Source organism: Salvia hispanica, chromosome 4 (genome assembly GCF_029641045.1).
Source record: "Salvia hispanica isolate PSC_SH4W2 chromosome 4, Shi_PSC_v1, whole genome shotgun sequence".
NCBI classification, from domain to species: domain Eukaryota; kingdom Viridiplantae; phylum Streptophyta; class Magnoliopsida; order Lamiales; family Lamiaceae; genus Salvia; species Salvia hispanica.
Genome location: NC_142695.1, coordinates 44,599,465 through 44,661,807, shown reverse-complemented (window position 1 = coordinate 44,661,807; position 62,343 = coordinate 44,599,465). Strand labels below are relative to the sequence as shown.

The following is a 62,343-nucleotide window of genomic DNA, read 5'->3' as shown; positions in this document are numbered from 1 at the left end:
TTTTCGAACAATAACACCCTTATGACCTGTAAGGGCATTCTCGCCTATTTACCGACGCCGCCAGTGCAGAGCTGTCTGCATACACCTGCAATATGCAGTTTGGCTGACATCCACCCAATGATGTGACTGAAATATCATGTCTTCTCTCCTCTCTCTCCCTTGAAAATAGTGTGTACCTTAATTGATATTCTATAAAAATTAAATCACATATTTTTCACTTCTCTCTTATTCACTTTCACTTGTAGTCATTTTCGCTCTCTCATCTCACTCCACTCCTGTTTGGTGCTGTGATTTTAGACTTTATATGTTATATTTGTTTGTTTAATTTTGGTATTTATATAATTTTCAAATAACCCTAACAGGAGCATTCCGAGAGGTTTTCCGAATAGGAAAGGACGACGGAGGTGGAATTGGCGACTTGCTTCCTCGAGGAAGGGTGGAATAACGAGCGATCGAAATTGGAATCGCCGGAGAAGAAGTCGTCGTCGAGGGTTCCAACGCGGGAGAGGTGGAGGAAGGCACGACGGCTGCGGAGAGGGGGTGGTGGCGGTGGTGGAGATGGGAGGAGGCGGAGAAATCGAGGCGGGAGAGGAGGGATTTCAAGGAGGGGTCGTTGTCGATGAGGGAGGAGAGGTAATAGGAGGCGCTCTGGACATTGGAGCGGAAGGTGAGGAGGAGAGAGGAGAGGAAGACGAAGGTGAGGAGGTGGGAATTGAACAATGGTGAGGTGTGGCGGAGGATTTGCGCGGTGGTGGTGTGGCGGAGGAGCGACGGCGGATCGCGGTGGCCGTCCATGGTGGAGGAGGGTTTCTGGATTTGGGGACTTTGGGTTTGTGGAATTTTTCAATCTTCAATCTGGGGATTTTGAAATTAAAACAAAAACAAAAGAAAATAGGAAGCTCACTCTCTCTCTCTCCAAAAAGCTTGATTTGCTTTAGTTGGAATTTTATACTAGTAAAATAAATGCTGATTTGTTTTTTTTTTTTTTTTCTGTTTTGAAATAATATATTTCTTTTAATTGTCACAATAATAGTATTATGGTTGCTTATTTTAAATAATTTTAGCTGTTGGTGTTATGGATTAACATTTGAGAATGTTGGGGTCTAAGTTTAGCTAAAAATATTAAAATAAGAATATAAGTCGGTTTTTGATTGATAATTATTGTTGTACTATAAAATAATGAATCAATTTGTGAGAAGGCAAAGGCTTTGCTGTCAAATTTCGATACAGCAAGACAACAAATTCAAATTCAAGTCACTATTAACATATAAATTAATGATTTTTATATTTCAATGGAAACAGGTAGGTGATTCAAATAACTTGTTTGATTTTTAACATCTCTTACACATCAGCTTGTAGTCAAAGTCTAGGTGTGCAGAATTCTGCATGTTTGAAGCATAACTAGACTAAATTGCCCTTCAAGCCATTTGGGCATTTTCGTCTGAAAAATGGCAAAATATGCAAGGTTTGTGATTTTATATTTTGTCAGACCCCTATTGTGAGATTATTTTTTGTTAGGGGTCAACGGTGCAACAAGTCGAAAAGTTAGGGCCCTTTTACTACAATACTATAAATTGAGTGCATAATTTTATACTATTTGAAATTTAAATTATACTACTCCAAAACCCAACCACCAAAAGCCCATTAAACATTAAACTAAAGTCCAAACAATATACATTGAATTAATATTCCTCAAACCCTAACTAACATGCGACGCCTCCATCTCTCTCAGTCTCTCTCTCCCTCATTCCTTCCTAATAGGTGCTACCGTCCCCAAATGCGATGGCCTGCGAGGCTGCGCTGCTCGTCCGCCTCCCTCTCCTCCCGTCTTCTCCTTCACGCCGCCGCCATCCCTGCCCGGCCTATACCACCTCGCCGCTGCCATGTGGGATGGCTGCGAGGCTGTACTGCTCGTCTGCCTCCCTCTCTCCTATCTTCTTTTTTATCCCCAGCACTGTCCTCTCTCACGTCACCCCTCCTGCAAAGCTGCATCGCCGCCTCCTACTCCTCATCTCCGGCATCTCTCTCGCCGTCTCACCCAGCGTACCACTGTGTTGTCCCGGCTGTGCCATGTCGCCGCCATTCTCTCTTTCTCCTTCTCACCTTTGCCGCCGCTCCGGCGATGATTTGGGGTCTGCCTCGATGCACTCTTTCTCCTTCCTCTTTCTTCTTCTCCCCCTTATCCCTCTATGTTTCATTTTGCAGATTCAATGTTGCTTAATAATTGTTCCAAATCTTGGTTGGGAAGCTATCATTTGATTGGACCAATTTTCTATCCAATAGTTGTCATATTTCAAAATGACAAAAAGGGTAAACAAAATAGCTTCACATTTTCCCTCCAAAAAGGATAAAATTGTCTTTTCACCAAACTGTCACTTTAGATTAGTAAGACTAGTATCAAAAAACAAAATTATAGTATAAAATTTATAGATCACAATAGTAGGAAAAAAAAAAAGCTTCCCATATTTTCTTATAGATTATTTTTAATAATGTTGAAAATTAAGTATAGTTTTTATTTTTGAATTGATTACATGGCCAGCCCCTCAATATCTTTAATTACTAATCAATTAATATCTAATAATATCATTAATTGAAATTGATTAACAATAGACCATTAATCAACTCTATTTATAAAAAAAATTTGATTAGAATGCAACCAAAAAATGAAAAATATAGAAAATGGATTCCAGAATCGCAGCATATGCTCACGCGGCTCTACCCCCACCGCCCATCGGCTTCCATCTATCTCCAATAGCCTCTCATCTTCTCCATTATGCCAGTTTGCCCCCATCTGTAGGTAAGAATTTCTATTAAAAATCAACTACGGACCCTATATTGCAATTTCGAGAAATATTTGCATTTGTGAATGCAAACACAAGTTTGTGTTTATATTGGTGAAATTCGTAATCCGCAAGAGTTCATGACTATAAAATTTCACATAAATACTCACCAATTTCAATATCAAATCGTCAATGGTGAATGCTTCATGATTTCAAAATTTGACTGATTAAGTTATAGTAGGTTGTAGATCATTGAGGAAGTTGAATTCCATTTCAATGGTGTCAACTTTCTTCTCTAGTAAGAACACAAACAACAAATATTAGTAACACACACATAAAAAAAATCTAACTATTAAAGGGAAAAAAAGTTGAATCTACTAATTCTCTATATGTAAGAACCCTAAAGCAAGAACCATACATAAACAATTTTTTTGGAGAAAATTTGGTGGTACAATAGGATTGAATAATCGAGTTACAAACAAACAAATGACATATATTTATAGCCATGGACTTAAATTGAATTATTAATTCTCTATATGTAACTGCATAACGTTAAATGGTGCAATAAATAAATTAATTGTTAGGAAAATAATAGTAATTAAATAAAAATTGTCATCTGAAATCTTAAAAGTATTAGAGCACTCCCAATGGTTTGGGGATAAACTCCCTTATTTCTCCCTAACTCCTGCCACATCAGCACCACATCAGCACCAAAATTTATCCCCAGTTTTTAGCCAACTTTTAGCCAACCTCTGCAATGGTTTCTCCCTTATTTCTCCCTAACTCAACATTTCATTTTTACATCATCACTAATTTAATTGTTTTATTTTTATATATAATAAAGCTAGCTTATTTAATTTATAAGATAAAACAAATAATAGTAATAAAGTTCGTTGTATTAAACACGGGTACACATTACAAAGAAGAAAATTAAAAAAAAAAAAAAAGTACACGAATGGAAAAAAAAAATCAAAAAAAAAATTCAAAGAAAAAAAAATTCAAGGGCGGTGGGCGCGGTTTCTATTTGCCCACAATTCTTCGATGATATCGTGTTGTAGTGCTTGATGGGCCTCCTTCTGATGTATGTCCATGAACGCCTGGAACCGTTCATGTTCGTTGTGCGGTACACCCTGGCGGGCGGACTCGGTTGAGACACCGTGACTCGATGATGCAACACTTGGGTCGTTGGTGACGTCGAGGACGCCTTCGTGTTCATCATCGATGATCATGTTATGCATGATGATGCACGCATACATGATATCGGCAATATCCCCCTGGTAGAAAAAGCGCGTCGGGCCCTTTACCAGTGCAAATCGCGATTGGAGCACCCCAAATGCCCTCTCCACATCCTTGCGCGCAGACTCTTGCGCTCGGGCAAAATACCTTCTTCTATCTCCGAGTGGGCATCTGATCGTCTTCAGAAACACGGGCCATTGCGGATAGATGCCGTCAGCCAGGTAGTACCCCATGTTATGCACATTGCCATTGGCCGTGAATTCGATGGAGGGGCCTAACCCGTTGATCCGCTCGTTGAAAAGGGGCGAGGAATTGAGAACATTTAGGTCGTTGTTCGACCCGGCTATACCAAAATAAGCATGCCAAATCCAAAGCCGTTGGTCGGCAACGGCTTCAAGAATGATGGTGGGATGCGTACCTTTGTAGCCGGTGGTGAACTGGCCTCGCCACGCGGTTGGGCAGTTCTTCCACTGCCAGTGCATACAGTCGATGCTGCCGAGCATCCCCGGAAAGCCGTGGGTCCTCCAGTGCCAATCCAGTAGGAACTGGCAGTCAGCTGCGTCCGGCGAGCGAAGGTAGTGCTCCCCAAATATCTCTCGCACGCCCTGACAGAAATTCTTCAGGCACTCGTTGCCAGTCGTCTCGCCGCATTGCAGATACTCATCGAACATGTCGGCGGACCCTCCGTATGCCAACTGCCAGATGGCAACAGTGCATTTCTGTAGGGGCGATAGTCCGGGCTTCCCTGCTGCGTCTCGCTGGAGCCGGAACTCGGGGTAACGCGCGGACAACGCATTAACAATGCGCAGGAAGAGGGAGCGGCGCATTCTGAACCGGCGACGAAATACATCTGCCGGATAACGTGGTTCCTCCCCGAAATAATCGGCGAACAGCCGATCGTGCGCACCAGTGTGGTTGCGAGGGATGTATCGGCGCCGCCGGCGGATTGGCCGTTGGGGGGGTGGCTGCTGCATTCGAGCGATCTCGCTTTGTATGCAGCGGGAGATATAGTTGTTGATTGGGTTGTTGGCGAAACCCGCTACATCCCATCCGGTGGGAGCGGGAGGTACCTCTTCTTCGGAAGAAGAATGTGATATTTCCTCGTCGGACTGAGCACGAGACGATGAATCAGAACTCATTTAATAAAGATGGAGAGAAAAAAGATTGAAAATTTGTGTGAATGAAGTTTGTGGGTGATGAATGGAGGAAGAGGATGAAATATTTATAGGGGTGGAAATTAGAATATGACCGTTGAGGGAAAAAAAAAAAAAAAAAAGATCATCGCCGAAAAATCGCCGAACAGCTCCCCACAGTGGCCGGCGATGATCCGGCGATAGCCCGGCGTTAAAACGCCGCTTGGCGTAAAATCAGTAGGATTTTCGCCGAAAAATCGCCGAAATCCTCCCAATGGCCGGCGATAAGTCGGCGATATCCGGCGAAAAATCGCCGGATTTTCGCCGTCGCCATTGGGAGTGCTCTTATAACATTGATTCCTAATTCATGATTTTACATGAATGATGATTTATATCACTGAATGGCCATGGAACGGTCACATGATTAATAATCTATATGAATTTGATGCAAATTAAGATAATATATTTAATTTTCAATGATTTCTTCCCATCATAACCGTCGGTTACATGCTTTTTAGTTCTGGTGATCAGTTAAAAAAAACAAATTGATGAGAAGATTTTGTAATACTTAATAATTATCACCCAAAATTTACAAATATTTAAATTTATACTCAAAAATTATAAAATTTAAAATTAAGGTCAAAACTCGCCTTTTATATCTATATAGATTTAGATATAGATATAGATATAGATATAGATATAGATTTAATAACCTTTAAATTTTATCTATTTAATTTAATATAATTTTTTAAATTAAATGATAATCTTGTAAATTTCTCCAAAACTCCACTTGTATATATTATAGTATCACATTTGTGCTATGCACAGATATATTTTTAAACATTAATTAAACAAAATTAGAATTAATATTAATAATAAACAATATTAGTAACAATTTTAGTTATATCGGTATTAAAAATCTATACAATCAACATATATTGTTTAATATGGATCAACTATAAGTAACATAGATGGACTAAAAATCTAATCATTACTATTTGACAAAAAAAATTATAATTATTCAAAACAAAAAGAAAGAAAATAGTGGTAACATCAATCTAAATAAAAAAACATATAAAAAAAAAAAATTGGATAGAAAGAATCGAAAAATATAACTAAAAAGAAAAAAATACCAATAAGTTCATATAATATTAAGAACAAATACGATGTTGTATCAAAATTGATATATAGAAATGATGAAAAAGAACAAAAAATGCAATTAAGAAAATGTTAAGTAAAGGAAAATATAATTAATAAAATGAAAAGGAACGAAAACATAATTGAAAAGAACAAAATTAGCCAATCAAAGAAATTGGGGAAGACTTGAGCTCACTAATCATGGTGTGGAATAGTTCCATGACGTCAAGCTGTCCTCCTATGGTAAGAGAAAAAATGATATGGTTGAATAAAGGTAAGTATGTATGTGTGAATATCCAGCCTTTAAATGACATATTTATAGGCTAAATATACAAATGTACTATTATAGTTGACCATTACATCATAACTGAACAAACCTGATGAACAATTTTTTTAATTTGAGGCTCAAAACCCATGTCTAACATCCGAACTGCCTCATCCAACACAAGATAAGTCACCATTCACAAATTTATTTTATGAGATTCCAACATATTCCAACATATCAATTAGCCTTCCAGTTCCAGTTCCAAGTGTAGCAATGACAACTTCAACGGGGAATTTCATCATGATTATGGAATTTCATACTATAGTTTGAATGAAAAGGAAGAAGCAAAAGGGAATACCCAATCCATGAACATCACGATATAGTAGTAATTAGTAAAGTCACCTTGCCCGACTAATTTGTAACTGCCCTACTAATTATAGTTTATAGTTTTTTTTAAAAAAATATGACAAATGATCTCAATAACTTAATTTTGATTCCCACGTTTACACTTCATTGTAAAATCTCTACTCACTCCACTTATAAATTTCTCAAAAACACCCCAAAACTACCCTTTTATATAATGTATAGAAGATATAATATAGACGGGGGAGTAGTTATTTCTTTTTATCTAGTAATGACTTCAAAATTCAATTTTTCATTTTGAATGAGTATATATCACAATAATAATAAGCACCGTATATTAATTAACAATTCCTAAACTGGTCTGTTGGTAGATTCATTCAGTCCAGATAATATGAGGAGAGTGAACTAATTTCACAGTGAAATCTGTTCCCACTTGCCACCACCGCTACCACCGTGTGATTTCATAATGTTCGACCCGTTTACACAGTGCTAGGATATATGTAGCTCTAAATTTGGAGGTCAGTGCTGATTTTTCAAAATAAATTTGCATAAACTGTAATTGATACTGTACTTTAACTACACAAAATACCAATCAATTATTACTGTTGGAGCATGCCTATTCGGTGCTCTTGCGCAAGGACGGCGTTCGTGCCGTCGGCAAGAGCAGACCCTGCTCCGCTCGCCGCTATGCTCTTGCCAACGGCATCGGCCCTGCTCGATGCATAGAGTACGAGCAACCGACGTGGCATGTTGGTTGGCCGTTGGTTTATCATTTTTTTTTATTTTTTAAAAAAATTTGAAAAATTCAGATTTAGTAAAAAAAAATATTTTCCCACTTCCTAATAAAAAATAAATTTCCACACTTTTAATTTATTTTTTCATTATTTTACCCTAAAATTCATACTTTCATCTATAAATACTCTCATTTCAAACACAAAAAAATGACATTATACCAACTCTCAATTTCAATTTTGAGGTTTTTTTTTTATTTATAGGATTTTCATTATGTAACTTTTAGGATTTTAATTATATAACTTTTAATTTTTTAGTAATTTGTAATAGTATTTTGCATATTATTAATGTACTCCCTCCGTCCCACTTAAAATGAAACATTTGGAAATTGGCACGAGATTTTATGCAGTGTTGTTTTGTGAGTTAAAGAAGAGAGAGTAAAGTAAGAGAGATGAAAAAGTAAAGATAGAGTTATTTCCATTTTAGGAAACGTTTCATTTTTAATGGGACAAACAAAAAAGAAAAACGTTTCATTTTTAATGGGACGGGGGGAGTATTTAATATTGTGGAAATGTTTTAGTAATTGAAGTATTTAAATTAAATAATAGAATGGTGGTATCTTGGTCTTGCGGAAGAACATAGGTTTGTGCTCTTGCCAAAAGAGCATGGAGTAAAAAATTAGTACTAATAAAAATGGGTCCGGGCTAAGTCACCGACGACTTTATTCCAGCCGGCAATAAAGACTTTTAACGGTCCCCGAATCTGTGATGGAAAAGCGAATACTTGGAGACGAATTGTGACTGCGTTCTGAAGCAAAACTTAATAGGTTGCATTTGCAATGGCTTTGTCGTTACCTTGGTTGTTGTTGGTGTTGACCGTGTGGAGTTCAGTTTGTAATGGATCAGATACCATATCAGCAGGTGAATCTCTGTTTCTAAACCAGACTTTAATCTCCAAACAGGGCAGGTTTGAGTTTGGATTGTTTGCTCCTGCTAACTCCACCAACTATTATGTTGGAATATGGTACAAAACCATACCAATACAAACAGTGGTATGGGTTTTGAATCGAAATCACTCCATTCAATCCTCTTTTCGTGATACTTGTCTGCTGCAGATGAGTAACGGCAGCCTGACCCTTGTTGCTAATTCCAAGGTGATTTGGAGGTCTATGACATCTTTATTTGTCACTGAGGCACTCATTCTTGACACTGGCAACTTTGTCTTGAAAAATGCTTCAGGCATTCTGTGGCAGAGCTTTCACAATCCGACGGATACTTGGCTGCCAGGTGCGATGGTTGGAATCGAATCAAAACTCACATCATGGAGAAACGGTGACGACCCTGCAATCGGCGATTACTCCTTAGGAATGGAACCAAACGGAGGCGGTGAACTTTTCATCAAGAAAAACGGTAGAGAAATGAGATGGAGGAGTGGAATTTGGCAAGGTGTCACTTTGCCGGCATTCTCATCTGCTAGCAATACTTACAATTTCTCATTTGTCGACGGTGCGTTTTTGACATATAAAGCTAAGAATGAATCCTGGGTGGTTAGGATTGTATTAAGCGATTATGGCGCAATTCATCATTTGTTGTGGCACGAGAGGAGTCAGAGATGGCTTATATTCGCTTCACAACCTACTGATGATGCATGTAGTAGGTTTGCTATATGTGGGCCTAATGCAGTTTGTGATATTAGGTTTAGTCCTATTTGCCAATGTTTGGATGGGTTCGTACCACTAGTTAGGGGAGAATGGGATGACTTAGACTTTTCGGGTGGGTGTAGAAGAATACAACCTTTGCAGTGTGATGTGGACAAAATGGAGTTTTTGAAACTAAGCAACATTATGTTTCCTGCATATGCTGAAACGCTGGAAATTGCAAGGAAAGGCATTTGCCAGTTGGTATGCAGAGTCAATTGCTCGTGCACTGCTTATGCCAACAGTGATGGAGGAGGATGTTTATTGTTTACTGGGGACTTGATTGATTCACAGAGGATGCCGAATGATTCAGGTATAACGCTATATGTCAAAATGGGGCACGACGATCCTCCTATGAAAGGTACTAATATGTAGATTTATTCTTGTAGAGTAACTGTGGTGAAATGAGACGTGAACACAATATTCCAAACATGAAACTTTTCTTTTGCAGGAAAGGGAAACAAAATTATAGTGGCTTTAGTCGTACCCATTACTTGTGGTATACTCATAATATCCAGTTTGTGCATTCTTTGGTGGAAAAAGCTTAGAAACATAGGTATGCATATTTTTTTGTTCAAGTGCATCAGGAAATTGAATGTATATATTGGCTTTGCTCATCATAATTCTCTTTGGCGTAGCACACAGAAGTGCACATAAAAATGTATCGCCACGTGACTTGAAGACATACTTTCCCACGTGCATTTCAGCCACGGGAGAAGATCAAAGTAATGAGCATGAGTTGCCAATCTTCAGTTTTGCTAGCATAGCGTTATCAACTAATAACTTCTCTGGTTCAAACAAGCTAGGAGAGGGTGGTTTTGGACCTGTGTACAAGGTTGTACAAAAAAGTTCACTTTGATGATATTATGATTTTCATCTCCTAATTTCTACTCTTTTGCCTTCATTTCAGGCTGAACTAGCTAATGAACATTTTGTAGCGGTGAAAAAGCTTTCGCAAACGTCGGGGCAAGGACTCCAAGAGTTCAAAAACGAGGTTCAACTTATAGCCAAACTCCAGCATAGAAACCTTGTTGGGATCCTCGGGTGCTGTGTCGAAAATGAGGAGAAGATATTAGTCTATGAATACATGCCCAACAAAAGCTTGGATTTTTTTCTTTTTGGTTGGTCAATTCATCTACATTCTAATTGATGTTTCTTTCTTGTCTGGCAATGGCATCCATTTTACACCTGCTATATGCCTGATGCAGATCCAAGAAAGAAAGCCCGACTGAGCTGGGAAATTCGTGTTCGTATCATTCAAGGCATTGCTCAAGGCCTTCTCTATCTTCACCATTACTCCCGGCTGAGAATAGTTCACAGAGATCTGAAAGCTAGTAATATTCTACTTGATGCGGAGATGAACCCCAAAATCTCTGATTTTGGCATGGCAAGGAATTTCAGCGGGGACGACTTGCAAGCCAATACCAACCGAATTGTTGGCACTTAGTAAGTGAAATGCAGCTTCACTAAACCTTATTGCTTCACTAACTAAAATTTTGTTTTGAAATGCAGTGGCTATATGTCACCGGAATATGCCATGGAAGGACGTTTCTCGTTGAAGTCTGATGTGTTCGCCTTCGGAGTATTGGTGCTGGAGATCATGAGCGGAAGGAAGAACTCTGATTTTTATGGCTCTGATCATCTTAGCCTTCTTGGATACGTGAGTCCTCGTTTCAACATTAAGAATCTTAACATGACAGTAAAATGATTTGATCACACTGGCTTAGGTCTGGAATATGTGGAGACAAGAGAGAGCGGTGGAGGTGGTTGATCCCATTTTGGAGATCCCAGCTTCGATCTCAGATCCGTTCAGATACATCAAGATCGGTTTATTGTGCGTTCAAGAAAATGCAGCTGATCGGCCCCTGATGTCCGAAGTTGCTGCCATGTTAACTAACCAACAAACGGCGGTAGACTCGCCCCGGAATCCTGCCTTCACTGTTGGGAGATCTTTGGCTGAAGTTAGCCCTAAAGGAGACAGAGAAGGGATCTGCTCTGCCAACAGTTTGACTGTCACAAATATGGAAGGTCGTTGATCAGTTGTTGTTCTTCAAGTATTATACTCTCTTCAATTACAATAATAAATATAGATGTTGTTTGAATGTAACAACCAAGTATAGTAAGACTTTTTGTTGAATTGAATTATCGATTTTGATATTCATTCTTGATACAAATCAAAACATACACGCCCTCTTTAAATAGGCTTGAGAAAGTCATAAACATAGCAAGACTTGCTCAATACACAAAATCAACAATTTCCTAATTTTGCGTGATCATCAAATCTTCCCTTCTTTAATTGATTTCATTCCAACACTTTTAATAGGACGTTTCCTGTTTCTAGGCCAAAACTCCAAACAATTATGTAAGTTTTTGTATATTAGAGGCTAGATTTGCAAAGCTAGCATACATTTGTCATGTTTTATGATTATTGGTGAGGCTTAGTGATTTATTTTGTTGACTTAATCGTTAAGGGTTGTTTAAGTCATAGTAATTCTTTTAAGTAATACACTCAGTCTTACCTAATGGAGTACTACATATGATCTAATGTACTGTATGAAATATTGTCACCCAAGATACAAAATACTGGTAGTAATTTAATATATCTCATTTACAGAAGAATTCATACTAATATAGTCTCATAAGATTACTCTAATCAAATTATCTTATATTTCACCAGTTCAATAATATAAAAAACCGCCCTGAATAGTTTTTGTGTTGGACAAAAGTATAATGACATTAAAAATGAAAATTTCAAACACTTGGCCTCTAAACTCTGTAACCGGCTAAATTCTATAAATAGTGCATTCTGGAAATCGGCTTCCACCGATAGGGTTTTTTTTTTTTTTTTTTCCCTTCTGTAAGGGTATTTCAAATACGCATTCTTAGAATGCGCAACTAAGCTGAATTCGGCAGTCAACCAGAAAAGTCAAAATTCAAACTAAATACGCATTCTTAGAATGCGTATCTCACTTGAATTAAATTGGGGCAAATCGGCCAGAACAGAACGCACAACAGACACGCTGCTTCTTCGATTCTGCTGCTTCTTCGCCGCCGCCGCTCACGTCAACCTGCCGCCGCCGCCGCCGCTCCCATCGACCTGCCGCCGCCACCGACGTTCTCCCCCCCACGGTATGTATACCTCTGCCCGATTCTTGGAAGGGATTCGCGGGCAAGGAGGCTGGAGTTCGCGCAGAGGGCAGAATGCTTCTGCACGATTCTGTTCTGGACTAACTTTATGAAGGGGAGATACGCATTCTAAGAATGCGTATTTAGTTTGAATTTTGACTTTTCTGGTTGACTGCCGAATTCAGCTTAGTTGCGTATTTCAAATACGCATTCACCCATTTCCAGAAACAAAAAAAAAAACCTACCTATTGGTGGAACGATTATTGTAGAAGACCCCATTTATAGAATTTAGCCCTCTGTAACCATCAGCTATGAAAAATGCAGAACAATGTCTGTCTAGTCCTAGCAAAGAACAAGAAAGATACTCCATTTCATCACCCCATAATATCTGAATCCAAGACTCATGGCTTTCAGAGACTTGCCGTATCATGATCTTCACCTCGTTTTACTGATGGTATCTTGTTTCCTTGCCATTGCTGCAGCCACTGACACCATAAGAGCTAATGAATCTCTCAGCGGCTCTAAAGGTTTGATTTCTAGTGGAAATAGATTCAAACTGAGTTTTTTCAGCCTACCTAATCGCAGCCTCTGGTATGTCGGTATCATGTTCGATATCCGAGAGATGACTGTTGTATGGGTAGCTAACAGAAATAAGCCTCTCAATGATTCCTCTGGAACATTTCAGATATCATCAGATGGAAATCTTGTTATCTTGGATGGTCAAAAGGAAATTGTGTGGTCGACAAATCTTTCAACTTCTGTTTCCAATCATAGTGCTGTGCTCTTAGATACTGGTAATCTGGTTCTGCAAGATGACTCCAACAATAACATGTATGTTTGGGAGAGCTTCCAGCATGCTTCCGACTCTTGGTTAGAGAAGATGAAGATTGTTACAGATTTGGGTATGAACGAAAAGAACATACTGACATCATGGACAAGTCCGGATGATCCCACATGGAAGTTTCACCATGACCATTGAGCCTTCAAACGTTCCTCAGACGTTCGTTTGGAAGGATGGTGGTCCTTTATGGCACAGTGGTCCATGGAATGGTCATATATTCACTGGGATTCCGAACATGGTCAGGGACAATGGATATGGAATTAAGGTTGTCAGTAACTCTCTAGGAACTGCATATGAAATATTTACCGGTCCATATCCATCTCTTTTGTTCCACTATTTCTTAAACTCTTTAGGGGGTCTAGAGCAGAGAGTGTGGTCCGATGAGGAGAAAGGGTGGAGAATAGAATGGTCATCAACAAGTAACGAGTGTGACATGTATGGTAAGTGTGGACCTTTTGGAAGCTGTAATTCTCAAGACAAGCCAATATGTTCCTGTTTTCGGGGCTTCATCCCAACAAGCAACGATGAGTGGGAGGCGGGAAACTGGACTAGTGGATGCACTAGGAAAACTCACCTCCAATGTGAACAAGATGGATTTCTGAAGCTTGAGGGATTAAAGTTGCCGGATCATTTTAAATTTTTTAACTTTTCTGAAGGAGAATGCTGGAAAACATGCTTGGCTAATTGTTCTTGTATAGCCTATGCTGTTCCTCCTGGATATGGATGTCTGCACTGGACTCATAACTTAACCGATACTCAGAGTTTTACTTATGGGGGTGATGACCTGCACATTCGATGGCCACGTTCAGAACTAGGTAATTCATCCCTTTATTTAACATGCACATGAAGTTTAACTAACTCTTGTTTCATTTGTTTCTCCAATTTTCAGAAAAGAAGAAGACGCAAGAGCTCAGAACAGTTATTGTAATAACAGTGGTTTTGGGGATTATACTTGTTGATATATGTGTGCTGAAATGGTTGTTGAAATATAGAGGTAAATGTGGCACAAGTTTTTAATAGTTGCTGTCATTTCTGTATAACATGTCTCTCTCAACGTGCAACACATTTTATTGTCTTATTTTAATTTTCAGCAGCAGGGAAGCTTATAAGCAGATTGCTATTCGTCAAAACCAACGAAATTGATAAACGATATTCTGAAGAAATGGCACTCATACATGACAAGCATGGAGTTAAACTTGAGGAGTTATCTGTATTTACATTTATGATGCTCTCAAATGCTACAGAAAATTTTGATTGCACCAATAAGCTCGGACAGGGTGGCTTTGGCCCTGTTTACAAAGTATTACTTCTTCTTTCAAGATTTACTTAGATATTCTCAGTCTTTGTACTCTATCATATGGAATGTGATTCATTTGCTGGTTTATAGGGGAAATTGCCAAATGGTGTAGAAATTGCTGTAAAAAGACTAGCAAGATCCTCAAACCAAGGGGTGGAGGAGTTCATGAATGAGGTTGAGGTGATTTCGAGGCTTCAGCACCGCAATCTGGTTAGACTTCTTGGATGTTGTGTCGAGCCTGAAGAAAAACTTCTTGTTTATGAATATATGCCTAATGGAAGCTTGGATGCCTATCTCTTTGGTATGTCTAGATGCTCAAGTTTCACTTTGCCGAAGAAAATATTTAATTCATTTGTTCTTTAATCTGTGATAACTCGGGTAACCTTTCTCAGGTTCACATAGACATAGCTTTCTTACATGGGAAACACCAAGCTTATCATTGAGGGGATTTGTCGAGGCCTGCTTTACCTACATCGGGATTCACGGTTAAAGATTATTCACAGAGATCTCAAGGCGAGTAACATCTTGTTGGATGAGGCGTTGAGCCCTAAAATATCCGACTTTGGTATGGCAAAGATTTTTTGTGGAAATGACGATCAAGGAATTACAACAAGGGTTGTTGGGACATTGTGAGCACTCATCACTCAAGTAAATATTTTCAGATAGAAATTTGTTGTTGTCATCCTGATCATGAATTCATTGGTTGCAGTGGCTACATGCCCCCGGAATACGCACTTCACGGAACATTCTCTGAAAAATCTGATGTGTATAGCTTTGGAGTCCTATTGTTGGAGATTTTGAGTGGAAAGAAACACTCAAGTTTTGATGATCAGCAGCTCTTCCTTACAGCTTATGTAAGTAGCTTTGTTATGGAAATGTAACATATTTTCATTCTATATGTCATATTAAATTTTTTGTTATATTGTGAATATCGAACAGACATGGAAATTATGGAATGAAGGAAAGATAGTAAATTTGATGGATCCAGCCATATATGAAGATGATAGCAGAATGGAAGATGAGATAGTGAGATATGGTAATGTAGGTTTGCTGTGTGTGCAAGAAAGGGCAGCAGACAGGCCTAACATGGCTACAGCACTGTCTACGCTTAACTGTGAGATTGTAGAACTCCCTCGCCCGAAGCAGCCTGCATTTGTTGGGACGCAGAGCTCTCAGTCCGCAGAGTCCTGTACCAAGAGGTCACGTAAAGTTTCTGTAAATGAAGTGACTGGTAAAAGTGCCTGGTTATGTATGTTTATCTGATACATATTGCTGCTGCCTTCATTTGCCAGGCTTCAGGTGTGAATGTGTTTGCTTCAAACAATTCTTAGCCTAAATTATTCTAGAAAAATAAACATATACAGTGTGAAACATTGTCGCATATATTATATTCCTATATTTCAAGCTTGAACATGTGACAAATTCAAGTGGGAACATAATTCCTTTCCAGGCATACTGATTTCAGATCAGAACATACAAAGTTAGGTAAGAATTGTGAGAATTTTTGGTACAGTAAAATTGTATACAGGTCCCAAATTTATGTTCATTTTGTAATTCAGTTACATTTTCAATATTTTGTAAATAAATACTCCGTATAAAATATTTTTGATTGTTCTTGTGATTAAAAAAATGACGCTGAGACAAAGATGGGCTAAAATTTGCATAATAACTTATGGAACTAACTTAAGAAATGGTTATATCATTATTTGTAAAAAAATTTATACTAAAAGGATATATAGGGAAATAACTGAGAATGGAGTAGTCAGTAGTAAAATAATATACTAGTGTGTCTGAATTCTATGCTTGACCCATGAAAACTAGTTTCCATTGGAATAAGTGCGACTGAAAGAAAAATATGTAGCAGGTAGATGGAAAATTCGTTTTTGTTGACTAGACTACGGTTGTGACATTGACACTTACAAATTAATCAAACCTTGACCAAAAGCGTGGACATAAATACAAATATAACTATCAAAGAAAATTCTGATAACATTAGACCTCTAAATTTTCTCTGAGATGCATATTAGTGTTAGTACTAGCAAGTGAAGAACAAGAAGTCATGGGGTTCTGCTACTATAATAACTTTCCATGTTATGTGCTCCAACTATTTTTCCTCATCTTGTCTTGTTTCTGTATGTTTTCTACAGCCATCGATACCATAAGAGCTGATGAATATCTCAGGGATTCTGAAGCTTTGATTTCTGATGGAAATAGATTCAAATTGAGTTTCTTCAGCCCTCCAAACAGCACTCTCCGCTACCTCGGTATCATGTTCAATCTTCCTGTGATGACTGTTGTATGGGTAGCTAATCGGAACAAGCCTCTCAATGACTCCTCTGGAGCGTTTCAGATATCATCAGATGGCAATCTTTTGGTCTTGGATGGTCGAAAAGAAATTGTGTGGTCTACGAATCTTTCACCTTCTGTTGTCAATCGTAGCGTTGTGCTCTTGAATACAGGGAATCTGGTTCTGCAAGATGACTCCAATAATAACGCGTACGTTTGGGAGAGCTTCCAACATGCTTCTGATTCATGGTTAGAGAAGATGAAGATTCTTACAGATTTGAGTAGGAATGAAAAGAATATACTAACATCGTGGACAAGTCCTGATGATCCGGCACCTGGAAGTTTCACCGTCACAATTGAGCCTTTAGACATCCCTCAGTCATTTATTTGGAAGGATGGCAATCCTTATTATCGCAGTGGTCCATGGAATGGACAGATCTATACTGGGATTCCACACATGAGATCTGACTATCATTATGGAACTCATGTTGTCACTGGTCCTCCAGGAACTGCATATCAAATGCTTACACTTCCCAGTTCGTCTATAATTTTGTACTTTATCTTAAACTCTTCAGGGAGTGTAGAGGAGAAGGTGTGGTCTGATGAGAAGAAAGGGTGGGATGTAACATGGTCAACGGCAGATAATGAATGTTATATGTATGGTAAATGTGGACCTTTTGGAAGCTGTGATGCTAAAGACAGGCCAATATGTTCCTGCTTTCGGGGATTCATGCCAAGAAGCAAGGTTGAGTGGGAGGCAGGAAACTGGACCAGTGGATGCACAAGGATAACTGGCCTCCAATGTGAACATAACAATTCTGCGGTTAAACAAGATGAGTTTCTGAAGACGAAGGGAGTAAAGTTGCCGGATCATTTTATATCGTTTCCCTTTTCTAAAGAAGAATGCAGGGACGGGTGCTTGACTAATTGTTCTTGTATAGCTTATGCAATTCCTCCTGGAATTGGATGTCTGCACTGGACGAATAACTTAACTGATACTCACAAGTTAAATTATGGTGGTGATGAAATGTACATTCGATTAGCACATTCAGAAATAGGTACTTCATCCCTTTATTTCCCACGCACAAGAAGTTGAACTAATTGTTGTTTAAGTTCGTTTGTTTGTCTACTCTGATTTTCAGATAAGAAGAAGCAAGTGCACAGAACAATTGTTGTAACAACAGTGGTTTTGGGGTTTATACTTGTTATATGTGTGCTGAAAATGTTGTTAAAACATAGAGGTAAATATGACACAAGTTTTTATCAATTGTTGTCATTCTGTATAACATGTCACAAGTTTTTATCAATTGTTGTCATTCTGTATAACATGTCTCTCTCCACATACAACACATTTTATTGTCTTATTCTATTTTTCAGCAGCGAGGAAGCTTATAAGTAGATTGCTGTTCGTCAAAACCAAGGGAACTGATAAACGATATTCTGAAGAAATGGCACGCATACATAATAAGCATGGAGTTAAACTTGATGAGTTACCTCTATTTACATTTACGATGCTCTCAAATGCAACACAAGATTTTGATTGCACCAACAAGCTCGGACAAGGTGGCTTTGGTCCTGTTTACAAAGTATATCTTCTTTCAAGTTTACTTAAAATATTTTCAATTTTTATACTCTATGTGAATGTGATTCCATTGCTGGTTTATAGGGGAAATTGCCAAATGGTGTAGAAATTGCTGTGAAAAGGCTAGCAAGATCATCAAACCAAGGGGTTGAAGAGTTCATGAATGAGGTTGAGGTGATTTCTAGGCTTCAGCACCGCAATCTTGTTAGACTTCTTGGTTGCTGTGTCGACTCTGGAGAAAAACTGCTTGTTTATGAATATATGCCCAATGGAAGCTTAGATACCTATCTCTTCAGTATGTCTATGATGCCCAAGTATCACTTTGTTGAAGTAAATAATTCAATTAATTTGTTCTTTAATCTATGATGGTTCGGATAACCTTTCTCAGGTTCACATAGACATAACCTTCTTACATGGAAAACACACAAACTTATCATTGAGGGGATTTGTAGAGGCCTGCTTTACCTACATCGGGATTCAAGGTTAAAGATTATTCATAGAGATCTCAAGGCAAGTAATATATTGTTGGATGAGGCGTTAAGCCCTAAAATTTCCGACTTTGGTATGGCAAAGATATTTTGTGGAAATGACGATCAAGCCAATACAACGAGGGTTGTTGGAACATTGTGAGCACTCATTGACTTCCTCACTCAAGTATATATTTTCAAACAGAAATTTGTTGTTGACATCCTGATCATGAATTCATTGGTTGCAGCGGCTACATGCCCCCGGAATATGCACTTCACGGAACATTCTCAGAAAAATCTGATGTCTACAGCTTTGGAGTCCTATTGTTAGAGATTGTGAGTGGAAAGAAACACTCCAGTTTTGATGATCAGCAGCTTTTCCTTACAGCTTATGTAAGTAGCTTTGTTATGGAAATGTAACATATTTTCAATTTATATGTTATATTAAATTTTTTGTTATATTGTGGATATCAAACAGGCATGGAAATTATGGAATGAAGGAAAGATAGTAAATTTGATGGATCCAGCCATATATGAAGATGACAGTGGAATGGAAGATGACATAGTGAGATATGGTAATGTAGGTTTGTTGTGTGTGCAAGAAATGGCAGCAGATAGGCCTAACATGGCTACAGCGCTTTCGATGCTTAACTGTGAGATTGTAGAGCTTCCTCGCCCGAAGCAGCCTGCATTCGTTGCAACGCAGAGTTCTACCAATAGGTCATGTAAAGTTTCTGTAAATGAAGTGACTATTTCTGTAGTTGAAGGAAGGTAAAAAGAGCCTGGTTATGTATGTTTATTTGATCCTGTACATTTTGTTGTTACCTTCATTTGCCAGGCTTCAGGGGTGAATTATGTTTTCTTCAAACAGTTCTTAATCTAAATTATTCTAGAAAAATAAACATTTACTGTGTGAATCATTTTTGCATATATTATATTCCTGTATTGCAAGCCTGAAACCAGTGACAAATTCAAGTGGGAGTCATAATTCCTTTCCTAGCATACTGATCTCAAATCAGAACATACAAGTTAGGTAAGAATTGTGAGAATTTTTGGTTTGGTAAAATTATACAGGTCCTGAATTTATATTCATTTCGTAATTTCAGTTACATTTCAATATTTTGTAAATAAATATAAAATATTATTAATTGTTGTTGTGATTGAAAAAATGACGCTGAGACAAAGATGGGCTAAAATTTGCATTATAAATCATGAACTCACTTAAGACATGTTTATATCATTATTTGTACATATTTTTATACTAAAAGGATATACTCCATATATGTATAAAATATCTGAGAACGGAGTAGAAAAGTAATATAGTAGTGTATCTAAATTCTATGTTTGATCCCATGAAAACAAGTTTCCATTGGAATAAGTGCGACTGAAAGAGAAATATGTAGGTAAATGGAAAATTCGTTTTTGTTAAGTAGACTATAGTTGTGACATTGACACTTACAAACCCTGGTCAAAAAACATTTGTGGACATAGATACAAATACAAATATCAAAGAAAAGTCTGATAACATTGCCATTTATTTGATCTCTAAATATCTGATTTTTTTCTCTGAGATGCAGGTTAGTGTTTTCACTAACAATTGAGGAACAAGAAATCATGGGGCTGAGCTACCATAAAAACTTGCCATGTTATGTGCTCCAATTATTTTTCTACATGTTGTCTTGTTTCTGTATGTTTTCTGCAGCCATCGATACCATAAGAGCTGATGAATATCTCAGGGATTCCGAAGCTTTGATTTCTGATGGAAATAGATTCAAATTGAGTTTCTTCAGCCCTCCAAACAGCAATCTCCGCTACCTCGGTATCATGTACAATCTGCCTGTGATGACTGTTGTATGGGTAGCTAATCGGAACAAGGCTCTCAATGACTCCTCTGGAACGTTTCAGATATCATCAGATGGCAATCTTGTGGTTTTGGATGGTCGAAAAGAAATTGTGTGGTCTACGAATCTTTCACCTTCTGTTGTCAATCGCAGCGTTGTGCTCTTGAATACAGGGAATCTGGTTCTGCAAGATGACTCCAATAATAGCGCGTATGTTTGGGAGAGCTTCCAACATGCTTCTGATTCCTGGTTAGAGAAGATGAAGATTCTTACAGATTTGAGTAGGAACGAAAAGAATATACTAACATCGTGGAAAAGTCCTGATGATCCGGCACCTGGAAGTTTCACCGTGACAATTGAGCCTTTAGACATCCCTCAGTCATTTATTTGGAAGGATGACAATCCTTATTATCGCAGTGGTCCATGGAATGGACAGATCTATACTGGGATTCCACACATGAGATCTGACTATCATTATGGAACGCATGTTGTCACTGGTCTTCCAGGAACTGCATATGAAATGTTTACACTTCCCAATTCATCTGTAATTGCATACGCTATGTTAAACTCTTTAGGGAGTCAAGAGGAGAAGGTGTGGTCTGATGAGAAGAAAGGGTGGGATGTAACATGGTCAACGTCAGATAATGAGTGTTATATGTATGGTAAATGTGGACCTTTTGGAAGCTGTGATGCTCAAGACAGGCCAATATGTTCCTGCTTTCGGGGATTCATGCCAAGAAGCAAGGTTGAGTGGGAGGCAGAAAACTGGACTAGTGGATGCACAAGGATAACTGGCCTCCAATGTGAACAAAACAATTCTGTGGGTGAACAAGATGAGTTTCTGAAGACGGAGGGAGTAAAGTTACCGGATCATTTTATATGGGTTCCCTTTACTGAAAGAGAATGCGGGGACGTGTGCTTGTCTAATTGTTCTTGTATAGCTTATGCAGTTCCTTCTGGAATTGGATGTCTGCACTGGACTCATAACTTAACTGATACTCAAAAGTTTACTAATGGTGGTGATGACTTGTACATTCGACTGGCACATTCAGAACTAGGTACTTCATCCCTTTATTTTCCATTTTGTACAATTCTGATAGAATGAATTTTGTTGTTTCTGTTCAGTCATTTGCTTCCTTTGATTTTCAGCAGATAAGAGGAAAGACCACAGAACAATTATTGTGATAGCAGCAGTTTTGGGATTTATACTTGTTGCTGTGTGTGCTTACTTTTTACTGAAATGCAGAGGTAATAAAGTTGTGCAAATTGATTATCAACACACACAAGTTTTATTCTCAACTTGGTTCTCTCTCACACACACTTACTATCTGGTCTTATTTTATGCAGCAGGAAAACATATAGCTAAAGTGCTATTCTTCAGAACCAATGACAGTGATACAGGATATTATGAAGAAAGGGTTCTTAAACATGATAAGCATGGAGTTGAACTTGAAGAGTTTCCCGTATTTACATTTATGGTGCTCTCAAATGCAACAGAAAATTTTGATCGCACCAATAAACTCGGACAGGGTGGCTTTGGTTCTGTTTACAGAGTAGTTCTTCTTCTTTCAAGATGTACCTTTTACTTTTTGTAGTCTGTAATAAGAAATGTGATTTCATAACTGATTTTCAGGGGAGATTGCCAAATGGTGTAGAAATTGCTGTAAAAAGACTAGCAAGATCCTCAAACCAAGGGGTGGAGGAGTTCATGAATGAGATTGAAGTGATTTCGAGGCTTCAGCACCGCAATCTTGTTAGACTTCTTGGTTGCTGTGTGAAGTCTGAAGAAAAACTGCTAGTTTATGAATATATGCCTAATGGAAGTTTGGATGCCTATCTCTTTGGTATGTCAATGCCCAAATTCAAGTATACTATTTAATTACACTACTGCATATGATGGTTCCAAATAACCTTTTTTAGGTTCCCATAAGCATGACTTTCTTAATTGGCAAACACGCAAATTAATTATTGAGGGGATTTGTCGAGGCCTGCTTTACCTACATCGTGATTCAAGGATAAAGATTATTCATAGAGATCTCAAGGCAAGTAATATCTTGTTGGATGAGGTGTTTAACCCTAAAATCTCCGACTTTGGTATGGCAAGGATTTTTGGTGGCACGGATGATCAAGCCAACACAACAAGGGTTGTTGGGACATAGTGAGCACCAGTCATTCAAATACTAATATTTCAAACAAAAATTTATTTTTGTCATGATGATCTTGATTCATGGTTGCAGTGGCTATATGTCCCCGGAATATGCACTTGGTGGAATATTTTCTGAAAAATCTGATGTCTATAGCTTTGGCATCCTACTATTGGAAATTGTGACTGGAAAGAAGAACTCGAGTTTTTATGATGAAGTTCAACAACTCTTTCTTACAGCTTATATAAGCTCTTTGTTTCTGCATATTTTAAAAGATTTTCATATTTTTAATCTAACTTTCTGTACTCTTGTGGATCACAACAGGCTTGGAAGTTGTGGAATCAAGGAAAGATTGTGAATATGCTGGATCCAGCTATATATGATAGTGGAATGGAAGATGATATCTTGAGATATGCAAATATAGGTTTTTTGTTTGCAAGAAACAGCTGCAGATAGGCCTAACATGTCTAAAGTGTTGTCGATGCTTAGTTGTGAGATCGCGGAGCTTCCTCGCCCAAAGCATCCAGCATTTCTTGGGATGCAGACCTCTCAATCCACAGAGTCCTCTACCAAGAGTTCAAGTAAATGCTCTGTTAATGATGTCACTTTTTCCTCAGTTGATCAACACGTCATTCAAATATCATGGAGACATTGTCTAGTCTTTGCATCCACTATGAGTTATATATGTACTGAGATTTACACTGATCATAAACTCCACACTTTGATCAGTGTAAATCTCAGTACATATATAACTCATAGTGGATGCAAAGACTAGACAATGTCTCCATGATATTTGAATGACGTGTTGATTCATATCTATTCTCATTGCACCACATATCATTGCAACTAATTCAGAATACGAAACGCACGAATTCAATATAATGGAGCCTCTCGCCCGAGGTGGATCATAACAAATACCCAAGTGTGGAAGTTGAACTATTTTACCACCCCAATACAAACTCACAAATATTTGCATGATTTCTGCATAAGAAAATATAACAAATACAAAAATTAGGGACAATTTTTTTCCTATGAACCCTAATTTAATAAATTAGGGACAACCAACCTAATCTAACAATATTATTCAATAATTAAGAGTAAGAGATAAACTTACCTAAATATAACGACAAGATGGAAGAAATCGCCGGCAAAATTAACGAAATCGCCGGAAATTGGCTCAAAGTCGCGCTGCCTCCTTTTTTTCTCTCATCTTTCACAGAATGGTATTCTGCCTCTGTCTGTCGCGATTTATGTTCAAAATAGAGACGCATGACCCTCATGCGTCTTAGGGAAAGACGCATGACCCTCATGCGTCTTTCAATAAAAAAATTAAAAAATTTAAAGACGCACGACGGTCATGCGTCTTTCCCTAAGACGCATGAATGTGATGCGTTTCATTAACGGAAGACGCATGACGGACATGCGTTTCTCCCAAAGTGGGAAGCTAAAAAAAACGCAGTATTAAGATGGAATGGCTATTGTATCCTAGAACACAAATAGAATTAACCCCATTAAAGAGTTACACAGTTGAATTTGTAAGATGGACAACGAACGGATGTAAGCAAATACAATGTACGTAAAAATCCTAAGTTGTCCGGCTAAAGACTGTCTGCGAAACCTATATAGTGCACAGCATTGTTTCATTAGAGTAGCCGTGATTTCTACTACTGCATATGAGCTTTCCAGTCTTCCTGCAGCAACATCTTTGTTCGGTAGTATTTTCTGTTGGCATACGGCATTGTTTTCTTAACTGTTTCCTCTAGTCTTGCTCGAAATAATGCGAGAATGCAGCAATTTCTTAAGGCCTCATTTATATGAAATGGATCAGAAAAGGTTGCCACTAGAAGAGCCACTATCCTCTGAATGTGGAATCAATGGAAGCATATAACTAACTTGTTTGAGCAGTGGCTAGTCTTTCTGTGTACAAATGGCATTTCAAGTGATCAAACAAACATATGAATCAACATAGCAAGGTGCAAGTGCAAGACACATACTAGTACAGAAAAAGATCAACATATAGATGCCCCTGTGCTCTTGAAACTACCATTGCTTTCCATCTCCCTTCAATCAATTTTTTTTTAATATCCTCCTACTAATATAAATTAGATACTCACTATATTAATTTCAAAAATTTTGGCTTGCAAACGGAAGTGAAATGTTTTTTTTTTTTTTTTTTTTTTTTTTTTTTTTGCATTACTTTTAGCCGAATTTCTGATACTATATAATTTTGGACCTTACCTTGGAAAACTAATTACAAGTCTTTTCCTTCACACATCCTGAGAGTAATTTAGAAGACCATATAAGAAAAGAGCAGTCCAAATTTCCTTACCTCGTATCATGCTTATTTAACCCTTGGATAGTCAATTTTCATGTTTGGATTTCAGTATGGGATCTAAAAAAAATCGTTCTAATTGATCTTTCAGTTGACTTAATTTTGGGTGACTTTTTCATAGGTTTGATTAAGGCTGAAAAATCATTGTAATCGACCTTAGAGTATAGGTCAAATATGGTCTCTAACATATGGTCGTTTTATCAATTTGGTCTTTAACATAATCTTTTTTATTATTTGGTCCCTCACAAATAAACTCGGATCCGAATCGGTCCTCACTTAACAGAATCGTCAAAAAATAGACGATGACCGCAATTTGACTATATTAAATTACTAATGGTAATTAATTATATCTAATTATAATTCTTTTCCTATTAGCAAAATTGGAAACAAGATAGTATCAGTTGCAAAACGAAATGAATAATTTATAATTTAATAGAAATTAATAATTATTATTAGGTATAATTAATTATCATTAATAATTTAATATAATCAAATTGCAATCACCGTCTATTTTTTGACGGTTCTGTTAAGTGAGGACCGATTCGGGTCCGAGTTTATTTGTGAGGGACCAAAAATCAAAATGATAATGTTAAGGACCAAATTGATAAAACGGCAGGACCACATTTACCCTTTACTCTTGACCTTAATATATTTCGTCGTCTCACTTAGAGTAAAGAACAGCTCAGCTGAATGAATGATACGTGAGTACAACAATATTATTGAGGAGATGAGTGAAGAATTCAAATATCAGAAACAGTCAATTGAATTTACCGCGAATGCTAAATCCGGCAAGATGTGAGGACGTGTTACCCTGGGTCTGGATTTAGAGGTGAGTACTGATTTATCACAATCTTTTAATGGCTATTGTATTCAACTTTCCTTTATTTTTTGGTGAGGAAATGGGAAAGGGAGAGGATTTTTATAAATATAACCAATATAAAAACTTAAAATGTAGACTGGCCTGAATATTTTTTGTGTTATAGAGAATGAAAATTTCAATTACTTGACCTCTAAATTCTGAAACATCAGCTATGAAACTGCACAACAGTGTCAACCTAGTCATGGACACCATAACTCCATAAGGGCTAATGAATTCAGAGTGACTGTAAAGTTTTTTTGTAATGGAAATAGATCCACATTGCGTTTTTTTGTAGCCCATCAAATATAAGTCACTGTTATGTTATGCTGGTATTTGTACAATCAGATTCAGCACATCTCTTTTATATATTGATAATTTTAGCTTTCTTGTTGCACTCTCCATGTTTAACAAAAAAACACATATAGTAACAAGAAAGATAATCAGTTTCATCACCTCATATTATCTGAATCCAAGACTCATGGCTTTCAGAGACTTGCCATATCATGATCTTCACCTCCTTTTACTGATGGTGTCTTGTTTCCTTGTCATTGCTGCAGCCACTGACACCATAAGGGCTAATGAATCTCTCACCGGCTCTAAATCTTTGATTTCTAGTGGAAGTAGATTCAAACTGAGTTTTTTCAGCCCACCAAATCGCAGCCTCTGGTATGTCGGTATCATGTTCGATATCCCGTAGATGGCTGTTGTATGGGTAGCTAATAGAAATAAGCCTCTCAATGATTCCTCTGGAACATTTCAGATATCATCTGATGGTAATCTTGTTATCTTGGATGGTCAAAAGGAAATTGTGTGGTCGACAAATCTTTCGACTTCTGTTGCCAATCGTAGCGCTGTGCTCTTAGATACAGGCAATCTGGTTCTGCAAGACGACTCCAACAATAACACATATGTTTGGGAGAGCTTCCAGCATGCTTCCGACTCTTGGTTAGAGAAGATGAAGATTACAGGTTTGGGTATGAACGAGAAGAATATACTGACGTCATGGACAAGTCCTAATGATCCCACACCTGGAAGTTTCACCATGACCATTGAGCCTTCAAACGTTCCTCAGTCGTTTGTTTGGAAGAATGATGATCCTTTTTGGCGCAGTGGTCCATGGAATGGTAGTATATTCACTGGGATTCCGGACATGGCCTGGGACGATGGTTATGGAGTTAAGGTAGTCACTGACTCTCCAGGAACTGCATATGCAATATTTACCCATCCGTATCCATCTGTTTTGTTCCACTATTCCTTGAACTCTTTAGGGAGTCTAGAGCAGAAGGTGTGGTCTGATGTGAAGAAAGGGTGGAGCATTGATTGGTCATCAACAAGTAACGAGTGTTACATGTATGGTAAGTGTGGACCTTTCGGAAGTTGTAATGCTCAAGACAGGCCAATATGTTCCTGTTTTCGGGGTTTCATCCCAACAAGCAAAGAGGAGTGGAACGCTGGAAACTGGACTAGTGGATGCACTAGGAAAACTCACCTCCAATGTGAACAAGATGGATTTCTGAAGCTTGAGGGATTAAAGTTGCCGGATCATTTTGAATTTTTTAACTTTTCTGAAGGAGAATGCTGGAAAACATGCTTGACTAATTGTTCTTGTATAGCCTATGCTGTTCCTCCTGGAATTGGATGTCTGCACTGGACTCATAACTTAACCGATACTCAGAGTTTGACTTATGGGGGTGATGATTTGAACATTCGGTTGGCACGTTCAGAACTAGGTAATTCAACCCTTTCTTTGCCATTTACATGAAGGTTAACTAACATCAATGTTTAAGTTCATTCGTTTGTTTCCTCCGATTTTCAGAAAGGAAGAAAAAAAAGCAAGAGCACAAAACAATTATTGTAATATCAGTGGTTTTAGGGTTTATACTTGTTGCTATATGTGCTCTGAAATTGTTGTCGAAATATAGAGGTAAATATATTCATCCAGCAGACACAAGTCTTTATCAGTTTTGTCATTCTATATAACATGTCTCTCCACACATAAAACACATTTTATGGTCTTATTTTAATTTTCAACAGCAGGGAAGCTTATAAGTAGATTGCTATTCATCAAAAGTAAGGAAATTGATGATAGAGGATATTCTGAAGAGATGGCACCCATACATGATAAGCATGGAGTTAAACTTGAGGAGTTACCTGTATTTACATTTATGATGCTCTCAAATGCTACAGAAAATTTTGATTGCTCCAATAAGCTCGGACAGGGTGGCTTTGGACCCGTTTACAAAGTATTACTTCTTCTTTCAAGATTTACTTAGACATTCTCAGTCTCTGTAATCTATAATATGGAATGTGATTCATTTGCTGGTTTATAGGGGAAATTGCCAAGTGGTGTAGAAATTGCTGTAAAAAGGCTAGCAAGATCCTCAAACCAAGGGGTGGAGGAGTTCATGAATGAGGTTGAGGTGAATTCGAGGCTTCAGCACCGCAATCTTGTTAGACTTCTTGGTTGCTGTGTCGAGTCTGAAGAAAAACTGCTTGTTTATGAATACATGCCCAATGGAAGCTTGGATGCCTATCTCTTTGGTATGTCTAGATGCCGAAGCTGATTTCACATTGTCGAAGAAAAAATTCAATTAATTTGTTCTTTAATCTGTGATAGTTCGGATAACTTTTCTCAGGTTCACGTAGGCATAACCTTCTTACTTGGAAAACACGCAAACTTATCATTGAGGGGATTAGTCGAGGCCTGCTATATCTACATCGGGATTCAAGGTTAAAGATTATTCACAGAGATCTCAAGGTGAGTAATATCTTGTTGGATGAGGCATTGAGCCCTAAAATTTCCGACTTTGGTATGGCAAGGATTTTTCGTGGAAATGACGATCAAGCCAATACAACAAGGGTTGTTGGAACATTGTGAGCACTCATTGATTTCCTCACTCAAGTAAATATTTTCTGACAGAAATTTGTTGTTGTCATCCTGATCATGAATTCATTGGTTGCAGTGGCTACATGCCCCCGGAATACGCACTTCACGGAACATTCTCAGAAAAATCTGATGTCTATAGCTTTGGAGTCCTATTATTAGAGATTGTGAGTGGAAAGAAACACTCCAGTTTTTATGATCAGCAACTCTCCCTTACAGCTTTTGTAAGTAGCTTTGTTATGTAAATGTAACATATTTATATTTTTATGTCATATTAATTTTTTGTTGTATTGTGGATATCGAACAGACATGGAAATTGTGGAACGAAGGAAAGATAGTAAATTTGATGGATCCAGCCATATATGAATATGATAGTGGAATGGAAGATGACATAGTGAGATATGGTAATGTAGGTCTGCTGTGTGTGCAAGAAATGGCAGCAGATAGGCCTAACATGGCTACAGCCCTGTCGATGCTTAGCTGTGAGATCGTAGAGCTTCCTTGCCCGAAGCAGCCGGCATTTTTTGGGATGCAGAGCTCTCAATCAGCAGAGTCCTCTACCAAGAGGTCAAGTAAAGTTTCTGTAAATGATACGACTATTTCGGTAGTTGAAGAAAGGTGAAAGAGCTGATCATGTATGTATATCTGATACAATTGGTTGCCTGTACATATTGTTGTTTCCTTCATTTGCCAGGCTTCGGGTGTGGATGTGTTTGATTTAAACAATTCTTAGTCTAAATTATTTTATTCAAATAAACATTTGCAGTGATAATCATTCTTGTATAGTAGTATAACATATTCCTATATTCCAAGCCTTCACCAATCACCAGTGACAAATTACAGTGGGAGTCATTCTTGCATAATTCCTTTCCTTGTATACTTTCAAATCAGGACATACAAAGTTAGGTAAGAACTGTGAGAAGTTTTGGTTTAAAGAACATATAGATCTGAATTTATATTCATTTTGTATTTTCAATCCCATTTTCAATCTTTTGCAAAATAATTTTTTTTTAATTTTTTTCCTAATTATTGAACAAAATGACGCTGAGACGAAGATGGGGTAATATTGCATAACAAATCATGAACTCACAAGTCATATCAACCTCATTTTATGACATGTTTATAGCATTATTACTTTATTAGTACACTTTTTTATACTTAGGGGAGATATATACTGAATAATTGAGAATGGAGTAGAAAAGTAATATAGGTTGTGTAGTATAATTGCGTTATATGTTTGGGGAAGCTGATCCCTCCAAAACAAGTTTCCATTGACTAAGTGCGAGTGAAAGAGATACAGCTGTGACATTGACACTTGCAAAGAGATACAGCTGTGACATTTGGGGAAGCTGATCCCTCCAAAAGTAATAAAATTCGTTTTTGTTTACTCATCTCAACAGGTATCAATAGGATACAGCTGTGACATTGACACTTGCAAATTAATCAAACCTTCATCAGAAACTTTTGTGGACATAAATACAATTATAAACATCAAAGAAAAGTCTGATAACATTGCCAATTATTTGATATCTAAATATCTGAATTTTTTCCTCTGAGTTGCAGATTAGTGTTAGTACTAGCAAGTGAAGAACAAGCAATCATGGGGTTCAGCTACCATAAAAACTTGCCATGTTGTGTGCTCCAATTATTTATCTACATGTTGTCTTGTTTCTATATGTCTTCTGCAGCCTTCGATACCATAAGAGCTAATGAATCTCTTAGGGATTCTGAAGCTTTGATTTCTGATGGAAATAGATTCAATTTGAGTTTCTTCAGCCCTCCAAACAACACTCTCCGTTACCTCGGTATCATGTACAATCTCCCGGTAATGACTGTTGTATGGGTAGCTAATAGAAACAAGCCTCTCAATGACTCCTCTGGAACGTTTCAGATATCATCAGATGGCAATCTTGTGGTCTTAGATGGTCGAAAAGAAATTGTGTGGTCTACGAATCTTTCGCCTTCTGTTGTCAATCGTAGTGTTGTGCTCTTAAATACAGGGAATCTGGTTCTGCAAGATGAGTCCAATAATAATACGAATGTTTGGGAGCAGTGGCGGAACCAGAAAATCGAATAAGCCGGTGCTGAAAATAAAATAAAAATAAAATTTAAAAAATACTAATAATAATAATTATTATTGTTTTTTTAATTAATTAATATTCCATCCATCTGTCATTAGGAGTCCTGGTTCACTTTTACTATAAATAATAGGTAGTACATACATCTTACTATTCACTAACTCATTGCACTCACATTTTATTATAAGTATATAAAAATGAGTTTCAGTTTCACATTCCACTATTTTTTCTCAACCACTTCCCTTTATATTTCTTCATAAAACTTATGCCAAACTTAAATGAGACTTCTAATAATGAACGAAGAGAGTATTGTTTTAAGATCACGAGGATAGTTAAATTTGAAAAAAAAAGATGAGTATGTTGTATGTGTTGAGCAATGAGAAATTGTACTTTCATTTCTATTACATTACAGTCAACTAAATAATTAATCGTGGAAACTCAACAATATTTGGACAAAAGTTATATGCAATGTATATTTCAATACTAAGATGAGTATAAAATATATATATTTATTTGTTTATAATATTTGATAATACCTTCCTCATCACTTTTTTTTAACAATATTTGGACAAAAGTCATATGCAATGTATATTTCAATACTAAGATGAGTATAAAATATATATTTATTTGTTTACCATGGCAAATCCATCCCAAATTAGATACGGTTTCTTAAACTCTTCAGGGAGTCTAGAGTTGAAGTTGTGGTCTGATGAGAAGAAAGGGTGGGATTTAACATGGACAACGACAGATAATGAGTGTTATATGTATGGTAAATGTGGACCTTTTGGAAGCTGTGATGCTCAAAACAGGCCAATATGTTCCTGCTTTCGGGGCTTCAGGCCCAGAAGCATAGATGAGTGGGAAGCCGGAAACTGGACTAGTGGATGTACAAGGATAACTGCCCTACAATGTGAACATAACAATTCTGTGGGTAAACAAGATGAGTTTCTGAAGGCGGAGGGAGTAAAGTTGCCGGATCATTTTAAATTGTTTCCCTTTTCTGAAGGAGAATGCAGGGACGCGTGCTTGAGTAATTGTTCTTGTATAGCTTATGCAGTTCCTCCTGGAATTGGATGTCTGCACTGGACGAATAACTTAACTGATACTCAAAAGTTGACTGATGGTGGTGATGACTTGTACGTTCGATTGGCACATTCGGAACTAGGTAATTCATCCCTTTATATACCATTCTGCACACTTCTGATATAATGATGTTTGTTGTTTAAGTTCATTAATTTGCTTCCTCTGATTTTCAGCAGATAAGAGGAAAGACCACACAACAACTATTGCGATAGCAATAGTTTTGGGATTTATACTTGTTGCTGTGTGTGCATACTTTTTGTTGAAATACAAAGGTAATATGTTCGTGCAAATTGATTCTCAACATACACATGTGTTTATTCTCAACTTGATTCTCTCTCACACAACTTATTGTCTGGTCTTATGTTAACTTTATGCAGCAGGAAAACATATAGCTAAAGTGCTGTTCTTCAGAACAATTGATAGTGATACAGGATACTCTGAAGAAAGGATTCTCAAACATGATAAACATGGAGTTAAACTTGAGGAGCTACCCGTATTTACATTTATGGTGCTCTCAAATGCAACAGAAAATTTTGATCGCACCAATAAGCTCGGACAGGGTGGCTTTGGTTCTGTTTACAGAGTAGTTCTTCTTCTCTCAAGACGTCTCTTCACTCTGTAGTCTGCCGTAAGAAATGTAATATCATAACTGGTTTTCAGGGGAAATTGCCAAATGGAGTAGAAATTGCTGTAAAAAGACTAGCAAGATCATCAAACCAAGGGGTGGAGGAGTTCATGAATGAGGTTGAGGTGATTTCTAGGCTTCAGCACCGCAATCTTGTTAGACTTCTTGGTTGCTGTGTCGAGTCGGAAGAAAAACTGCTAGTTTATGAATACATGCCCAATGGAAGCTTGGATGCTTATGTCTTTGGTATTTCTGTGATGCTCTTGATTGGTATTCCGTGTTAGGAGTTGTTCTATGATGGTTCAAATTACTTTTTTTTAGGTTCCCATAAATACGACTTTCTTAATTGGCAAACACACAAGTCTATTATTGAGGGAATTTGCCGAGGCCTGCTTTACCTACATCGCGATTCAAGGTTAAAGATTATTCATAGAGATCTCAAGGCAAGTAATATCTTGTTGGATGAGGTTTTTAACCCTAAAATCTCCGACTTTGGTATGGCAAGGATTTTTGGTGGTAAGGATGATCAGGCCAATACAACAAGGGTTGTTGGGACATAGTGAGCACTTGTCATTCATGTAAAATAACATATTCAAGCACAATTTATTTTTTCCATGCTAATCTTGATTCATGGTTGCAGTGGGTATATGCCCCCAGAATACGCACTACGTGGAATATTTTCTGAAAAATCTGATGTCTATAGCTTTGGCGTCCTACTATTGGAGATTGTGAGTGGAAAGAAGAACTCGAGTTTTTATCATGAAGATCAACAACTCTTTCTTACAGCTTATGTAAGCTCTTTGTTTCTGCATATTTTAACAGATTTTCATTTTTAATCTAACTTTCTGTACTCTTGTGGATCAGAACAGGCTTGGAAGTTGTGGAATCAAGGAAAGATTGTGAATGTGATGGATCCAGCCATATATGATAGTGGAATGGAAGATGATATCTTGAGATATGCAAATGTAGGTCTACTGTGTGTGCAAGAAATGGCTGCAGATAGGCCTAACACTTCTACAGTGCTGTCGATGCTTAGCTGTGAGATCGTGGAGCTTCCTCACCCGAAGCAGCCAGCATTTCTTGGTATGCAGACCTCTCAGTCCACAGAGTCCTCTTCCAAGAGTTTAGGTAAATGCTCTGTTAATGAAGTCACATTTTCATCAGTTGATCAAGGAAGGTGACCTTATTACCTTCTTTAACTATATTTATGGATATTGAAGAGCTGATTGTGTATGTTGTTTGATATGGTTGATTAGTGGAATACAATATGTTATGTATAGATGTTGAGTTCAGTTTAGTTGTGGCAAGATAATAACCTAGACAATTATTCTTCAGTAGCTAATCCAAAAGACTGCATATCCTTTTTAACAATTAGGACTTCTAAACTAATTGGTAATGCCTGAGGCCAAAGGTCTCAGGTTCGAGTCCTTTGGCCTCGGGTTCGAGCCCACTGTGATGCGGACTTTATACTAATATTCATTAGCCTATCCAAAAAAAAAGAATATATTGCAAATAGAATCAATGGCAATATTGGATGACATCTGATAGCCTCACAGTTGAATATGTGAGGAGAACTTCATAGTAAATCTTCACAAAAGATTGCAATGTATTTACAACAAACAGATGTAAGCAAATCCAATGTACGTAAGAACCTAAGTTGTATCCAGTTCGAACTGTCATCGCCGCAAACCCATCTACTCAATTGCTCGATAGAAGTGCAGTATTTTCAGTTGTTGTACATCTTCCTGAAATATAAACAATCAAATTATATTTGTTAGCATCAATGCCATATTTCACACCATAGTTGTGTGCACAAATAAAATTACCTAGCTAGTATAGGCATGCAATTGGCATAAATTGTAGTATAATAAAGATCAGACAGCCTTCACCTGATATCTTGGATCATAGTATGCCTGAGGGAAATGAAAACCAATTGAGCAGTTATCCAACATTTCTGGACTTGTTATCCAAGCACTGCGAGCCTCACACATTTTGTGCGTATATTCCATGATCTAGAATGAAAACAGAATAAACATTTAGCAATAGTAAAGAAAAAAACCTTGCCAAAAAAATGCAAAGAATTTGAAGAAGTGATATAAATAGTGAAGGTTCAGATACAGAAACAAAGTTGTAGTAGGAAATAAAGAACCTGATTAAGAGAGGCATGTAGGTTCTCGCGTTCATTCCCTTTCACTATTATACCAGTGCCTTGGCATTCAGGACAGAATGCCGAGCAAATTGGGTCCTTCTCCCCATCTTTCTTGGCTTTAGCCATTTTGATTTCATTCTGATCATCAAAAGCAAACTCAGCCTCAAAGTGCAGTAACCATTGAATGAGACAGGATATGTGATACACATGGAATAGCTGTATACCAAATAAATGAGTATTAATTTGGAGAAATATCAAATACTAGCTAAATAGTGAAAAAAGAGAAGGTGAGATGTTGTCCAACCCCATGAGGATTTCTACTACTGCATACAAGCATTCCAGTCTTCCAATTTAACAGAGCAGCAACATCTTTGTCCAGCACCATCCTCTTTCTGCATATCCGACATTCCCTCTTAGCATAAAAACGGTATCGTTTTCTTAATCGTTTCCTCAGAGTCTTGCTCGCAATAATGCGAGCCAATCTATCTTCATCTCTGGTGAACAGCACGTTTGACTTTGAACTTTTTGAAGACTGAGACTCTTTCCCAGAAGAGTGATCTTGAATTCTTAAAGCCTTACTTATATTCTTTGGATCAGAAACTAACTTCCTCTTCCTGCCTCTACGAGGGCGAATTTTCTCAGGTTCTATACCAGGAACTGATGAAAGCATATAATCGACACTATCAACTAACCCCTGCCGCCCCAAGTTATAGTCGTAAGAAAAGGTAACAATAGAAAATTCATGCTTAGGAGTCCTAGCAACATCCTCAGTGGTGGAATCCACATTCCCTAGCCATCCACACCATACTCTACAAACTTGACTGGAGCCTCCATGCCTATACCCAAACCTGGCACCAATTCTTCCAACTCCAATATGCCTCACCACCAAATCAGAAGCCTTGCCTTTTTGCATAACGTCGGGAATAACTAGCATCCCACCAGTTTTATCACCACCCAAGGTAGAACTACTGGATTTTTTATCACGATTGGTGTTGTCCTTAATCTTCAGGGAACTCTGTGCACTAGCAACCGGTCCAACATTACTACTACGTACATCTACCAACTTGTTTTTCCCACGGTCCGAAGCAGGTACAGTTTTAGTTTGCTGATCATGGAAGAAAATCATACCATCATTGAAGGGCCATGGATTTGGTTTGAGCAGTGTAAGTTGCGCAGTGGCTAGTCTTTGAGTGTGCCTACGGCCCTTCAAGTGTTCAAACAAGCAAGAATCACTATGGCAAGGTGCAGGACACAACATACAAAATAAGATCAAGCGGTTCTTCTTGCCCTCTTCCCTAATCTCGACATATGGATGCCCCTGTGCTTGAACATACTGGAGAGTAGTCCTTAACGACTTCTCTTTCAATTCACCAGCTTTTGTCTTAGGAAAATCTAATTCCATCTCCCCACAATCAAAATCTTCAAGAAAACTATGCTGAAATCCCAACTGTCACAAACAAAACACCCAACTCAGAATGAAAAATCGCTCATTCACCGATAGGCAAAACCAAGAAAGTAATTATAAAAGAAACGCACTAAAAGAAGGAAATACACGGATATTAATCGACAAGAATCCAAGTTTCAGCAGAAAAATAAGGAAATCCTAAGTTGGAGTTACCGTGAGAGTGATATGAAAGTTTTCAGAAATGGGCAAGCATTCCTCCTCCGATAGCAAGAATGCTAGAATCCTCCACAGCGATGGTTTGCATTTCCTCCAAAAGGGAGCGAAAACAGCAGCACAGAAAAAGGCGCATGCAGTGGTTAATTTTGAGTGTATCAGCAGAGAGAGAGAGAGATTGGTGAACGGTTGTTGTGGAGTTAGAATTCAGTTGGGATGATTCTAATATAGTAGCGGTTAGTTTCATCCAATTTTGGCGGGTTTTTATGTTGCATGCATGACTAGCCATACACCATGATGCAGGGAATAATTATCATCCTAGACTAAGAAGCGGATGAGTATATCACATCTCTCAATTGTATCTCCATCAATTGGGCTAGGATTTGCAATTATCTTAACTTAACTGCCTACTGACTTTGCTGCTATTCTTTTCTCATTTTGTGACTCTTATCAACTACTAGTATTAATCCAATTACCTAATTCTCGTCTTTATTTTATCTGTTATCAATTGTTGGTAGAATCGTGTGCTGGAATTGAGCTGAATTGCAACATTTTTTTAATTTTCAAAATTTAATTTACTACTAGTAGAAAACACATTTTACTTGCTCCTTAATTACAAAAAAGTTTCGCACGCAAGATTTAATTTCCGGCAGTGCATTTACAACCACATTAATGCCCCGACAGAGAACAGAATTTTCATCCGGAATCGGATTCATATTTTGTAGAGAGAGTAAAGATAAATGTGTGGAATGCATGTTGCTTTTGAAGTTTTTAATTACAAATTCTTTTCCTCGCACATCATAACAATAATTTTAGAAGACCATATATATGCTGCTGCTTCTTTTTGGCTCTTGATACACTCGTAAAATGCATGTTGCTTTTCAAGTTTGAGCATAATCCATTCGTTCACTCATCTACTCCGTAGTAGTACAACTTCTTTGTGGTCAACAGTTCAATTCAAAAGTAGCATTAAAAATTCATAATTAATCATATTTGAGGGAGTCCCTACGACGAAATATGTGTTGCTGTGTTGAATTCGCAAGTTCAAATATTTACAAACATGAACTGTACGTTCCCATCTACAACTTTGTATCTACTCTTTAAATAATTTTTAGTTGTGCACCCATGATGATTTAATTTTTGTTGTATGAACATATATCCAAATTTAAAAAATGAGATACTGAATGACTGAATTCTATTCTTTTATTTTCTTGGATAAAGAAAGAGAGTAAATATTGAGCTAATTGTAGACTGAGTGTATGTAGTTGGTGGTGTGGTGGTACTTATCAAAATGCTATTCGAAAATTATATTGCAAACTCTCTCATTTCCTACATGTTTTCTTTATAAAACATTACTCCATTAGCTACAAGATATAAAAGTTTTCTATCCACACAAAAAAATTGAAATTGCGGTAACTTATTATGATTATCGGACGGAAGTAGAATTAATTTTCATTTAAAGACTTCCTTTTGCGGGCGTAAACATAATATACATCCTATCTAAATTATAAAAAGAAAATACTAATAGTAATAATTATAGTACATGAAACTTGATCCATGAAAACTAAGATAAAAACGAGGGTCTAATACTCCAAATTGATGATAAACATATAAGATTATATTACAATGACTCTCAAATAAAAGTGAAACAAAAAAGAACACGAGAGAGAAACAACAGCCATTCAAATAAAATAAAAATGCACACAAAAGAAGAGAGAGAAAAATCGAACTGGAAAAAGTAATCACTACTATTTCTTAATGCGCTTGACCTTGTGCCATCCCTTCTTGCAAGAATGTTTAACAAATTTGAAACCCTTGTTGAAGAGGCCTTTGATCTCCCTAGCTCTTGCCTTCACCTGCCTCTCGAAGCTCCCCATTTTCTCTGGGAACAAATTAGGTTGTCAGAGGGAGGGTTTTAATGATTTGTTGAGTCGTGGGATCGACGTGGCGTTGCTGGAGCGTAGGTCTCTTTTTTATAATGCATCCGTTGAGGATTGATGAGACGTGGCTGCCCTCTCATTGGCTGGATTTGTTGCTAGGTCCCATTTACTTGGGTTGGACTCAAACGCTATATTTTAAATTTAAGTTGCGCTCAATAGAGTAATAGAGTAATGAAATGCTCTAAGAGCATTCCCAATGGAGGTGGCGAATTCTCGGCGATAAATCGCCGGTTATCGCCGAATTATCGCCGGCCATTGTGGCGAAGTCGGCGATAATTCGGCGATAATGTTGCCGTTGCTTCGCCGAGTGGCGTTCTAACGCCGGATTATCGCCGAGCGATCGCCGGCCACTGTGGCGACGCTCGGCGATAATCGGCGATAATTAAAATTTTTTTTTTTTTTTTTTGAACCCAACGGCTATTTTACATTCCACCCCTATAAATATTTCCTCCACTTCCTCCATTCATCACCCACAATCTTCATTCTCTCCATTTTCAATCTCTTCTCCCAATCTTCAATTTTCATCAAAATTATGAGCTTTTGGAAGAAAAGTTCCCGATCGGGTAAGGATAAGGGTAAGGGGAAAGAGTCGAGTTCACAAATTCCCAACACGGATGAAGCAAACGAGCAGTGGATGCAGTCGTTGTTGGCGATGGGTTCTCCTCCCGGCCAACTTCCATACGGGGGTCCGTCTCCTTTGCAGACTCCTCCGGCGCGGAGACTTTCTCCGTACTTCAACTCTGCCGGCAGAATGCCCTTTCCAGCCGACGATGTGTATCGGCCCCAGTTCGACACCCCCGGATCAACCCCAGGCGACCAAGAATCTCAGGCCGCGACACTGAGCGCGGAGGACTTCGAGGTGGAAGAAACGCCCACCGAGCCGCCTTCTAGGAGCGGGAGGGGGAAGGCGCCGGCGTCGTCGGCTGCGACTGATACGGGTTCCGATGAGAGGCCGAAGCGGGTAAGGACTACTTACACTCTGCAAGAGTCCGAGCTGATAGCCGACTGCTGGGCGGACACGTCACAGGACGCGGAGCGCAGCAACTACCAGACTGAGATCATATTCTGGGAGCGGATTGCCGCGAAGTACAGGAGCCACAAGACTGCCTCAATGAAGGACCATGGCAGCGAGGCGATCCGTCGGCATTGGGAGCGCCTCATGAGGGACTGCGGGCACTTCAACGGTATTTATTCTAACTTGATGACTCACATGACGAGTGGCCAGAACGAGCACATGGTCCGAGATGAGGCCATCCGGATGTATAGTAGCCAGTACTTGTCGACGAAGGGCTTCAAGTATTGGAACATCTACGATAAGCTGAAGGATCTCCCCAAATTCCGGACGGGAATGCACGACGCGCTGCACGGGAAATCGGTGCGCTCGCGACTTAGCGTTTCGGAGAGCGAGGGGAGCGCGGCCCACATCGACTTGAGTGGGGATGGTCCGCACGAGCGCCCGGAGGGAGTGAAGAAGGCGAAGGGGAGGCGGAAGGGGAAGGGCGCAACGTCGGAAGTCGCGTCGGAATCCGTCATCGACTTAGAAAAAGCCACTTATTCGAGCAATGTCGCCAATCTGACCCAGATGTACACGCTGTACTTCACCGGCGGCGGGACCCCTGAAGAAAAGGCGGCCCTCTGGAAATGCATCCAACACCTGCAGAGTACGCTGGGGCTCGATCCCGACGCCCCTCCGGCCCCTCCGTCTTAGATTTTTTTTTTTTAAATCTTTGTTTATTTGCGTTTTTTATTTGTAGTTTTTTTTTTCTCGTTGTATTATATTTTCCAATGATTAATACAACGATGAATTGTTCATTATTAGTCTATTTATTAAATACATTTGTAGGGAAAATTAAATAATATAAAAAATAATGATGTAAAAATGAAATGTTGAGTTAGGGAGAAATAAGGGAGAAATAAGGGAGAAACCAATGTAGCACTTGGCTAAAAACTGGGGATAAATTTTGGTGCTGATGTGGCGCTGATGTGGCAGGAGTTAGGGAGAAATAAGGGAGTTTTTAGGGAACTCCATTGGGAGTGCTCTAACTATATAGTCTTGGTAGTAATCGTGTGTATCTAAGATTACCGGAGAAGCACAAGTGAGATGATCCTGTACGTCCGATTAAATTTGTATGGCAAATCAAATATGTACACCATAGTCAAATACTCAAAATAGTTATAAGTCACATAACAGGTCAAAATTTTAACCACACTACCGAAACAAGATGTACGGATTGAAGAGTGAAACGGATTTGGAAACATTGTTCATGATATAAATGTTAGATACATTATGAGGGCGTTGTACAGAGAATGTATGCATATCGATGCACTCAAGTTCCCCGTCCAACAGTAAGAGCATCCGAGCACCAATCCAACAATGACGAGTTGCAAGAAGTTCTCGCCCGACAAGTGGGATGCACTGAAAACAACGGAACTGATTGCAACCGCTAGCTGCCAGTTTGTTGTGGAGGCAAGAGATGTCAAGAGAAAACCTCTGTACACCACTTCTTCCAGCAACGGAGTGATGATGGAGTAGACAAGAACGCAGGCGGTTGCAGAACTCCAGCCGCTTGTGAGAATATCCTTGACGAATGGATTGTTCACATCCTGTAATGTCAACAAAATCAGTACCCAATGTACACCCAACGAATCAAAAATTTTAGTTCATGGAGATGAATGGAAGTAAATATGAATAAATATACCTTGGGTCCAATCAATCTCTCAGCAAAATACGAAGTGATAAAGACCAATGACAGAAGGACCCCAAACCCGAGCACTGATGCCAGCAGCCAGCTTCGTTGTTTTGAAGATTTATTGGCACGAAAGAAATCTGTAATGTCATACTGAGGCTTACCGGGGCACTTAAGCAGCAGCAAAACAATGCTAAGCTCTATGGTTTGGATTGCCAAGATAAAGAATGCCTGTGCTGCAAAGAATCGGACAAGGTCTATCATCAAGATCATAAGATCCGATGAAGAAAACACTTCCTCAATATCATATTCCAATGAAAAAGGTTCATACAAAACTCAAAGTATGAGTGTCACTAATCACTATCATAAGCATTATTCATTTTGGTAGGAAAATACGAGAAGAAGATTCTTACAGCATGCTTATTCAAAAATTACCTTCAAGAATTGACTTTATACAAAAAGAAACATCTACAAACTTCAATGCAATAGCTCCACAATCATTAACCATTACTAGCATCTTAATATGAGTTCCATTCATCACTTTCAGCATCGCAACCAGTATGCATACCTGAGTCTGTGGATCGAGGACGGGTTGATGCAATATCTTTGCAGCAGCAGAAAGACCACCAAAACTCAACGGGACGTGAATGCTGAACACATAAAAACCCATAGAGCTCCATATACTTCCAATATCAAGTTGAGGTTGAGGATCTGTTGTGAGAACTGAGAAACCCTGCTATGAATAAGGAATAAAGTTACAACATATACATGATTTATGTGTGAGTTTCTTGATTTCCATCTCCCAATGGCAGCTAGATGAAATTTCAGCTCGCACAAATAGCACATCCAACAACTTTATACTTTTGGCAGAAAATTAATCATAATATTCCTGTTCGATTTAAGCTAAACAAAGAAACATTGGAAATCTAAGTGTTCATTTCATTCTCATACGGATTAATTACACTGCAACAAAAATAGGGCAGAAACAGGATAATTTCGCATGAACTTTTTGTGTTCCACATTCAATCAAATTCCGGTAGCGAAAATTAACAATAATCAATAATTAAAAATTGCTTTTCAGCAACGCTTTTCAATTAAAATAAATAAGGAAATGTCGACATAATCCAGAAAAGCAAAATACGGATAATTATTTTAAGTTACCTGATGGGGTTGTGATTCTGTCTCATTTTTTATGCAGCGACGGATTAAAGAAACCCTTTTATCGAAAGAGTTGCATTTCAGCAACCTATTGCCGTAATCCGTGCAGAAATTTGCCGGAAATTGACACTGCAGAGCTGTGCTCATCTTCGAGAGTACTCGCAAAACAAAATTCTGAGATATGGAGTGATAAACACTCCTAGTTAACTGTCCAAGGTAGTAATATCACAATTTTTATTTTTTTGTTTCCTTTATTTTATTTCACTTTATAAGTACTACTAGCATTAAATTTTGTTTTAAAGTGGGACAAAGGGAAATTTAAAAAAAAAAACATTTTGTGTAATGTAGAGTAATCATATTATAATAGTGGAATAGGGAAATGCAAAGCGAAGGTACGCAGTGATTACAAGTTATCGATCGTGATTATTAAACAAGCTCTCTACAAAAACAAATAAGGAAATGCAAAGCGAAGATACAATTGACTGCAAGTTGTCGATCTTGATTAATCAAGCTAACTACAAGAACATATGTGATGTAGATCAATCACATTACTCAAACTTTGATTAATAAACAAATTAACTAAAATACAATGAGCGGAGTTGGACTTAACTAATTAGAATTCCACAAATTATAAATAAGGCGGCGTGACGTCATCCTAAACAAGGCGTTGCACGAATATAAAGAAGAAGATGAGAACTGAAAGCGGATCCAACAACCACCGACATCCAACTATGGAAATGGAATTACTACTGCTTAAGTCAGCAGTATCCGACACTGCTCCACTAAAGTTCCCACTACTACTTGCGCCTGACCTGCAATTCACAAACTATTTTACTCCATTTGCTATCAATTAAGTATTTAAACAAAACGAATGATTCAGCATTTTATTTAAATTACCTAGAGGTGAATTTGCAATTTCCGTGGCCTGAAATAAAGATATTAAAGGAATTAGTAAACATACTGTATAAATATTGATGACTGGCACTAAGTAATTAATAAAATTACTTGGGTTGAGGTCAGTAAGGGCAGCAGTGTTGCTAAAGCTGCAGGCGTCGTCGCCGGAGTTGTGATTCTTGACGTAGTAGTCATTGAAGGCGAAGGAGGCCATTCGGGCCACGTCGGACGCGTCGTAGCAGGGCCCACCATTTTGTATGGGCCCGCAGTTCGCCCCGCCTGGCCCACAAGCCCAGTCAAGGGCCGACTGCAAGGCTGCGTCCTCAGCGTTGTTCTTCGCCACGCACCATAGCTGCCTCACCGCCACCGCTGCTCCCTCATCCTGGGCTTGGAGGGAACTGGCTACTGCCACCGAGATTGTAAGCACAAAGAGTAATCGAGACAGATCCATTTTTCGAGATAAACAAAGTACTATTGCTTAAATTAACGATTACTCCATTTTATAAGCGGTGGAAAATCGACCGTTGGGATTCATGACCAGACACACTCACCCAAGCAGGCTTTTCGACAAATTGGACTTGCTCGCCTCTTTATTTTTCACAAATTATTCCCAAGGCTAAGATTTCTTGATAGGCAAATAGGAGACTTGTTATTCTAACGTGTTATAATTACTCCAAATTTGGAATTTTTTTGTTACGAGAGAGACCAAAGTCTTAAATATATATGGAGTAGTTTTTATTACAAAAGAGAGCAAAGCCCTTAGAATATATTAGTACTACAATTTATCCAGTAGCTTGAATATGTATGATTCCCAAAATCTCAATAACAAGTTCCGTATCTTAAATCGGTAGCTCATGATCAAAATACAAACTTGTATCTAGACCAACTTGCCAAATTTAGATTTAAATCATGGGACATATGTATGCGAAAGCTATTAATCCCAAAGCTTTAGCCTATAGCATTCACTATAGTTCTACTTTCTTGGTCCCACCACAAGTGAGATGTTCCTTTTTCATCGTTATTTTGCGAAGATGATAATAAAAAGTTACAGTGGAGAAAAAAATAAAGTAAGAGAGATAATAATATAGAAGAGAATCATATATACATTATTACTTTACTTTATCAATATTCTTAAGTCTTAACTATTTATTACTTCTTCAGTCCCAATTTAGGAGTGCAATTTAGTTAGAGTATGAGTTATAAGAAATTGTTGAAGTGTGTAATAATTGAAGTGAAGTAGTGGTTGTTGGAGTGTGTAATAATTGAAGTGGGGTAGTGGAAAGTGAGATAATTTTGACTTTTTTGTATGTTTAGGATTTTGTTTTTTTTTTATTTTTATGAAAGTAATGACATTTGAGTGTAAATTTCATTAACAATGAGGTTATATTTTATGTCCAAATATGGTAAATTCTAAATGAAACTTTTAAACTGGGATGGACGAAAATGATAAAACATGACTCTTAAACTGGGATGGAGGGAGTATATTTTTGTAAAACAACGTCTAATTTGGAGCGCTTCATTTTGTAGTAGAATGGAGGGAGTATTTGCTTCTATCCTATCCAATAGTACAACTATCCAAATTTTTAGCAAGCCGGTCACACTTTCTCCACTATAACAGTACTCTATATTTAATTATTTAATGGCCCTTGTTATCATATTACTCCATCTATATCTGAAATTTTAGTTTTCTTTTGCTATGATGGTAGGTTCATAAAAATTTATTTATTTCTTCCGTCCATTTAAGATGTTCACAATTTTTAGTGGTATGAAATTTTAAGAGAAATTGTTAAATGAAATAAATAGAGAGAAAAAACAAGAGTAGTTTAATATCTTAATAAGGAGAGAGACGTATTTTCAAATATAAAAAATGAACATATTGAATAAGATAGAGTGAGTATTTTATTTTATTTATAAAAAAACTATTTTATCAAACATTTAATTAATAGCATGGATATTGAGGTCCACTAATACTAGTAACAATTTTTTGCTTTCTCATTTATACTCTATCAATTGTGCATTAAAAGGCCACATGAGAAGTAACTATGACACATAAGAATAACTTAATGCCATGTAGAAAGCGATTTCACAGGAATCGCTAAACGTGAAAAATCCCAAATCTAATCAAAGTTCATAAATTGTTATGACCAAATTTTAAAAATCCATGGAAAAATTCAGAATTCCGCCAAAGTTTGTGATATCCACTACTCCTCCGTCCACCACTAAACGTTTCATTTGCTATTTTCATCTGTTCATCAATAAATGTTTCATTTGCTTTTTATTGCTTACATCAATGGATCTCACATTCCACTAACTTTATTACTCATATTTCATTATAAAAATAATATGAGTAGTATATAAGAGTATGACCTACCTTCAACTTATTTTTTTTATTATATTTCTTAAAATTTATGTCATGTCAAATATGGACATGGACCTGCAATAGTGGATGGAGGGACTATATCATAAACCGCAGCTAAAATGCTTATCAATATCTAAACAATTATCCTAACTTGTACTCCACCACCACAAGGGTTGTACCGATTTGACACATCATCTACTATCCGGTCATAATGGATGCTACTAATATGTGCAGATCAGTGTACATGTCTAGACAGTACACAACTTTTCACTTTAGTTATACGCATTTGAAGCACAACTCCATTGAATATACTTTGTATAGATACAAGTGGAATATAAATGCATTTGATTCTACTTCCAAATCAACTGTTTCTTTGAGATTGATTTTCATGGACCAGGTAGAATGAGCCTAAAGGAAAACTGAGCCAAGCATTGAAAAGGAAATTTAACACAAATATTTTGGTGACATATAACGATAAAACTAAAAGGTAGAGCTAATTAGAAACTATAAAAATTAATACTCCATAACTTGATAGTTGTAGACATTTAATCTTATTTAACTTACTCTTCGTGTGAGCCACCTACAAATTAATAAAAACTATTTCTATGATAAAGAAGTTTAGCTTTAGTGACCATCTTTCCATGCTCTATATTAAACATATTCTTGATGACTAGTTTTCAACTTGTTGTGCTTATTATCCAATCAATGTAGGCAATCTTTTCATTCTTTATTAAATACTAACCTTATAAAACTAGTTATTTTGTTGTATACCATGCACTTGTATATTCCATGTGCTAATGAAACCTGGTTAGTTAATAAACAAAAGGGACAAACATTCCTAGACTTATTATGTCAAGGCTACAGTTAGATATGCAAAGGGCTAACAACACGTCTGCTTGCGCGTCATGCAAGCACCAGAGGAAGAGGTGCACAGAGAAGTGCACGTTGGCGCCCTTCTTTCCCGTGGAGAGGACACGAGAGTTCCAGGCTGTGCACAAGGTGTTTGGTGTGAGCAACGTCACAAAGATCATCACGAGCCTTAGGGAGGAGGACCGGAAGGTAGCTGTGGACTCGCTCGTGTGGGAAGCCCTAGGGCGGCAGAAGGACCCGGTGCTGGGGCCGTTTGGAGACTACCGAAGGGTTTGTGAGGAGCTGAGGTTGTACAAGAGCCAATATCAACACTTTCATCACCAAGTACCAAATCAAGGAACCATAGTTTACAAGGCTGCCACAGCACAAGCCCTAATGGGATGGAACAATAGCAACAAAATTGTGAATACAAACACTAATAACCCAAACAATAATTTTATTGGTAATGGCAATTCTGTGGTGGATTTTTGCACTTATGGATATTCCCCAAATCACCATATTCATCAAGATTCTGAAAAACAAAGGGCAGAAAGGGAAAATGGCACAACTATATTCCTTCCTCAGCAGCATTTGTCTAATGCTTTCGGCCAACAATGCATTCTTGCAGGTAGTATTCGAGCCAAGACTTACTAAATCATGGTCAGCTAATCAACTGATTAATACTAGTACTAATTTAATAAGACTCATGGGCCTAGCTATTTATATATCTTTCCATCATGTTCTAATGTCATGTTTCGTTCATATATGCATTGTGAAAAACGCATAAATAAAATACTAGTAGTTCACACTTTGATTTGGATTATTTTTAATCTTGATTTATTTATACCCCTATTTTGCAGGTCAATACAATCCTCTGGATTCCAAGTCAATGGAAAGCACCCTTTGGGAGGGCAGTTCGTAGATACAATGTTTTCAAATGTCTACAATTCATATGGTTTCTTGGAGAAAATACTAAGTTTTCGTATTATACATTGCGGATTCAATTTCTCAATTCATGTTTTTTACTAGTCGTTTGTTTCCATAATATGGAATTTTATGTTCATAATCCAAATAAGGCCTGCTTTTGACCACTATTTACAATTCTTGAACACTAAGGCCCGTTTGATAAGTTAGTAATGCCTAGATATAGATACTTATATGACTATTTCTAAGTGTTTGATATCATAGTTAACCTATTATGCCAGCCCGTGGTTTTCTCTATGGCCCATCCGAGCCCGCAAATTTTTCCTTAAAATACAAAGATATGTATCTCACAAATTTGGTCGGATAGCATTTCTACCTCATTTATTATGATTTATTAATACAAAATCTAGATAATTTCTTGTCTACCAAAAAACCTTCATCCGAGCTTATCTTGACACGAAGACCGCATTTCTTATCTTATTTAACAAATCTTGTTTTATCTCATATTTCTTATCAAACGAGCTTAAGTAATTATAGTATTAGTATTTATCTATTTTAAATTTTTATTTAATTATAATTTATAATTTAATTAATTTATAAATAATAAAAAAGTACTACTAAAATTTTATCAAAACAATGAAATTATATAATTGAAATAATTTTTTTTATAATGAATTTATAAAATAAAATTGAGTGTATTTATAAATGTTCGAATTAAAAAACCACGCCCACGGCTCTTGTGATTAGGACATCAACGAACGTGCTCAAGTACCTGCAGGTATACAACTCGTGCATCATGCAATCATAAAAATGTAATGTGAGCATTATCGTATACTCGCAGAGCATGCCTGTGCACATAGCATACACTTTAAACCAATTTATTCAAGTAGCTTTAAGTATTTTTGACAATTTTGTTTCTAGAGTTGATTTATAAAAACTTGATTAAGGTAAAATACAAGCTGAATCAATTATACAGTAAGAAATTTTTTGGTACTCACTCAGTTGTTATTGTCCGCACCCAATTTTATGCTAAAGCATAGATAAAAGACAAAAACCTCTAAAACCTTGAATCGAAGAAAAAAGAAAATCCTAATTTGGGGAAAAATGTCTTAAACCCTACAAATAGAGTTGAGTCGTTCACCTCAGCTGAAGCAGCAGCCATTTCACCTCCGTTAGAAATGGTGGGTCCTCTGCTCCGCTCTCTGTGCTCTGCCGCCGCCAGAAAATCACTATCTTCCTCCTCCGCGTCTACCAATTATCGGAAGCCCTATGTGTTCTCACGCGCTTCAGGCCTCGCAAGGCCATTCTCCTCGCCCACCGCCGCTTCCACATCGCCGTCGACCGCCAACGATCCCGCAGCCGTTGTTGACCCCAGCCGCCTCCGCAATGTCGCCGTAATAGCTCACGTCGACCACGGGAAGACCACGCTCATGGATCGGCTCCTCCGCCAGTGCGGCGCCGATATCCCGCACGAGCGAGCTCTTGATTCTATTAGCCTCGAGCGCGAGCGTGGAATAACCATCTCTTCCAAGGTCCTTACTGTTTTCTAGATTTTTTTGTTGATTCTGGATTAGGTATTAGTAATTTGGTTGAGCCGCTGAAATATGAGGAGATTCAATGTCGAGTTTGGTAGACTGAGCAAGCATGAAGCGATGCTTTAGTAAGTTGATGTTGAAAAAAGATCGAGTGATGTAGGTAAAGAAGTCTTGAAATAGGATTTAGATGTTGTTTTTGAATGTGGCCCATGTGTCTGTTTGCTTTTTTGATCTACGTAAAATGAGATTTACATTGGCGGTGATGAAAAAAAAGGCCGGACTTACGGCTGCTACTATTTGGTTGGTAGTAGATTGATGAAACTATGTCTGAGGTATTACTTCTGAGCCAATGGTACATGACTAGATCGTGGATGAACTACTGTGAGTCTGTGACAGTGGGAGAATAATCCAGTTGGTCAAAAGGAGGGCTGCAAAAATAGAAATGGGCAAAAAAGAAAGAAGTGACCTTTTTTTCTGTTATGATTTCGATATTCAATAGCTTCCTAAGATGCAATTACTGTAATTAGATTTGTCTAGCAGTTGATATGCTGTTTAATATCACATTCATAACATGAAATGAGAAAGTTCTGGTGGTATATCTCGAAATGCTTTAGTGATTGATTTTTGTGACTTTTTTAGAATATCCCATTTCCTATTCTCAATCATAATTTGCAGGTAACATCTATTTCGTGGAAAGAGAATGAGCTGAACATGGTTGACACACCTGGACATGCAGATTTTGGAGGTGAAGTAAGTCAAATTTTTAAAGAAATACTTATGTGGATAGCTTGTCACTATAGACCATTAGGTCTTGCATTGAGCCCCAGTTTTAAACCCTTCTCACGTAATGAATCTGTGATTGTGTTTCTTTGCTTCCTTTTTTTTTTTTTCCAAAAAAACATTATTTTTAAAAAAGCAGCTTATATGGGCTTCAGGCGTGTTTCTTTTAGAAACATGGAATGTAAGATATTGAGAGTCATTGCTGAAACATTGTAGAATGCACTAAATTATCAATTTTTTGTTTTCAGCACGAGATCTTTAATGTTTGATTTAAACGGTCATTTCTGGGAAAACCCTTGTGGAACTGATGCAACATTTGCTTGCTCTTGAAATGATGCCCTGATAATAATTAATTATTTCTATGATCTTTCACTCACCAAATTGTTTGTTGGATCAATTTATGTTTCTAGTTGTCAGTGGTAGAGGTTTAGCTTCCTAGCATCAAATGTTAATTCTCTTGCTAGACCCATGGAATTGTGCTATTAGCAGATTACAACTTATGTCTAAACTTCTGAAATTTCCAATGCTCAAGGCTAAAGCTGCAGCTTTTTGATGTAATTTTTAGCATTGAACGCTCTATCTTTTCTTTTGAAAGGTTGAGCGGGTCATGGGCATGGTTGAGGGAGCAGTTTTAGTCGTTGATGCTGGCGAAGGTCCCTTGGCACAAACAAAGTTTGTCCTTGCAAAGGCCTTGAAATATGGTATACGACCTCTGCTTCTTCTGAACAAAGTAGACCGACCTTCAGGTACAATTTCAAATAATAGTGATGATTGATTAAATATCATATGCTTCTAGATTTACATGTACAAATGTTACGTTGTATGTGTAGTTACTGAAGAAAGGTGTAGTGAGGTCGAGAGCCTGGTGTTCGATCTTTTTGACAATCTTGGTGCTACAGGTGCATATTACTTGTGTAATAACAGTATCATTTGGTAGAGGCTAGTTCTTGAATCTTGAATATACTTCAGATATGCATATATTAATTGTTCTTATTTGCTGGATACCTTTCCCTCAGAGGAGCAATTAGAATTTCCTGTTCTTTATGCTTCTGCAAAGGAAGGATGGGCTTCATCCACTTATACAAAGAATCCCCCCGAGGATGCTAGGAATATGTCCGACTTGCTTAATGCAATCATAAGTCACGTTCGTCCGCCAACTGCTACACTTGATGCACCTTTTCAGATGCTGGTCAGTGCTGAGATATTGCAAGTTTACTTCACGTCTTTTGCATGCTTTGTAGAATGTGGGATTCACATGCATATACTTTCATGTATTCCATGTATAAAGAAGGATGAGCTAGGCATCTAGCATTCTTAGCCATGTATCTCCCATGTTTTCCTCTACATTTCCTTATCGTTTGTTGATGGTGTTAAGATACTGCAGAATATTTTTTACCAAATATAAGCACCTTAGCAGAGAAACCTTGAGAAAGTTGGTTGACAGCTCTTTTCAGGTCTCTATGATGGAAAAAGATAATTATGTTGGCCGAATTCTAACTGGTCGTATTTATTCTGGAATCCTCCAAGTTGGTGATAGAGTGCATGGAATTCATGCTACAGATTCTGGGACTGCCAAAACTGAAGAAGGGAAGGTTTGTCCCTTTGCATAACAACGTGTCTTACTTTTCTTTCTTTCTTTCTTTCTTTCTGCCCTGCCTGTGTGTCTATGAAGTCCTTTCTGGGCACAGTTTCATGCCATAAAATGTGATGTACTCCCTGTCCCATTTCAATAGGCCTATTCCGACCTTATTTGGGAAACCACTACCTAAAATCGATATTGAATGAATAATAAACACTCCAGCACAACTCATCCGTACGCCATTGGGGTCACTTGCTTTATCTCTCTTTCTTAGTACTTTATTGATTAAAATGAATCCTCTCTCCATTTTTTTGGATAAATACAACCTAACAAAACATACCTTCTCTTTCCTATTTCATAATATAACTATTTTTTTCTTAGAATCCGTGCCTGGACCTTAAGGCCTATTGAAATAGGATGACATAGTATTTTTTTTGTAAATGTGCTAAATGATCAGTTAAGAGATTTCAGTCTGTTTATAGTCTATACTGTTGCCTATGGCTTTTATGTTTATGTTCTTGTCTTGCAATTAAAGATAGGAAGAGTTGCTTGCTATTTTCCACTAGTTTCCATGTTGGGTTGACATTGTTTTCTGAACTTTTTCCTGTAGGTTGTGAAGCTGATGAAAAAAAAGGGAACTAGTATTGTTTCTGTTGATAGTGCCGGTGCTGGTGATATAGTGTCGATGGCTGGGTTAACCAGTCCAGTGATTGGGCACACAATAGCAAATGTTGGGGTACATGAATTTTTATGCTTTTGCCATCTACTTGATATGCTAGTTCTGCATGAAATTGAATTCAGTATCATATATTGATATATCTTTAATCATCTAATAGACAAGCATGGGCTTATTGAGTAAATAACTGGTCACTTGAAATTTATTGTTTGGATTCTCTCACATTCATGATGTGCATCGCCAATATGTAGAGCTTGTCAGTGACATCTATAGGTTTATGTAGGTCATGACTGCTCTACCTACTGTTGATCTTGACCCCCCAACTATTTCCATGACTTTTGGCGTGAATGATTCACCATTGGCTGGCCGAGATGGAACTTTTGTAAGACTTTCTTGTCCCTCTACTCTCTGTGCTGTATACACGTTTGCATTTAATATTCGATTAGGTCGCTCGAAAATTTTGAATGTCCTTGTTTTTGGTATGATGTCCTTATAGAATTTTCTAGTCTTTATAATCCTCCTCAAATCATTACCAGTTTCCTTGATGATGTAATTCTGTTGCATGTGAAATTTATAGTTGACCGGAAAGCAAATTGGTGACCGTCTGATGGCTGAATCTGAGAGGAATCTTGCACTAAATGTGCTTCCTGGTTTGTCAGACTCTTATGAAGTTCAAGGGAGGGGAGAACTTCAGTTGGGTAAGTTTTTTTATCAGATGTCTTAAGTGTATTTTTCGCGTTCGATTGCTTGTTTAGCTTTAGCATGAGTGCAGTACGAACTGCTCGTCCGGGCTTATTGCAGTTCGTATCATCTTTACATCAACTTTTAGTTTCTTATACTTACCTTGAATCTAACAATTATCAAACAGGTATCTTGATTGAGAACATGAGGCGTGAAAAATTTGAGTTGTCTGTATCACCTCCCAAAGTCATGTGAGTTTCTCATTTGTATTAATCCTCTACACCATTTGGTTACTCACTATATTTTGATATTTAACTACTTATGTATCTATTATATAAAAAGCCAAATTAATGCTCATGCTTGAAAGCTTTAATATCTGGTTTTACTTTTATAGCCTTTGAGAAATTTTCTACTTTATTATTAGGTATAAAATTGAGAAAGGGCAAAAACTGGAACCAATTGAAGAAGTGACTGTAGAGGTGATTGTGGTAGAGCAAATTTTTGTCCTTCTCCAACCTCTCATAAATTGCAGTAATTGAGTTTTGTAATTGCTCATTCCAGGTGAATGAAGAGCATGTAGGTTTAGTCATGGAAGCTCTTTCTCACAGGCGAGGAGAGATTACAGACATGGGTCCAGTCCCTGGCAGTGTTGGCAGGACTAGAGTTTGTCTGACTTGTCCTTCTAGGTACATAATTTTTTCTGTATCATATCTCCTCTCTGTCTCAGTATGTTTCTCCTATATATTTTTAACCATCTCGTTTTCTTGTTATTTTTTAGGTAACACTTCCCATGTTCTACTAATTTTATGTTCTAGTTTGTAGGGAGTATTATTTATTGGTTCTTTGAGTTCATTGAACTTTTTTTCCATAAATATTTTCTATACACAGGGGCTTAGTTGGTTATAGAAGTGTCTTCAATAGCGATACACGTGGCACTGGATTCATGCACCGCGCATTCTTGTGTATGCCCTCTGATCAACTTTCACCTCTCTGTCTTGATTATTTTTATGCTCTATATTGCTGATTGTTTTCTATTATTCCATGATGATGATAAAAATGTTATTTAATCTTCAACATTTTCTTTTTTTTTGTGGACTTAATATTTGCAAGTTTATATGTTTAACAAGGAAACTTAGACCCTTCTTGGTATGATGGAATGGACTGGAATGAAATGAAAATGCATTGAAATTGTCATTTCATTCCAACCTTCATTGCATTCCATTCCATCATACCAAGAAGGGAGTATATATGTTTGATTTCTTTTACTTCTTACCGGAGTAAATTTGTATATATTTCCTTCATTAATTTTTTCATTTTGTGTGTATGTCATCTTGCAGCCTATGAGAAATATCGAGGTCCTCTCGGAAACGTCAGAAAAGGAGTACTGGTATGTTATCATATTACCTTAGCGATTTGCTAGTCCCGCTGTTTATTCTGTTTTGAAAAAGAGTATCTTATTAGCTTCTTTAGGTTTTGCTGCCAACCTTTTTATTTACATTGTGCGTCAAATTTGTTTTACATTTTCATCCACATGAATTTCTTATCAGATAATTTGATCGTTATGTTTGTATTTCACTCACTCTGTTTATGCACCTGATTTAATCAACTATAGTTGATGTAACAGGTTTCAATGGGATATGGGACTATCACAGCTTATGCTTTGATGAGTTTAGAACCACGCGGAATACTTTTTGTCAAACCCGGAATGGAGGTTTTTGTTATTTATATCTACTTTCTAAAGTCATTTGGTCGACAAATGTGCAAATGAATATAAGATGACATTTTTAGTTACTCGGTATTATTGGGGCCAGAATTTGAGCCTTGTTTCATTAACTTGCAGGCTTATGATGGCATGATTATTGGTGAACATTCACGGGATACTGATCTTGATGTAATTTTTTTATAATTAATTTAATCTAAAACTGTTACTGTTGATTTTCAGTTGATTAACACCAAGTATTTCTTCTCACAGGTTAATCCAGTGCGAAGTAAGGAGCTAACGAATATCCGTGCTGCATCTAAAGATGAGAATGTGAAACTAACCCCTCCTCGCCTTGTATGCACTCTAATTCTTTTCATTTATCATCATACTATTAATTTTTGTCCTTGTTCTTGTGCGAAAGTGGCTATCTGGATGTTATATGAAAATGTAAACTTATTTGTAGCTTAATAATATAAACAACCAAAGGCAATGAGTTTCTGCAATCCACAAAAATATGTTTGAAATTGCTAGAAATTACAATTGAAGTTTAGGAAGTTACCTAACTCTATCCAAGAGTTGCATCTATGTTCTATGCTTTTACAAGAGAAATAACAAGCTGCACTTTTCTTGCAGATGTCTCTCGAAGAAGCAATAGGGTATGTTGCATCTGATGAGCTCATTGAGGTATGCCCATTTCTTGTACTCAGAACTCATTTGGTGCACACGTTTTCATCTTCATAGGAGAAAATGAAGGAAGAATTATAATATCACGTTTTGCATTGCATAATCGGATCTTGTGCAAATTTCGTATTGGCTATGCAGGTTACACCAAATGCTATTCGGTTAAGGAAGAGATACCTGGACGTTAACAAGCGAAAAACAATGAGTAAAAGGCCGAAGGATTGATTTTCTGCCCAAAGACGTACAATTTTGTGAGTTGAAATAATTATTCTACACTCCTCTCCTGGTTTCACCATAGCCGCTGTTGAGGTAAAGATGTATCATAGTATTTGATGGAGTTTAAATGCAATAAGATATATACAGAACTCCAACATCCTAGTTTGTTTATACACTGTTGAGAGTTTTACAATTTGCTACAGTGAGTTTTTAGGATTCTTGAGCTGCATTGATAATTATAGTTGAATTTTCACCAGAGATTAAAGTATACTCCACTTCTATGAAAATGATTGGCTACATTTACAGCTTGACGATTCTTAGTTTAACAAGTATATATAGCCGACACGTTTATATTTATAAGACTTAGCTTGCATAATTTTGAATTGTTTTCGAAGAATAATAACTCTTTGAAAATTGGATATATATAGTTAACTTTTCCAATTAAAGTAACTTCTTTTTACATAATTACGAACCTGATCAAAGCAGGAAAAATTATTCCTTTTTTTCTAACTATTCCTCGAACATTTATTAGCAATAAATGTAAATAAAATATAATTTGATTTTCTTCTTCTCAATGCAACGGTACGTTTTCAGTAATTTATTAAAAAATTTCGCATAGTAATAAAATATGCCGTCTCTGTTCTAGAAATGTGTATAGTAAAAACGTAGATATGACGACTTGTCAGCAGCAAAATTATTTTATCGAAAAGTCAACTTTAAAAAAAAGAAGAAATTGTTTGTTAAGCATTTCATTTTCTTTTACATTTCAACTTTTTTTTTAATCTTCATATATACAGAGTGAAAAATTTCGCCAAATTTTCATGCAGAACAAATCTGCCAAATATTTTCATAAATATAGAATCTAAATTTACACAAGAAATAAAGTACTATGAAACATCCACCTCACTCAAAAAAAAAAGGAAAGCGAAAAAGATTAATTAAAAAAAAATCGATAAATGAGCCATAAATAAGAAAAGAGAAAAAGGAAAAAAGAAAAAATAATAAAAAATATTAAAAGCAGCTATAATAACAGTATGAATAGATCTCCCTCTTCTCTCGGCGATTCCTCTCTTCTCTCTCTAAATCCCTTCTCCTGTGTATACATTACAAGCATTCATGGGCGCCTACCGAGCAGAAGACGACTACGATTACTTGTTCAAGGTGGTGCTCATCGGCGATTCTGGCGTCGGCAAATCCAACCTGCTCTCCAGATTCACTCGTAACGAGTTCAGCTTGGAGTCCAAGTCCACGATCGGAGTCGAGTTCGCCACTCGGAGCATCCACGTCGACGAGAAGGTCATCAAGGCTCAGATTTGGGACACTGCTGGCCAGGAACGGTACGTCATTGCTCTTTAATTCTGCTCATTCTGCTTTGCTTTTTTTGGCGCTCGTAAATTCGAGATCTCATCTTCTGCTTTTGCTCATCATTCCTTTTGTTTTCGATTTTTTCGTTTCCCGGTGATTTGAAATGCGAAGTTTGTACAAGTAATTTTTGTTTTCGCTTGAGATCCATTGCTTTTGGGAATAGCATGATCTGCTTAGATCTGACACTTTTTGAGCTTAGATTTCTCTGCATTATGTATCAACGGTGCATTTTATTGAAGAAACGAGATTTCCTTTTGAGATTAGGCTGATCTACAAATTTTGGACTCCTTAAGTTGATCGGAACACGATGTTGATGGAATTCTCATTGATTTACTTATGGATTTTTGTTTTAGGTATGCTAAGTTAGTGTACTTGAATATTTTGTTTTCAAGATATTGCTTAAAATGGAAATGTAATGCGATCTTAGCAGAATTAACTGGGTGTTAGAGTGGTGAAGACTGAGAAAGAAGAGGGGTTTTGAAGAATATATCTTAAACTCTTATATGGAATCAAACGTCTCCACATCCTAGCCAGCGATCTGGACTAGTGTTTCGTTTTCTACTACAGTAGAATATTAGCAACTTCGCATTGAGATCATTGGTGCCTGGGATTTAGGATCCAAGGCTTAGAATTTATCCTAGTTTGGTAATCTGAAGGAACTATGTGTAGCTGCTTTTTTTAATTGAATGAAGTAAATTTTAAAGACCACGTCACAGTGTAAATGTCTTTTTTATTGAATAAACTCAAATTTTAAAGGCTGTGTCACGGTAGAGTGGTGAAGACAGTAAAGATGAGGGGTTTTGAAGAATGTGTCTTTAACTTGTACTCCATATGGAATTAACTTCTCCACATCCTGGCAAGCGATCTGGACTTGTGTTTCGTTTTCTACTAGAATAGAATCTGAGCAACTTCACATTAGAGTCTAGAGATCATTGGTGCTTGGGCTTTTAGGATCCAAGGCTTAGTATCTATCCTAGTTTGATAATCTGAAGGTAACCAATAAACATATATTTTAAAGGCCACCTCGTTGTGTTTTTTGTATGTTTTCATATAATTATGAATTGCTATATAAGACACTGAGTACTTTTGCTTTTAGGCATCAAGAGAAGCATACATGTATGTGAATTTTGCCGTCAAATTGCACACATTTGTGGAGTTAATTTTATCTGATGACTGCCTATCTGTCAATGTTTCTTGGGTTAGGTGATTGTTCTTGATATGGTGATTCTGTTTCTAGATGATGTCAGTTTTGATATTCAGGTCTCTTCAGAATTCCTTCGTTCCAACTAATGAAATGAAACTCTTCTTTGAGATTAATGTTTATAATCAGAACTTTATCAAAATTCTACTGCATTGTACTCATATTTATCACTCATCTGTGTCAAGTTATCTTTCCCTATAATGCCACTTGTAATACACTTCTATAAATCCTTACCCTTTGTGATCCTTCGATCCAGATATCGTGCAATCACAAGTGCTTACTACCGTGGAGCTGTTGGTGCCTTGTTGGTCTATGATGTAACACGTCATGTTACATTTGAAAATGTAGAGAGATGGTTGAAGGAGCTGAGGGATCACACAGACTCAAATATCGTGATAATGCTGGTGGGGAACAAGGCTGACTTGCGCCACCTACGCGCTGTTTCCACAGAGGACGCCACAGCTTTTGCTGAAAAGGAGAAGACATTCTTCATGGAAACTTCAGCCCTGGAATCACTGAACGTGGAAAGCGCCTTCACAGAAGTGCTCACACAGATCCATGGTGTAGTCAGCAGGAAAGCTCTAGAAAGTGGCGATGATCCAGCCCCTATATCTAAAGGGCAGACCATTAATGTTGGATCAAAGGATGACGTTTCAGCAGTAAAGAAAGGTGGTTGCTGCTCCGGTTGAGTATACCAAGGAGTTTATGGCCGTTCCATATTTTACTCTAGCGAGATTACGATTTCAATCTACACACGGGTGACCTGGGACTACTAGGCTGCCACTCGTTGTTGATGTGCACACCACATTTGTCCGGATTTAGTAGACACTGTGGAGCAAAGATTCATTCGTAGTCACTTCCTCGTGTTCGTTTTTATCATTCGGCCCCTTGAATTCGTATTATAATAGTATTGTGAGACTCTTATAGATTCTTTACTTACGTATATTTGAGTGCTCTAGGTTTGAATTTAGACATGTATTCGGAAGTGAACCCCATTCTTGTACTCTAATTTTGAAGTGTGATTTTATTTCAATGAACCTTAAAATTGTTGTGCCCAAATCTCATCTTTCACTCTTGCACCTTTTTCTCGCGTTATATTAAATGGGAATTTGCTTCTCTTTTTTTCTCAAACTGATTGATTAAGTTATCTTTAAAATTTGTGTTTAGATAATCAATGCATTGCTGGCTTGGCTTTGTTAAAGCATACTACAAAATAAAAAGATAAATTAGGATATACTACTACAAATTGAAGAATTAACTAGTAGGAATACCGAAACATGCACCAAGATTATAAGATAATCATGGAAATACTTCAATATAGGAGTGATTTTATAATTTTGGAAGCCAGCTGAAGAAAAGAGGTGAGCCCACTCTTTCTCAGTTCTCTCTTTTCCGGCCAACACAGTCATCATCAACACATCAAAAAGCAGCTGAGTCTGAAAGGCACTATGCTCTTGTTTCTCACAATCTATAACCATATCCACAATTATCAATTTCCCACCATTCCCACCTATTGCTTCTTTGCATTTTTTCAATATTCTAACACAATCTTCTTCACTCCAGTTGTGGAGTATCCACTGCAAAAATAATTAATAAACCACCTCAAATTCACATACAATAAATTCAAATCAACACCAATTAATTTCCATACTCACCTTGAGTATAACAGCATCAGCAGGAGGAATGAACTCAAACATGTCACCACCTACAAACCTAAGATTCTCAGATCCCTCAAGCCCATCAACCACTTGTGGAAGGTCGAGCGCAATGCATTTCAAGCCTGGAAACGCCCCAGCTACCGCCTTTGCCACCACCCTGGTGCCCCCAGCAACATCCACTACACTCTTCAAACCCTCAAAAACATGCTTGCATTCATTAACAAGTATGCTGCTCACAAAATGTGAATCACTAGACATTCCCTCATTAAACACTTTGTTCCAACCCTCATCATTCTCTCCAAACTCCCACATAGTTTTCCCGTTTCTGGTGAAGAACGGAGTTGGGAATTCATCTTTAAACCATTCGGCCATATGATGGAATGGATCCACTATGATCGCATCAATCCCGACAAGTGCGAGAGGGGCGAAGCTCAAGGGCTCGTCTCTCAGCAAGAGACGTGAAGCCCTGGTGAGCGAGTAGGCCTCTTCCTCATGTTCGATCTTAACCTTGTCGAAGATCTTGGAATGGACAAGAATTCGCATAAGGCGAAAGAGGGCGGGGGATTTGGCTTTGTTGATGGAGAGGGCGTCGGCTAGTATGCCTAATTGAATTGCGGATTTAAGGGACATTGAACTTATGTAGTTGTATATGAGATTCCAAACATGGGATTGAGCATCCAAAAGCTCTTGCCTGGAATCCACTGCATTTTTGGAGTGAGTGAGTGTTGTTGATGTGCAATAATCACATGTAATTACTGTCCATTTAGAGCATCCGCAATGGTCGGCTAGCGACCGGCTAGCCGATTCGTCGCGCTGGCCGATCGGCTAGCCGAACCATTGCAGCCGGCCAGCGCAAAATCGGCGAGCGGATCGGCGTGGGCTCGCCGATCGCTCGTCGCTGGCCGAAACGCTAGCCGATCGGCTAGCCGCCATTATGGAGGCCCGATCGGCCAGCGCCGATTTTCGATTTTTTTTTTTTTTTTTTTTTTTTTTTTAAATCATATATAAACGCGATTTTCGTTTCATTTTCATTTGCACCACTTGTTTTAACGAGTTTTCTCTCTCTCTAACTTTCTGTTCAAGAGCATCATCGAGCGATGGATCACGCGGGTGGTAGCGGTAGCGGTAGTGGTGGGGATCCTGAGGAGTACGAACGGAGGATGAACGAGGCTATGGAGGCCTACATGAACCGCGGGATGGAGCGGTACATGCGTATGGTGGAACAACAGGCGATACCTCGCCCTCCACGAGTTATCCACCACCGAGCAGTGATTGATCGGGATCACGTAGCTGCACATCAGCGGCTGTACGAGGACTACTTTGCAGAGTACCCGCGGTTTCCCGCCAACATGTTCCGGCGGCGTTTCAGAATGCGCAGGGAGTTGTTTATGCGCATCGTTAGGGCATTGGAGCGTCAATATATGTGTTTCCGCTTCAGGCACGATGCGGCTGGCAGACCCGGCCACACCCCTATCCAAAAGTGCACGGCGGCAATCAGGCAGTTGGCCTACGGAGGCGCGGCAGACATGTGGGATGAGTACCTCCACATCGGTGAGTCGTCAGCCCTGAAATGTCTGAAGGAGTTCTGTGGGGGCGTGATCAGCATTTTCGGTGAGCAGTACCTTCGAAGCCCTACTCCCGAAGATTGTCAGAATTTGATGCAGATGCACGGGGAGAAGCATGGGTTCCCCGGGATGTTAGGCAGCATAGACTGTATGCATTGGGAGTGGAAGAACTGTTCGACTGCCTGGAAGGGGGCCTACACGACCGGCTACAAGTCAAAGAACCCCACAATAATCCTCGAGGCCGTAGCTGATTACCGGCTGTGGATCTCGCATGCCTATTTTGGGGTAGCCGGGTCGAACAACGACCTCAACGTCCTGAACTCGTCTCCCCTCTTCAACGAGAAGTGTCAGGGCGTCGGTCCAGCCGTCTCATTCGTGGCCAACGGCAACCGGCATGATATGGGCTACTACTTGGCGGATGGGATATACCCTCGGTGGCCGGTCTTTGTGAAGACGATCCGACAAACAAGTGATGAAAAGAAGGCCTACTTTGCGCAACGACAGGAGTCGGTGCGCAAGGACGTGGAGCGCGCATTTGGTGTGCTCCAGTCTCGATGGGCGGCAATCAAGGGCCCAACGCGTTTGTGGGATGTCGGATGCGTTTCCGAGATAATGTACGCCTGCATTATCCTGCACAACATGATCGTCGAAGACGAAGGCGTACAACTGACTAGTTGGGTCAGTGACGATGAAGCCGGTCCAAGCCACGGAACGGCCACCCCTAGTGTACGACAGGGGGTACCCCTCGATGAAGCCGGCCGACTCAAGGAATTTGCCAGCATGCGCCAAGTGGATGCTCATATTCAACTCCAAAAGGATATAATTGAAGAGTTGTGGGCACGGAGGACTGCACGACGATAGTTTTTTTTCTTTATTATGCATGTACTTTTTTTTTTTATCTATGTAACTTTTTAAAATGCAATTAATGAATTTTCCCGTACACGTGTCTAAATTTAATTCCGTATTTTAATCGTAATTTTAATTCCGTAAATGTAGTATATTTTGAATTGTTTTTATTGCGGCTGGCCTATGGCTGGCCTAAATCTGACGTGGCAGGTGGTTTTTTTAGTGTTGCTGACGTGGCAGAGGAGAGAATGGCTGGCCTATGGCTGGCCTATTAACCATTGCGGATGCTCTTATAATTAGGTGAAATTTGTAGACCACGTCCTCGTAGATATTTTTGATACTTGTGTTATTAATTATTTCGTAGTCGTCGCTGCTCCTCATGCTTCTCTAGAAACCGAGCCAAAGATGATTGAAATTATATAACTGAATCGTTGATCGGATTACTCTGCGGTTCGAATGGAAAATCTTAGGATGCAAAATATTGATGGGTGCA

General features: G+C 38.1%; 11 protein-coding genes, 1 non-coding gene and 3 pseudogenes across 17 annotated transcripts; 11 read left to right on the top strand and 4 right to left on the bottom strand.

The window, feature by feature from the left end:
- Positions 1–8,435: 8,435 nt before the first annotated feature.
- Positions 8,436–11,497, top strand: LOC125195207 (G-type lectin S-receptor-like serine/threonine-protein kinase B120). Its single transcript, XM_089056157.1, has 7 exons — positions 8,436–9,703; positions 9,794–9,898; positions 9,981–10,177; positions 10,253–10,463; positions 10,551–10,788; positions 10,855–11,002; positions 11,070–11,497. Exons 1-7 carry the CDS (start codon positions 8,485–8,487, stop codon positions 11,376–11,378), a joined length of 2,427 nt encoding a protein of 808 aa, XP_088912283.1. The 5' UTR covers positions 8,436–8,484; the 3' UTR covers positions 11,379–11,497.
- A 1,374-nt stretch (positions 11,498–12,871) lies between these two features.
- Positions 12,872–15,968, top strand: LOC148929260 (G-type lectin S-receptor-like serine/threonine-protein kinase At1g11300; annotated as a pseudogene). The gene is made up of 7 exons (XR_016128899.1): positions 12,872–14,124; positions 14,199–14,303; positions 14,401–14,609; positions 14,697–14,907; positions 14,999–15,235; positions 15,316–15,460; positions 15,546–15,968. The product of XR_016128899.1 is annotated as a G-type lectin S-receptor-like serine/threonine-protein kinase At1g11300 (transcript).
- A 682-nt stretch (positions 15,969–16,650) lies between these two features.
- On the top strand, positions 16,651–19,858 carry LOC125194263 (G-type lectin S-receptor-like serine/threonine-protein kinase At1g11300). Of its 2 annotated transcripts, none has more exons than XM_089069977.1 (7): positions 16,651–17,950; positions 18,035–18,133; positions 18,273–18,478; positions 18,559–18,769; positions 18,863–19,100; positions 19,190–19,334; positions 19,420–19,858. In XM_089069977.1, exons 1-7 carry the CDS (start codon positions 16,666–16,668, stop codon positions 19,714–19,716), a joined length of 2,481 nt encoding a protein of 826 aa, XP_088926103.1. In that variant the 5' UTR covers positions 16,651–16,665; the 3' UTR covers positions 19,717–19,858. The 2 variants fall into 2 exon arrangements, with proteins under 2 accessions (XP_088926103.1, XP_047948348.2); XM_048092391.2 differs by having other exon boundaries at positions 18,270–18,478.
- Positions 19,859–20,420: 562 nt separating this feature from the next.
- Positions 20,421–26,776, top strand: LOC125195204 (G-type lectin S-receptor-like serine/threonine-protein kinase At1g11300; annotated as a pseudogene). The gene is made up of 9 exons (XR_016137741.1): positions 20,421–21,840; positions 21,932–22,030; positions 22,130–22,335; positions 22,416–22,626; positions 22,703–22,940; positions 23,020–23,143; positions 23,251–23,507; positions 25,928–26,087; positions 26,675–26,776. The product of XR_016137741.1 is annotated as a G-type lectin S-receptor-like serine/threonine-protein kinase At1g11300 (transcript).
- Positions 26,777–26,782: 6 nt separating this feature from the next.
- LOC125195206 (G-type lectin S-receptor-like serine/threonine-protein kinase At1g11330) lies at positions 26,783–29,782 on the top strand. Its single transcript, XM_089069978.1, has 7 exons — positions 26,783–27,847; positions 27,934–28,041; positions 28,155–28,360; positions 28,448–28,658; positions 28,754–28,991; positions 29,081–29,225; positions 29,309–29,782. Exons 1-7 carry the CDS (start codon positions 26,815–26,817, stop codon positions 29,621–29,623), a joined length of 2,256 nt encoding a protein of 751 aa, XP_088926104.1. The 5' UTR covers positions 26,783–26,814; the 3' UTR covers positions 29,624–29,782.
- A 777-nt stretch (positions 29,783–30,559) lies between these two features.
- LOC148929259 (putative G-type lectin S-receptor-like serine/threonine-protein kinase At1g61610 pseudogene) lies at positions 30,560–31,131 on the top strand (annotated as a pseudogene).
- A 647-nt stretch (positions 31,132–31,778) lies between these two features.
- LOC148929258 (G-type lectin S-receptor-like serine/threonine-protein kinase At1g11330) lies at positions 31,779–34,121 on the top strand. The gene is made up of 7 exons (XM_089069980.1): positions 31,779–32,244; positions 32,339–32,434; positions 32,543–32,745; positions 32,823–33,033; positions 33,109–33,346; positions 33,428–33,578; positions 33,657–34,121. Exons 1-7 carry the CDS (start codon positions 31,842–31,844, stop codon positions 33,966–33,968), a joined length of 1,614 nt encoding a protein of 537 aa, XP_088926106.1. The 5' UTR covers positions 31,779–31,841; the 3' UTR covers positions 33,969–34,121.
- A 253-nt stretch (positions 34,122–34,374) lies between these two features.
- On the bottom strand, positions 34,375–36,360 carry LOC125195203 (uncharacterized). Its single transcript, XM_089069705.1, has 4 exons — positions 35,241–36,360; positions 34,937–35,152; positions 34,677–34,799; positions 34,375–34,532 (listed from the first exon to the last, which is right to left on the bottom strand). The coding sequence occupies exons 1-4, from the start codon at positions 36,336–36,338 to the stop codon at positions 34,482–34,484; spliced, it is 1,488 nt and encodes a 495-aa protein (XP_088925831.1). The 5' UTR covers positions 36,339–36,360; the 3' UTR covers positions 34,375–34,481.
- A 4,295-nt stretch (positions 36,361–40,655) lies between these two features.
- Positions 40,656–42,563, bottom strand: LOC125196519 (CAAX amino terminal protease family protein). Of its 2 annotated transcripts, none has more exons than XM_048095063.2 (4): positions 42,343–42,563; positions 41,750–41,914; positions 41,194–41,412; positions 40,656–41,098 (listed from the first exon to the last, which is right to left on the bottom strand). In XM_048095063.2, the coding sequence occupies exons 1-4, from the start codon at positions 42,484–42,486 to the stop codon at positions 40,757–40,759; spliced, it is 870 nt and encodes a 289-aa protein (XP_047951020.2). In that variant the 5' UTR covers positions 42,487–42,563; the 3' UTR covers positions 40,656–40,756. The 2 variants fall into 2 exon arrangements, with proteins under 2 accessions (XP_047951020.2, XP_047951021.2); XM_048095064.2 differs by having other exon boundaries at positions 41,194–41,438; positions 42,343–42,481.
- Positions 42,564–42,874: 311 nt separating this feature from the next.
- LOC125196530 (PLASMODESMATA CALLOSE-BINDING PROTEIN 5-like) lies at positions 42,875–43,794 on the bottom strand. The gene is made up of 3 exons (XM_048095085.2): positions 43,345–43,794; positions 43,237–43,264; positions 42,875–43,151 (listed from the first exon to the last, which is right to left on the bottom strand). The coding sequence occupies exons 1-3, from the start codon at positions 43,682–43,684 to the stop codon at positions 42,995–42,997; spliced, it is 525 nt and encodes a 174-aa protein (XP_047951042.1). The 5' UTR covers positions 43,685–43,794; the 3' UTR covers positions 42,875–42,994.
- A 2,592-nt stretch (positions 43,795–46,386) lies between these two features.
- Positions 46,387–47,535, top strand: LBD2 (LOB domain-containing protein 2). The gene is made up of 2 exons (XM_048089901.2): positions 46,387–47,069; positions 47,302–47,535. Exons 1-2 carry the CDS (start codon positions 46,442–46,444, stop codon positions 47,361–47,363), a joined length of 690 nt encoding a protein of 229 aa, XP_047945858.1. The 5' UTR covers positions 46,387–46,441; the 3' UTR covers positions 47,364–47,535.
- A 914-nt stretch (positions 47,536–48,449) lies between these two features.
- Positions 48,450–55,529, top strand: LOC125196062 (uncharacterized). Of its 2 annotated transcripts, none has more exons than XM_048094423.2 (19): positions 48,450–48,897; positions 49,576–49,650; positions 50,276–50,426; positions 50,511–50,579; positions 50,697–50,869; positions 51,135–51,272; positions 51,870–51,995; positions 52,219–52,317; positions 52,513–52,633; positions 52,804–52,867; positions 53,041–53,104; positions 53,178–53,302; positions 53,505–53,578; positions 53,954–54,003; positions 54,241–54,327; positions 54,457–54,507; positions 54,589–54,672; positions 54,952–55,002; positions 55,141–55,529. In XM_048094423.2, the coding sequence occupies exons 1-19, from the start codon at positions 48,544–48,546 to the stop codon at positions 55,222–55,224; spliced, it is 2,040 nt and encodes a 679-aa protein (XP_047950380.1). In that variant the 5' UTR covers positions 48,450–48,543; the 3' UTR covers positions 55,225–55,529. The 2 variants fall into 2 exon arrangements, with proteins under 2 accessions (XP_047950380.1, XP_047950381.1); XM_048094424.2 differs by having other exon boundaries at positions 48,451–48,897; positions 53,041–53,095.
- Positions 49,155–49,250, top strand: LOC125197665 (small nucleolar RNA snoR113). Its single transcript, XR_007172197.1, has one exon. It is a non-coding gene; the product is annotated as a small nucleolar RNA snoR113 (small nucleolar RNA).
- A 728-nt stretch (positions 55,530–56,257) lies between the features above and the next one.
- LOC125194430 (ras-related protein RABA1f-like) lies at positions 56,258–58,840 on the top strand. The gene is made up of 2 exons (XM_048092632.2): positions 56,258–56,552; positions 58,038–58,840. The coding sequence occupies exons 1-2, from the start codon at positions 56,332–56,334 to the stop codon at positions 58,468–58,470; spliced, it is 654 nt and encodes a 217-aa protein (XP_047948589.1). The 5' UTR covers positions 56,258–56,331; the 3' UTR covers positions 58,471–58,840.
- Positions 58,841–58,995: 155 nt separating this feature from the next.
- LOC125195201 (flavonoid 8-O-methyltransferase 1-like) lies at positions 58,996–60,179 on the bottom strand. Its single transcript, XM_089069841.1, has 2 exons — positions 59,437–60,179; positions 58,996–59,358 (listed from the first exon to the last, which is right to left on the bottom strand). The coding sequence occupies exons 1-2, from the start codon at positions 60,067–60,069 to the stop codon at positions 59,008–59,010; spliced, it is 984 nt and encodes a 327-aa protein (XP_088925967.1). The 5' UTR covers positions 60,070–60,179; the 3' UTR covers positions 58,996–59,007.
- Between the last annotated feature and the right edge of the window lie 2,164 nt (positions 60,180–62,343).

Excerpts from the sequence above, each read along its gene's own strand:
- LOC125195207 (XM_089056157.1), top strand. The coding sequence starts at position 8,485 with ATGGCTTTGTCGTTACCTTGGTTGTTGTTGGTGTTGACCGTGTGGAGT. Across the intron at positions 9,899-9,980 it reads GAAAAAGCTTAGAAACATAG|CACACAGAAGTGCACATAAA; the intron begins GTATGCATATTT and ends TCTTTGGCGTAG. Across the intron at positions 10,789-10,854 it reads AACCGAATTGTTGGCACTTA|TGGCTATATGTCACCGGAAT; the intron begins GTAAGTGAAATG and ends TTTGAAATGCAG.
- LOC125194263 (XM_048092391.2), top strand. The coding sequence starts at position 16,666 with ATGGGGTTCTGCTACTATAATAACTTTCCATGTTATGTGCTCCAACTA. Across the intron at positions 17,951-18,034 it reads ATTAGCACATTCAGAAATAG|ATAAGAAGAAGCAAGTGCAC; the intron begins GTACTTCATCCC and ends TCTGATTTTCAG. Across the intron at positions 18,770-18,862 it reads CTTAGATACCTATCTCTTCA|GTTCACATAGACATAACCTT; the intron begins GTATGTCTATGA and ends AACCTTTCTCAG.
- LOC125195206 (XM_089069978.1), top strand. The coding sequence starts at position 26,815 with ATGGCTGTTGTATGGGTAGCTAATAGAAATAAGCCTCTCAATGATTCC. Across the intron at positions 28,659-28,753 it reads CTTGGATGCCTATCTCTTTG|GTTCACGTAGGCATAACCTT; the intron begins GTATGTCTAGAT and ends AACTTTTCTCAG. Across the intron at positions 28,992-29,080 it reads ACAAGGGTTGTTGGAACATT|TGGCTACATGCCCCCGGAAT; the intron begins GTGAGCACTCAT and ends CATTGGTTGCAG.
- LOC148929258 (XM_089069980.1), top strand. The coding sequence starts at position 31,842 with ATGTATGGTAAATGTGGACCTTTTGGAAGCTGTGATGCTCAAAACAGG. Across the intron at positions 33,034-33,108 it reads CTTGGATGCTTATGTCTTTG|GTTCCCATAAATACGACTTT; the intron begins GTATTTCTGTGA and ends ACTTTTTTTTAG. Across the intron at positions 33,579-33,656 it reads AACTCTTTCTTACAGCTTAT|GCTTGGAAGTTGTGGAATCA; the intron begins GTAAGCTCTTTG and ends GGATCAGAACAG.
- LOC125195203 (XM_089069705.1), bottom strand. The coding sequence starts at position 36,338 with ATGGAATTAGATTTTCCTAAGACAAAAGCTGGTGAATTGAAAGAGAAG. Across the intron at positions 34,800-34,936 it reads TACATGCCTCTCTTAATCAG|ATCATGGAATATACGCACAA; the intron begins GTTCTTTATTTC and ends TTTTCATTCTAG. Across the intron at positions 34,533-34,676 it reads ACTATGATCCAAGATATCAG|GAAGATGTACAACAACTGAA; the intron begins GTGAAGGCTGTC and ends TTTATATTTCAG.
- LOC125196519 (XM_048095063.2), bottom strand. The coding sequence starts at position 42,486 with ATGAGCACAGCTCTGCAGTGTCAATTTCCGGCAAATTTCTGCACGGAT. Across the intron at positions 41,915-42,342 it reads CAGAATCACAACCCCATCAG|GGTTTCTCAGTTCTCACAAC; the intron begins GTAACTTAAAAT and ends TATTCATAGCAG. Across the intron at positions 41,413-41,749 it reads TCCTCGATCCACAGACTCAG|GCATTCTTTATCTTGGCAAT; the intron begins GTATGCATACTG and ends TTTGCAGCACAG.
- LOC125196530 (XM_048095085.2), bottom strand. The coding sequence starts at position 43,684 with ATGGATCTGTCTCGATTACTCTTTGTGCTTACAATCTCGGTGGCAGTA. Across the intron at positions 43,265-43,344 it reads CCTTACTGACCTCAACCCAA|GCCACGGAAATTGCAAATTC; the intron begins GTAATTTTATTA and ends TCTTTATTTCAG. Across the intron at positions 43,152-43,236 it reads AATTGCAAATTCACCTCTAG|GTCAGGCGCAAGTAGTAGTG; the intron begins GTAATTTAAATA and ends TGTGAATTGCAG.
- LBD2 (XM_048089901.2), top strand. The coding sequence starts at position 46,442 with ATGTCAAGGCTACAGTTAGATATGCAAAGGGCTAACAACACGTCTGCT. Across the intron at positions 47,070-47,301 it reads CCAACAATGCATTCTTGCAG|GTCAATACAATCCTCTGGAT; the intron begins GTAGTATTCGAG and ends CCTATTTTGCAG.
- LOC125196062 (XM_048094423.2), top strand. The coding sequence starts at position 48,544 with ATGGTGGGTCCTCTGCTCCGCTCTCTGTGCTCTGCCGCCGCCAGAAAA. Across the intron at positions 54,004-54,240 it reads ACGTCAGAAAAGGAGTACTG|GTTTCAATGGGATATGGGAC; the intron begins GTATGTTATCAT and ends TTGATGTAACAG. Across the intron at positions 54,508-54,588 it reads CACGGGATACTGATCTTGAT|GTTAATCCAGTGCGAAGTAA; the intron begins GTAATTTTTTTA and ends TTCTTCTCACAG.
- LOC125194430 (XM_048092632.2), top strand. The coding sequence starts at position 56,332 with ATGGGCGCCTACCGAGCAGAAGACGACTACGATTACTTGTTCAAGGTG. Across the intron at positions 56,553-58,037 it reads GACACTGCTGGCCAGGAACG|ATATCGTGCAATCACAAGTG; the intron begins GTACGTCATTGC and ends CCTTCGATCCAG.
- LOC125195201 (XM_089069841.1), bottom strand. The coding sequence starts at position 60,069 with ATGTCCCTTAAATCCGCAATTCAATTAGGCATACTAGCCGACGCCCTC. Across the intron at positions 59,359-59,436 it reads CTGATGCTGTTATACTCAAG|TGGATACTCCACAACTGGAG; the intron begins GTGAGTATGGAA and ends TTATTTTTGCAG.